The 51,145-nt window shown below is 47.2% G+C and overlaps 1 protein-coding gene and 1 long non-coding RNA gene across 2 annotated transcripts; both read right to left on the minus strand.

Moving 5' to 3' along the window:
• Window positions 1–7,349: 7,349 nt before the first annotated feature.
• KRT18 (keratin 18) lies at window positions 7,350–17,528 on the minus strand. The gene is made up of 7 exons (XM_083429058.1): window positions 16,229–17,528; window positions 11,519–11,601; window positions 9,778–9,934; window positions 9,439–9,603; window positions 9,167–9,292; window positions 8,401–8,624; window positions 7,350–7,603 (listed from the first exon to the last, which is right to left on the minus strand). The coding sequence occupies exons 1-7, from the start codon at window positions 16,640–16,642 to the stop codon at window positions 7,486–7,488; spliced, it is 1,287 nt and encodes a 428-aa protein (XP_083285184.1). The 5' UTR covers window positions 16,643–17,528; the 3' UTR covers window positions 7,350–7,485.
• An 8,854-nt stretch (window positions 17,529–26,382) lies between these two features.
• On the minus strand, window positions 26,383–29,301 carry LOC310673133. Its single transcript, XR_014508875.1, has 3 exons — window positions 28,954–29,301; window positions 28,446–28,576; window positions 26,383–26,538 (listed from the first exon to the last, which is right to left on the minus strand). It is a non-coding gene; the product is annotated as an uncharacterized lncRNA (long non-coding RNA).
• Window positions 29,302–51,145: the final 21,844 nt, after the last annotated feature.

Consider the following 51,145-nt stretch of genomic DNA (forward strand, 5'->3'; position numbering starts at 1 on the left):
GTCATCCTGTCACTTTGACATTGAAGCAGTGTAAAACAATAGGAACTCTCGGTGCTTCGGTCTCCAGACTATTGTGAAATGGTTCTTTACGGGTCAGGAAGATGTATTGGTCAAACAAACAGAGTGTTAGGTTTGGTCATGCTCTGTCTACCCACTGAAGTTTAGAACTACGAATACCTGCAGTGGGTCTTGCAGCTGCTTGGAATTGCACTTCAGATTACGTAATCCTGAGCTGTTCCACAGTTTGGGCATTTCCTACTGAGTCTCTGCGGAACTGTCCACAATGCCATGCATCAGGGGGTGACAGTGACAAAGCTGAAGCAAAGGAGAGGATTGCATTCTCTCTTCCAGAACGTTGCAACACGAGTACACAATAGCTGTCATGGTGGAGAAGGCACGATGGCAAAGAGATCCTCCTGCACAGGGCTGGCCCAAGACATTTTGACACCTCAGGTACCCCAAAATGGCACCAGGGAAAATCTACATTGAGATCTTCTGCCCCTGCAGATCCTGTCGTTTGAGGCAGTTGCCTCACTTTGCCCTAAGGGTGGGTCGGCCCTGTTCCTGCTCCTGTGCCAAAGCTTCCTTCTCCCCACCCTAGGCAATTGTCTAGGGCAGAATATAGTGCTAGCACTGCTGAATCTAGCAGTACTTTTAGCACTAAGAGGAGACACAGACAGGTCTCTTTTCCTAGCTGGAGAAAGTGACTACAGAGAAGTCTGTATGCTCACCTGGTTCTGAAATGGCCACTGCAGTGCTTGATCTTAATCTGACACGAGAGGGCAGCAACACGTTGCTGCTCCTGTCTGGTTGCCTTTGCCAGTTTTGCCCTGTTGGAATACATTTGCAGTTCTCGCTCCCATTTTTAATAACTCCCATCTACATACACACTCTGTAGCTTCTGCAAATGTCAAGAATCTTTAGGAACATAGGAAGATGCCTTATACTAAGCTAGACCATTGGTCCATCTAGCTCAGCAAAGTCTGTGACCCTCCAGGGTTTCAGACAGAGACCTTCCTGCAGACGCCAGGGGTTGAACCTGGGACCTTCTGCGTGCAAAGCACATACGCCCCCACTGTGCCCTTCCCTGAGCAGAGGGGCGTGATCCTTATTCATCATATTGTTACACGCCACCCCAATCTCCACAAGCAGGGCAAGATTCCATGAGTTGTAGCCGTGCTTTCCAGGTGTGTTCTCTTTTGGGACAATGAAACACAGCGGAGTCTGTGTTGTCTTTATGGTATATGATTTACTTAAAAGGTAAAGGTACCCCTGACCATTTGGTCCAGTTGCGGACGACTCTGGGGTTGCACGCTCATCTCACTCTATAGGTCGAGGGAGCCGGTGTTTGTCCACAGACAGCTTCCGGGTCATGCGGCCAGCATGACTAAGCCGCTTCTGGCAAACCAGAGCAGCGCACGGAAACACCGTTTACCTTCCCCCCGGAGTGGTACCTATTTATCTACTTGCAGTTGACGAGCTTTCAAACTGCTAGGTTGGCAGGAGTTGGGACCGAACAACGGGAGCTCACCCCGTTGTGGGGATTCGAACCACCAACCTTCTGATCGGCAAGCCCTAAGCTCTGTGGCACCCATGTCCCTATATGATTTACTACCACATATTGTATATACAACCTGTGTCTGGGTGGAGAGGGCATTCAGATCCCAAGAGTGTCCTGTTTCTCCCATTGCTGCAGCCTTAGATTCCAAGAAAACCCAAATGTGTCTGATCCTCTCTGCAGCATAAAACAGACTGCCTGCCTCCTCCTCTGGGCCCCCCCTCTCCAGCTTGCAAAAGTGACACCTTTTTCCTGCTTGCTTACCACATCAGCCACTTCCATTCTGTCCCTCCTGAAATTAAATTCTGGCCTTTTCTCTCCACAATCTCCCACCACAGGGTGGGGCTCTCCCATTTTTTGTGAACCCAAAAAGTCTCTGTCAATGGCCTACTTAAAAGGTTAATGGTGGGTCACCTTTGTTCTTCCATGACCCCCATCCATAAACTAAATGCAGGGGTTTCCATGTCTGGCCCAGTTTAGTCAAATCGTGATTAATTCTAACTTACTAAATCCAAGAAGTATGGGTTCTCCGGCACCCAGATCCTATAACCATATAAATGTCCTCCATATGCAGAGGCATAGTAGTCTTCATTTGCAAGCTGCTCATGTGGTGCTATAGTGCTGTTAGGGCACCAGCACTATAGCAGAGCCTACAGATGACACCTGCCCCAGGTTTCCCTTTAAAAACAAACAACCACGCTCTCTCCGGCACTTTCAGCAGTGCTGGCAACATCAGTGGAGTGTGCCTCCCTGGCGCCGCAGGTGGGCAGGCACAGAAGGTGACGTGAGCAAGATGCAGCAGGGCAGGCAAACGCCCTTCCGTTCAATCCCATTGGGCTGATTGCTAGGGCGATGCTGCCGCCACGTCTCCTCCTCTCCCACCCCAGGTCAGGCTTGGCTCGGGAGTGAAGCTCCGGCAAGGTGGTGCTGGGTTGTTGCCAAGAATGCTGCTTCTGCGGCTCCCTTGTTCTCCCGAGCCCAACGGAAAGGCTGATGGGGTGGGGGTGGCAGCAGCGCTCTCCCCTTCCCTCTCAGCCAGCCCAAGGGCACACGGGCATCCCTTGGAAATTATGTTAATTCCAATCAGAATATTTGTGACAGTCACCTGGCTGAGCTGATTAGCATTAACTCTCTCCAAAAGTGAGGCTTATGCTGCTGTGAAGGTCAGCAAGAGTCATAGAACTGAGAGTTGGTTGCTCCTCTCCAGGTGATGTGGCAGAGATTAATTTCAGGAGGGTGTCGCTGGGCTATCGGGTTGGGCTTACTAACCTGACCCATTAGTGCAGCAACCCCTCCTAAAGCTACTGCTCAGGGAGGTACCAACTGTACTTTTTCCAGTGTGCCAAATGTAAGGAATACAAGACCCTGTGGCAACGCAGAACCAAACAATGTTGTTCTTTAAACAGAACACACAGGTGACAGAAAAAGTGCATGTCCATTGAAGTAGAATTGCAAATCTGTCTTCCTCCATGGGCCTTAATTTTCTGCCTTGTTAAATCTGTATTGCAGCCATTCATGTATGTGTCAGATAGCTCATAAGAAAGGCTTGGGCCCAAGGTACCATATTTTTTGCTCTATAAGATGCACCAGACCACAAGACGCACCTAGTTTTTGGAGGAAGAAAACAAGAAAAAAAATATTCTGAATCTCAGAAGCCAGAACAACAAGAGGGATTGCTGCGCAGTGAAAGCAGCAATCCCTCTTGCTGTTCCGGCTTCTGGGATTGCTGTGCAGACTGCATTCGCTCCGTAAGACGCACACACATTTCCCCTTACTTTTTAGGAGGGAAAAAGTGAGTCATAGAGCAAAATATACGGTATATGACACCACATGTTGTTGAATTCCATTCCCATCAGCTGCAGCCAGCATGGCAAGTGGCCAGGGATGACCATGGCACCCTGTGTGATCCACTTCCAAATGGATCTTCTCAATTATGGATCTTCTCAGTTTTGCGCCTCCTTGGTTCAGGGCCCTGTGTGGGGTAAGTGCCTGCACCACCCTAAATCTGGCACTGGATGATGGTAGTTGTAGTCCAACAACATCTGAAGTGCCACAGGTTCCCCATCCCTGTTATATGTGATAATGGTAGACCCATCCTTTTAAATATTGACACAGATTTTCAGAGAAAAAGAAGCATGTGGGTGTGAGTTGCTGAAGCTTCCAGGGTCTCCCTGAAGCCTCTGGACTGGCCCCGGGGCTGCACAAAGCCAGAGTTCTGGATGGGCCCCAAGTATGAGTTGGTTGTTAAAGGGTTGTGTCATTATCCTCCAGGGTCATTCTAATCTCCAAATAGTGTCCAGAATGTGCACTGCTAAAGGTTCCTGGAGCCAGTGAAGAGCGGTGAAACTTTATCTAAGGGATATTAGTTGTATCTCCACAAAGATTGCTTTGTTTAAGTAATCCTTTGGCCCTTGGCATGTGTATGCCTGGTAGCAGCCCCTTCTACAAAATTTATCCTTCCAAAAATGCAGAACTCAGAAGGAAGGCGTCAAGAGAGCCAGGTTAAATTATTTAGCGGGCTCCCAGGGCAATAATTTCCCCCCACACTCAGATGCAATGATCTTTGTGTCTTTTGTAGCATAGAGAAGCCATTAAGTCAAACAAATATTATTCTTCAGTGTAGGGTGGGCAATATTAGGTCTGATCCTCACTTCTGTTTGTCCCGTTACTTTCCCCCAGAAAAGCCGACCTTTATGCCTGAGTTGGAGCAAAGGTCAATTGCGTTTTCTCTGGATTAATGTTTGCTCCAATTTAGTGCTAAAAAGTTGGTTTTCCAGGAGAAAGCAGTGGAGCAAAGGCAAAACCTTTTGGACCCACACCTAGAAAGGATAGGGCAAGTGGAAGTGTGGGTGAGGCCCTAGTCTGTTACAGAACAAGATAAAACGATTAGAGTGCTATGGAAGACATTTATTATGGTGAAAGCCAGTTGTGGGGAAGCTGTGGCCCTCTAGCAGTTGCCAGAGTCCAACTCCCACCATCCCTAACCACTGGCCATGCTGGTTGGGCTGATGAGAGTCCAACAGTATCTGGAGGGCCACAGGCTCCCCAGCCCTGGCCGGGGAGGGCGAGGTATAAATAATAATAATAATAATAATAATAATAATAATAATAATAATCATTATTATTATCATTATCAGCTTTCCTGAACTATATGAGTTTTTTTTGAGCTTTTTATCACTGAATCAGGACTGGACATGCAGCACCAGTGAACTGCTGTAAGCATCAGTCACCTCTTGGAGGACAGAGGGAGAACATGTCACAAAATAGGTGACTTGTGGAGCCACACTGATAGTGCTAGCCATCTGTTGGGTCCCCAAGCAAGCACAGTTGCAAAGTGTGCTCCACTGCTGCAGGTTCAGATCTCTGGGTTGGGCTGTTTTTTGTAGTGAGATGAACTAGCAAGTTACCCAAAGACATCCAAGCGGTGGGAGTTAATCCATTTCTCCACACAGACTTCCTCTTATCTGTGTCTGGGTTGCAAACAGCCCCAGGCTTGTATTTAAAGATAAGGCAGCAGCAGGGGGCTTTTGCTTATATATGCATTTTCCATGGCAATCTGAGGTACTAATCTTCTCTACTCAAGGCTATCTCCCAGGTGATTTTCTTTTGTTGTCACACACACACAGCTGTAGGGTGATCTCTGTTCTATCCAACTGGCTTCAAGCTCCTCCCTCTACCTTGGAAGCTTGGGGCACCCAATTCCCTATTTGGCAAGAGTCTGCCTGAGCCTTGCACATTTCGCAGTAATCGGACACTCTGCCAACATACACATTTCTCCAGATAGTCCCTCCATTCCCGACAATAAAATTCAAAGTCCACCTTGTTTCAAAAACATTCCATACAGTGAACTCATGCAGGAAAAGCTGTTGCCCTTGATGCTGAGGAATACAAGGGTAATGTTAGAGGGGCTGACTAACAGCAATATTGTCCATTCCTAGCAAATGATTCAGCTCTATGCCTTGGGGCATTGATTGCCTATAGATTGTAGATTTCTGTAAGACTCCAATACCTGAGAGCTTGTGAAGTACCATTTCTTCCAAGACTGAAGATGACACACCCAGGAGCCAGTGTTGGTATAGTGCAGGGGTCTGCAACCTTTAAGACAAAAAGAGCCACTTGGATCCGTTTCCGAAGAAAAAAAAACTGGGAGCCGCAAAACCATTCTGACATTTTAAACAAATATATCTCGGAGCCGTGATCTGACAGCGGGCGGGAAGGTGACGTTGGGACGGTGCGTGACTAACACACGCACCACCCCCATGTGACATCACAGCCAGTAGAGCGCCCGCCACAGTGGGGAGTGTCGGGGCGCACAATGCGCCTCCTCCCCTCGCTAGTATCCGCCCCGGAGCCGCGGTAAGGTGTAAAAGAGCCACATGCGGCTCCGGAGCCGCGGGTTGCTGACCCCTGGTATAGTGGTTTGCATGTTGAAGGATTCTCTGGGAAACCAGGGTTTGGAATGAGGCATGGCAGAGTCTGCAGTGTCTTTAAGAAATATGGTTGATTTACATCTGATTTTTGATGGTGGAAGCGCAGAACATTACACCCGGAGTATCTCTTGTTGCTTCTCCCTGAACTTCAGCAAGCTTGGGTCCAGAGCAAAAGCCAGCCATGCTCCCCGTCTCTGCATGCAGCCTCTCCCAGGCAGCTCTGCACTTTCCTCTATACGTCAGTTTTAAAAGGACACCTTTTTCCTGTGTGACATCACACCCCCTGTAACCTGGCCCCCCCACCTCCCAGCTTCCATTATGGAACACGGAAAGCCTAAACCTGGCTTTTGTCTCTGCTCACCAGCCCCTCATGGGAGGAGGTACTGTTTGTGCCAATGGGCCATTACCTTCCTTTGTACTGCATGGTGGTTCTTCTCCCCAAGCAGTTCCTCGCCAGGGAGCAGATTCAGCCTGCATTTTTACACTGCTAAGTGGTCTCTGGTGCTCAGGACTTCCCCCCAGCCCACAAATTCCTAACAGGCCTGTGACATGAGTTTCTTAAAACATAGGTTTGGGAATAAATTAAAATGGTGGTTGTCTGGAGTCTCAACACTTCACTTTGCAGTACTATATAGTGGTTGTTTTTTTATAAGGGATGAAGGACAGGCGAGCCAAGGTTCAGCACAAGACCCAGGACTTGGGTCCCCGTCTCTCTTGCTACAGAAATCCCCTAGTAATGAACAGGGGTGGGTAACACTTCAGCTTCCTTGGGTGGGGCAGCCTCAGAGGTAATTCATGGTAGGGGCTTGGCAGGCAAGTTGCGCAATCTTTTATGGCTGGATCCCTTTCCTGGAAATGGCCCTCTCCCCGCAAACAAATATTTGCAAAGGAGTGTTTTGCTCCCAGTAAGTAAACCGATATTCCATTCATCAGAGGGCCTGACGCTGCCTTCCTGGGCGTGCTGGCAACCAAGGGTCACTTAATGCGGCTGCTGTAGATTGCTTATTACAACGTAAGCTTTTATGGGCTGCAGAAACTTATGGCGTGCATCCATGCATTGTCATGGTCATTCTTTAAACATTTAAACCAGACTTCCCCTTATTCTAGAAAATCCATTTGTGTTAAGATGCATTTTCTGTCTCACAAGTGGCAAAAAGCCCAACAGGCATCAGAGTGAGCATCTTAGAACATGCCTCAGTATCCACTGCAAGGCACAGGGGTGTCCTGTTCCAAGGCACACCATGTGCAAAGCCACTGAATACGGAAACCACTTGCAGGAGGATTCCCAGGGTCAGGACCGAGGGAGGGAGGGAGGGAGGGGGCTCTGCAAAATAGACGAATAGGCATACAAACCACACCACTTCTTTTAATAACATTTCTTTATTGAATTCCATTAAGACCCACCCCACTCCCTCCCCGGAACCCTCCAGCTCTGGAACAAAAGGTGCGCAACGTTAGCTGCACCGGGTGGCAATCCTTGCCACACAGCAGGTGGGATCAACGCTTCATCACTTTGCTTTCGCTCGTCTCCGACACCACTTTGCCATCGATGATCTTGGTGGTGTGGATCTTCTGAGTAGTTTGCATGGTGCTTTCCAGTAATGCATCTTTCAGGCTGAAGAGAGACAGAAGACACAGACAATGAACATGAGACACTGCTGCCAGTTCCTTGTTACCTCCTGGGGAAATCCAGTCATCTTAAGCCAATTTAAGGTGGTTTAAGCAGCCCAACCTGAAGCCTCATGGGCCTAGGGCCTTGTTGCTTAGGGGTCGGAAGGCCAGGACCAGTGACAATCCATTTCGGCAAGTGTACTTGGGAGTCTAGAATTTGTCCATCATGAAAGGATGTCCTAGAACTTAAGAATAGAACTGTGCACAAGGTTCATCTCAAGTTGCTAAGACTGACCTGTGGCTTCCACTTAACAGGTCTACTCTTAAGTACTGTAAAAGTAAATCTCCTCTGGCATTAGTGAGCATCACACCTTCTATCCTAATTCAGTCAAGACACACACTTTAAAAGAACATTAAGAGCCCTGCTGAAGCAGACCCAAGGCTTATCAAGTCCAGCATCCTCTCTCATCCTCATTGGCCAACCAGGTACCTACAGGAAGCCCAAAAGCAAGACAGAGCACAATAGCCCTCTCCTGCCATTGTTCCCCATGCCTGGCAGCTGGAGGCATCGAGGGGTGTGTGTTTCTGATCCCGAAGGTAGCATACAGCCATTGTGACTAGAAGCAGTTTCCCCTCCAAGATTGGGAAATGATGTTCCAGAGCTTACAGAGAAAGAGCAGGGAAAGGGCCACATACACCAGAGCTATGGTGATCTATAGAACATCTGTGTCTAGCTTGGGAGAGCCCAGATGACCAGTCCTGTGTTTTTGCCCCAGAAAGATGAAAGAATGAAAAGCTCACTTGAACTCATCTCCGCCCTCCAGCAGGCTTCTGTAGGTATTGATCTCAGCCTCCAGCTTGTCTTTGATGTTCAGCAGAGCCTGATATTCCTCTGCCTGGCGCTGGACATCGCTCCGCATCTGTGCCAGTTCGGCCTCAGTCCGCAGCAATAGCCCATTGAGGTGCTCCATCTGCATGCCATAGCGGTTCTCCACTTCAAGGAGGTTTCCTTCCAGGTTGGCTTTCTGTAGAGAGAATAAAAAAGGGGACAGGATTGGGGATCAGGGTCATTGCTTGCTAAGCCAACAACACTTTGATTGTTCTTAGGTGGTATTTCCATCCCATACACTCCATATATTGCCTCCGTTTCAGGAACAGGCTGCACCTTTGCTTTACGAAATAATTCCATGCAGAGTGCCTCTCTCTCAATACAGAACTTAAAACACTAACAAGGCACCACAAACAAGCAAGCGCTACATTACTATATTACTATGCTCAGGAACGGGGGCCCCTTTCAGCCCAAAGGCCATATTCCTTTCTGGGCAACCTTCCAAGGTGGTCACATCTGGGGGTTTGGCCAGACACCCACCCCCACCGCCATCCAGGCAAGGAACAGCTATTATCACACATTCCAGCCTGGGAAATACCACTAGAGGAGGGCAAGGTGAGGGGGCTTGGTCTGGGCAGATTCCCAAGAGCCAGGCAGAGAGGTCCAAAGGGCCACATAGCTCCCTGGACTGAGGCTCCCTACCCCTGCAGTATTTGGAATGATAGGTGAAGATCGTACCTGGTTGCGCAGAGACTCCAGCTCAATTTCCAGTGTTTGGACGTTGCGGCGCAACTCAGTGACAGTAGCACGGCCGGTCTCAATCTCCTTGGTATTCTGGGTGATCATGACGGTGCTCTCAGTGATCTAATGGAAAGGTGGGAAGAAATATTATTCTTCATGAGGACAGTCAGGGTTATAGTTCTGGGGACAGTAACCTCTCTCTTATTGTAAAAACCCTGAAATGCTATGGGGGCATGTCAGGATCAAGCTGCAAAAGTTATTCTGCTCACCTGCTGGCTCCAGTACTTGTCCAAATCCTCAAGGTTCTTCTGAGCCAAGGTGTCATACTGTGCCCGGATTTCAGCCATTATCTTGCCCAGATCCTGTGACTTGGGAGCATCTACTTCTACTGTCAGTCCTGAGTTGGCAATCTGGGACTGTAGCGCATTGACTTCCTAGCAAGGGAAGAGGAGGCATAAAATGAGCACAGACTCTGAAGCTGCTGTGTGTCCCAAATGTGCAAAGCCATTGATTCCATTCATGACAGGCCCCAGTCAGTATCTCCCATCAAACTATTGCTCCTGCCACCTCCATCTTGTCTCTGCCCAGTGACCACAGTAGAGACTTACATCTTGGTGGTTCTTCTTCAGGAAGATCAGTTCTTCTTTGAGGGCCTCAATGTCACCTTCCAGCTGAAGGCGGCTCATATTGGTATCATCAATGACTTTGCGGAGGCCATTAATGTCACTCTCCACAGACTGACGAATGGCCAGCTCAGCCTCAAACCTGGGTGACAGGGAAGAAGGAATGAGGTCTTCACAATAATCAGTTTACAAACAGATGTGCACACTGGTGATGGGGGATTAATTCAGAGTGTAAGAAGCAGGGGTGTGCACATGCCGTGAATGATCCTAGGTAAGTGCACAAAAAGTGCAGGTGAATGAAGAATTCGGCTTCTTGATTTTTATTTTGAAGTTTCTAGCCCTTATTGACTCTAAACATACGCTTGAAAACATGTAATGCCTGCTGACAGTTTAGAGGCCAAAGAGGTTGCTGGGTAAGATCTCCATTGGTTAAGGGTAGATCTTCGGTGCTTTATACTGCTCCTTGTCCCTCTTCTGGGATTAGCAAAACCAGAATAAATTCATGCATGCAAAATGCTAAATAAAATAGTGAACAAATTTTGCAGAATTGAGAGAAATTGTGCAAATTTGTTGAATGTGCATAACATATGCAGGTTGGGGGATTAATCTATTCTTGGCACAAAATTTACAGATTTTTTTAAAGCACTCTGGAATACTTGTGGGTCAGGAGTGGGGCCTTCCAGATGTTGCTGGATTATAGTGCCCATCGAGAACATTGGTTATGCTTTTGGGGGCTGGCGGGGTGGGAGTCCAACAACAGTTCTCCCACCCACTCAGTGCCTGGTTCCTTTAAACCCTGACTTTACAGGATTACCCAAAGTCTTCTCAGCCCAGTGAATGAGTTTATGCCTTCCTTTGTCTGGACAGATGCATGGCTAGCCATTGAAACCCCAGTGTCATCCAACGACTGTATGGATTTAGACCTTCCCCACTTAAATGCCCTCCACTCTGTTTTTGGGCAGCTATGGATGGTTAAGAGGGAACACATAGAAAGGGCCTAGCAGGTGACCCCCATCTGCCTGATATTGCTCGCCACTCAAATGGCCTCATTCCATTGGAGACAGAAATTACCACTGGAACCAGGACACATTGAGATTGAATGCAAGGTGCTCTGGAAGCAAACCAGAGTCCTGTACAACATCACGTAGGCAGGGATGGAGGAGACCCACTGGCCTTTGTGTTCCTCCCTTTCTGATATCTGTAGGCTTTATACATGCCTACCGCCCCATGGAAAAAGAAGAGTTAGAGGCTGCTGCTTTTGCTCTAACTACGGATACCATCATCATTAATTAAATTAATATACTGCCCTTCATCCAAAGATCACAGGGCAGTTTACAACATAAAAATATGAAATGACACACATATAGAGATAGTGATACTTTACACCCCAAGGCAGTCTTTCTCAGCCTTGGGTCCCCAGATGTGGGACCACAATTCACCTTATCCCTGACCATCGACCTTACTGGATTTGGATGATGAAAATTGTAGACCAACATCTGGGGAAAGGTGTTGGGAAAGACGGCTCTAAGGTCCCAAAATGATAAAATCATAGAATCAGAGTTGGAAGGGAACACAGGGGGTCATCTAGTCCAACTCCCTGCAATGCAGCAATATTTTGCCCAATGTGGGACTTGAACCCATAACCCTGAGTCTCATGTTCTACAGAGATGGGCCTCTGGAGGGATCCCAGGACCAAACAGGACCAACAAGAAGAAAATCCACTCACTTTACACGGAAGTCATCAGCAGCCAACCTGGCATTGTCAATCTGCAGAACAATGCGAGCGTTATCCACTGTCTGGTCAAAGATCTGAGGACAGAAAGGAAGCACAAAACTTAGTGTGTGAAAGACATTTACCAGCCTTTAGAAGAGTTGTCAACTGTCCCGAAAAAAGGGCATAACCAGTCATTGCTCCTCCAACAGCAGCTTGAGCCGAATAAACTTTCAAGTTTCATCATCAAGGCAAACATCACCTGCTAACATCTGCAAACTGGGGTGTTGTTCAAAGGAAGAGGAGCAGGGGCTGAAATAAAAGTTGGCAACCCTCATCCTTAAGCCAACTGATCTTGGAGTAAGTTGGTGTCACTCAAAAATTATTTTCCCAGCCTTATGCCAAGGACTGCCAACTTCCTCTTTGTTTCTGGTCTAGTGAAGGCTAATGCAACCTGAATCTACTGATTTCCTGCCAGCCTACACAGATCCTATTGTTTGCTTAAGCCAACACAGGTGCAATTCACCTTCCCAGTTCCCAAGGCAACAAGAGGAGGAGAAATTCTTAAAGGGACACCTCTCAAGTTAAGAAAGTGGGTGAGACAAGGACAAAATGGTTTCCTTGCCTTCCCAACATGATGCATCCTATCTCACCTGTCAACTCGGATGTTGAAGGATCCCCAAAGCATAGATTCTACTTCGCTGCAGTTCTGTGACTGATTCTTTAAATTCAGTGACTCTTGGCCTTTCCCTCTCTGCCTCTCATGTGAAAATGGCCCTGCTTCTTCTCTGTAGGAAATCCTGCTTGTTTAAAGAAGCCTTTTGTTCTTAGCAGGAACAGGTAACAGGGAAGGTTGTGAGGATAAGCTCTTTGGGCATTGGATGTGCTCCAGGCAACCGTACCTTAAGGTGTAAACTATGAGGGACTTAAATGTGCTCTGCTTTCACCACCATCCTGTCAGCAGCTGCCTGAGAACATGTAAGGCTGCAGGTGTCCCCTGGTGGCCCTCACAAATGCAAAGGCTGCTCATGCCTGGCATAGAAGCCTGGTTTCGATTTAAGGAAACTTTCTCTCTCCTTGTGTTTTGGGGAAGGGGCATTGCTTCTGGAAATGCATCCCTCCCCCTTGAGCTTTCCCAGGAGACCTTCCCTGCACCTCTTTCATCTTCTGCACCTGCACCTGTGGCCTCTAACCCAGCCCCTTTCCCTTTTGTCCCATTCACCTGCTCTCACCAGGTGCTAAAGTAGTTTCCACTGTTATCCTTTTGTGTGCACACTTTGTTTGCTGATTGACTATACATGACTCACGAGAACAAACATATTTTTTTATAATTAATCTACCCTCAGTCATTCTTCCCAGCGCACAATTGTCCTTTGAACCCAACTGCTATAGCCTCTGGGTGTTGGTTTCCCGCCTCACAAGGTTCCAGTTTCCCAGAAGTCACAGGGCATGAAGGAAATTGAAAGGTTCAGAAGCCTTTTCACCCACTGCTATGTGTGCATGTTAGGATGAAGCTTTGCATGTGGATTTTGCACGTTCATGCAGCGGTGGGGACCAGAACAAGATCTGTACATTTCAGTGCTCCCCTTATCTATAAACTGCTTATTCAAAGGATCCGCAAGTGCTAGACAACACAGCACAAACAGGTGCTGCCACACTGAAAGTGCCACTCCCCACAGACTTGGAGTGTATATCCTATGCGTGGTACTTGCAGGAGGGCATGCTTTGCACATTGAAGAGGCAAGGCAGGCATATGGGGCGGGTGGGCAAGTAAACTGCTCCCAAGCTATAGTTTAAAATGGGAATTTCAGATGGATGGTGTATTGCCTGCATGACAAACTACACCTACTAAGGCTGTGTAGACACCATGCATTTAAAGCTCCCCCCCAAAAATCCTGGGAATTGTAGCTTAAGGGGGCTGGGAATCGTAACTCTGTGAAGGATTCTCTGGGGGAAACAACATGCTTTAACTATATGGGGCACAGGCAATTCCTTCTTCTAACTGGTGTTTTAAAAGGCACAGGAGCTCTGTCCTCTATTGCATTTGGCCACCCCTGTAAAAGGCACAGAAACCGACTGAGGTGGCTTCTTGTCCGTGTCACATTCAAGTCCTCATTTTTGGAGTGGAGCCTCAGCTCTCAGTTTTAACTAGAACCAGGGCAGTTTTAACTAGAGCCTTAGACCCTAAACCTGTTTAGTGTTTGAAAAATGTGTATCGGCCTTGGTAGCTTAGTCAGTCAAGCATGAGACTCTTGATTTCAGGGTTGTGGGTTCCAGCCCCAGGTTGGGCAAAAAGGTTCCTGCATTGCAGGGGGTTGGACTAGATGACCCTCATGGTCCCTTCCAACACTACAATTCTATGATTCGAGGCCTTTTCTCGCAGTGGCAGTAAAACATGAGATATTAATTACTTGTTCACTTTGTACAGCACTGTCTCCTCCGGATGCTGTTGCTGGACTCCCAGCCAGCCAGCATGGCCAATGGCAAGCGATGATGGGATCTGTATTCTGGCAACAGCTGGAGGGTCACAAGTTCCCCTCCCCTGGTATTTTTTATTGAGCCATCTTCTTTGGCAGCATAGTACTTCCTTGTTATGACCTATGACTAAATATAAATTGTTTGACTTGTATTGGGGGGGGGGGAGGTTAGAGTCTCTTTTCCTCCTGAGTAAGCCAGACTGACGCTTATTATTGGTTACCTGTTTCTTTCCTCCCTCCTTAATAAGCTTTTTGTGCCTTTGCAGACGCACAACCGCCTGGATTTCTGCAGACTTTCCCTGTCCCTCTGTTCTTGCTTCTCCATGTTAGAAGAAAAGCTTCAGATGCTTTCTATGTAGTGCACAACTGATCTCAGTGCAAGGGAGTATAGGCAGAGGAAAAGAAGCGGGTAACTCTGGCCCCACAGACAGAAAGACAATGAGGTTTACAGGAATGAATTCGGGGGAGAGAGGAAATCCCGCACACCCAACCTTCTTGGAAAGGACGGGCTGCAGCTGCCTGCAATTGCTAAGGTGGCAATGATTAGCCCATAGTCTGGTTCATGATTGACCTGTGTGCGCACATGCAGCTACTGAACCAGGAATCACTCCTGGTCATGAAACTCTTAGGAAGGAACAAGAGCTAGGTTTATGATAGGAGCAAGTGGAGTGGTTTTCTGCCTCTTTGTATGGGTTCTCGGCTACCTTCCCCGGACCTCCTGCTTCCACATGGGTCCTGTGCAGAAATTCAAAACGTGAAGCTACATTATTGGAAACACTTCACCTGTTGAACTGTCAGGAAGCAGTTAAACAGAATACAAGAGCAGCAAATCTAGACCCGTAACAGGATACCACTGGGAACGGAGTGCTTTCCTGATGTAGAGGCATGTTCTCCTATCCAAGGATTAATTTCAAAAATTAAAATCACTGGAACTCACACTTCCATGGTACCACACTCAAGTTATTGGAATCTTAAATCCTATCCAGAGACCTACAAGTATTGACTGAGTATACTTGGGGGCGAGAAGGGCAATCCTTGCATGCCCCAAAGCACCCTTTCTGCTATTATGATAACCTGGTTTCAAGGGCTGCTGAGCTCTGCTTCATACCAAGACTGATACATACAATAGCTTCCCTATATATTCCATACAATAATATTCTCAATTTTTTAAAAAGAAAAAACCCAAAATGGTTAACTGTTTTTGCACCTAGCATACCTGGTATATGAACAAGAAGGTGGGGCTTGGGATACAGAGAGGTTTCAAGGGAAGCTACCATTGAATTAGCAGAAAATAAATACTTTGGTGGATGCTTATGAAATCCTGAATAGCACTGCTGACCTCATGAACGGAAGCAAATTAGTGATTATCATTTCAGACTTGCTGAACCCAGAGCAAAAACTATCGGCTAATTTCCAGGCATTCTCTCTTCTCCACCATCAATCTGTGCCAATGTGGGGTTTTTTGCCGTTTGGGTTGCCAACTTTTCAAATAGTTTCTGTAGCTATGCCTTTAACTGTGGCTTGATATGCACGAATTAGCAGGGGATATGGTTTCTCTCTGTGGTTTGCTCTCTTGGTATATCAAACCACTGTTAAAAGCTGAGTTTCAGGGATGGTTTGAAAATCTGGCAACACAGTTTGTGGTTAACACTGGGCAGCCTCTTAGTGGCTGTCTAAAGAAAACACCGTAAGCTAGTGGGAGGGAGCTGAAGCCGAAAGCTAATGGCCTCTGGCCACATCAGACAAAGCGGGGCTTCTATATTCCATGGAGCAAAGATCCATTACTGTACGGCCGGGAAGATGCATGTGCAAAGGGCAAATTCTAATGGGGATCAAACGATGTCACTTCTGGAGAGGCACTGACTTCGTCTCCTTGACCTTCTCTGAACCTGACACCGACCGGGTTTAAGCCCTACATTCTTTTCAAGGTTGGAGCTCAGCTCTGGAACATATAAAGTTATGTTATGTACGGAGAAGAAAGTGCATCGGGGCATGTGCAAGGTGCCTCCCACCCCCGGAACAGTTCCGGCTACTTTTAACTACTCCTTCATTGCTGTTTTCTACTGAGCTACTAAGCTTGCATCTTTTAGTTTTGCAAACCTCCTCGCTGTAAACTTGGCTCAGGGGCAGTGGCCTTGGCGGGGATTAAGGGCGGCGAGGGGTTCTCAGCCTGCAGGTACGCTCGGAGCCCCCGGCCTCTCCGGTACCGGAGGCAGGCTGCTCTCGGCGCCCCCCCCCCCCCGCTCACCTGATTCTTCAGGTCCTCGATGAGCTCGAAGTAGCGGCTCCAGTCGCGGGTGCTGGGCCCTTTCTTCTCCAGGTGCTCTCGGATCTGGATCTCCAGCCGGCGGTTCTCGGCCTCCAGGCTGCGCACCTTCTCCAGGTAGCTGGCCAGGCGGTCGTTCAGGTCTTGCATGGTCTCCTTCTCGTTCTGGACCACGCCGGAGCCCGAGAGGGAGAGCGAGAAGCTGCCGCCTCCATAGCCGCCGCCGCCCCCGACGTAGCTGGAGCCCAGGCTGGACGACCGCGAGACGGAGATCCTCGAGCCCGAGCCGCCGGCCCCGGCGTAGACGCTGGCCGCGCTGGCCACCGGCCCGAATCGCACCGAGCCCCCGACGGGCCGGTACGAGCTGGAGTAGACGCTGGACTTGGAGTAACTCATGGCGGCGGCGGCGGCGGTGCGACGGGGCGAGAGGAGGCCGACTGCGCTGCGGGCTGCAAGGGGCGATCGGCGGCGCCCGCCTCCCGTCGCGCTTTATAGTGCCGGCGGCCGCGAGGGCGGGCCTGGCCGGCGCCCACACGCCCCACCTCCGCCCGGCGCCGCGCCGAAGGGGCGGCCGGGAACCGACGCCCCCAAGTCGCTTTCAAGGAGGAGCGACGGCGCGACCACTCCGGTTTTCTCAGGAAGGCACCGAGGTGTGTCCGCGCCTTCGAAAGGGGTTGTTTTTTTTGGGGGGGGGGGGGAGGATCTACCACGGGTGCCAACCTGAATAAAATATTGGAGGGGGGCATATCACATGACACGCTGCACGCACACCATTTGAATGGTAATGCCCATCAACCTTGGGGGGCCCTGCCCCCTCAAATGTTTTATTGGGGGACTGAAGACCCCTCAGCCCCAGAAGTTGGCTCCGACCTGCAGAGTGCAGGGTTTTTGCTACAAAACTTTGACACAAGTTTGGAGTGAATGGGACAATGTTGGGTTTCTGGGGGATACCTATGACCCCCAGTCTGAGTGTCAATTACCCATATGGGGGGCCCTACAAAACATGGGATTTGCCCTACAAAAGGTTTGGAGGGGGTCCCAAAGTTCAGGGTTCATAGTTAATGAAGCTGCATTTATTTGGTGGTCCAAATGTGTCTCCTCAGATTCAGCGCCTGGTTTAGCCTTGCTTTCCTGGGAGTAAGCCTCATTAAACGCAGTAGGACATGCTTCTGAGTAGACCTGCTTAGGACTCTGCAGCTAAGGAGTAAACCCTACTCGAATCCAGAGTGGAGTCCCTAAGGCTGCTGGTAGGCAAGTACACCTTTTTCCAGCAGCTCCTTCTGCCAAGCTGGTGCCAAACATCTCGCTCTGCTTTCCTTTGGGCCACATCAGGGTAGGCAGGGAAGAAAAGAAGAATGGAGGGAACATAGGATCATACAATGGGAAGGATCCCTGAGGGTCATCTAGTCCAACCCCCTGCAATGCAGGAGTCTCAACTAAGCCATACAAAAAAAAAAGAAAAAGCTCATTTTTAGCTTATTAGACCATTGGTCTATCTAGCTTAGTACTATCTGCACTGACTGGCAGCAGCTCTCCAGGGTTTCACCCCCAGGTCACCCCCCAGCCCCACCTGGGGCTTGAACCAGGGGCCTTCTGCACACAAGACAGTTGCTCTACTGCTGATCCATGACCCTTAAAGGGAGGAATTGCTGTCTGGAAAGATCTGTGGTGATACATTGTGGCAACATTTCACAATACTGCAAAAGCCTTTGCTGTGGGTGAGGGTGGGGCTAGGTCCGGCTGCTTCCTCCAGCGTTATCAGAGCCCCACGAGGCAGCATGGATTTCATAACCCTAAAGCTACGTTGGACTTTGTAAGGGCGTTTCTGCCCAGAAACACCCTGTGCTCTCCTGTGTTGGTTTCTTTAGCATTAAACCACCAGACCTGCCACCTGGTGTCCTCCCAAAGGCTTTCTCACTGAGTGTCTTCAGCTGTTGGTTCTACAACTCCCATCACCCCCAACCATTGACCAGGCTGGCTGTGATGGAAGGTGGTTGCTGTCCAGAACCTCTGGAGGGCACCAGGTTGGAGGAGGCTGTTGTAGATTCTTCATCAGCAGACCTGACTTGGTGGTGAAGCAAGATTTCCCCCCTCTTGTTAGTACAGCAAATTCAGTTGTGAAGGCTGAGGTCACCAGTACATACGACCACACATCTTCAAGCCTCCTCCAAATCTCTCCATAGAGTTTATGTACCGTATTTTTCACTCTATAAGACGCACCTAGTTTTTGGAGGAGGAAAACAAGAAAAAAAATATTCTGAATCTTAGAAGCCAGAACAGCAAGAGGGATCGCTGCGCAGCGAAAGCAGCAATCCCTCTTGCTGTTCTGGCTTCTGGGATAACTGCGCAGCCTGCATTCGCTCCATAAGACACACACACATTTACCCTTACTTTTTAGGAGGGAAAAAGTGAGTCTTATAGAGCAAAAAATACGGTAACTCAAAACAGTTACAGTGGTACCTCCGGTTGCAGACAGGATCTGTTCTGGAGCTCCAGTTGGATCCTGAGGTTTGGAACCAGAGGTGCCTGTTCTGCTCATGCGCGTGATGCGGTAGAGCACTTCTGCACATGCACGCACAACGAAACCCAGGAAAATACTTCCGGGTTTGCCGCATGCGTATACTGAAGGATACATAACCAGAGTTTCTTGTAAGTAGAGGTACCACTGTATTTCCCATTTTGATTCAACTCTCATCTCCACAGCTTCACTGGATCACTCTCAGATGCATCTCCCAGTACCTAATTTTGAGGACAAATCCTGCATTCTATACTGCAGCTCAGTTAATACAGAAAAAGAATGTGAACTAATTCCTTTGAGCACACACAGAGTGCTTTTCCCAAGGAGGGCTTCAGGCTTTTGTGGACCCGTGAGCAGGATACCGTAAGTAGACCCCTCAAGCCCGCATTCACTCTGCCCACCCATGGTGGGACTTTCACCTGGGCATCTCCAAAAAAGAGGACCAAAGACATTGATGAAACTTCCACATGGAACGCCCTCCCATCAGATGTCAAGGAAATAAACAACTACCTGATGTTTAGAAGACACCTGAGGGCAGCCCTGTTCAGGGAAGTTTTTAATGTTTGACGTTTAATTGTATTTTTAATCTTTTGTTGGAAGCTGCCCAGAGTGGCTGGGGAAACCCAGCCAGATGGATGGGGAATGAATGAATGAATGAATGAATGAATGAATAAATAAATAAATAAATATTGGCCTGCTCAGCCTTCTCTCCAGGTGCAATGCTAACTGTGGATGGGCAAGTGCAAATGCCACACATCTGATCTTTCCCTTGATCTTTACAGGTTTCTTTATTTTTGAACCGGTCTTGGATCAGATTGCCCTTCAAACACTGCCACATGTAAAGCATTATTCCCGTTTATTACATTTTCAATACTGCCCTTTCTCCAGAAGGAGCCCAAGGCCACCTAAGCTCATGGTAGGGCTACCAGGGGAGAGAGAGGGAGAGGAGGAGATGGACGGGGCAGCAGCGGGAACTCCAGGCAGCGTGCTTGGGGCTGATGCAAGTTGTAATCCGAAGCAACTGGAGAATGCTGGGCTGGCAAAGCCAAGAACAAAGACATGAGAGGAGCCTGCTGGATCAGGCCAGTGGCCCCTCCAGTCCAGCATCCTGCTCTCACCCTGGCCAACCAGATGCCAGTGGGACACCTAGAAGCAGGATCCGAGCACCAGAGCCCTCCCCCCTCCTGTGGTTTCCAGTGACTGGTGCTCAGAAGAATTGCTGCCTCCAGCTGTGGGGGCAGAGCAGAGCCATCGTGGCTGGTAGCCATGAATTTGCCTAGTCTTCTTTTAAAGCCCTCTAAGTTGGTAGCCCTCACTGCCTCCTGTGGGAGGGAGTTCCATAGTTTAACGATATGCGCGTGGAAAAGTACTATCCCTTAGCACTGCCTATGATTAGGAGATGCCAGTAGTTTTTTTAAAATAATGTGTACGGTTGTTTGCTTCTATTATAGTACCCTTAAGAAGGAACTGTAAAGTTCAAAGGACTTAAAGTCATTCTCTCCCCCCCCCCCCAACAACAAACTGGTCTTCTACAATGCTTTCCCGGTAGTTCTTTCCACCTCCTGTTTAAGCTATGGATTGGTTGGTTCAAGTTTGCTTGTTTCTGGTCCAGTGGCAGCTAGCCAAATGCTTCTGGGAAGCCTGTGAGCACAGTAGGAGAGCATCTCCCTGCCCCTTCATTGTCCCCATCACCTGATGTTCAAAGGTGTGCTGCCTCTGAATGTGGGGATTCCATCCAGCAGTCAAGGGGCCCGTCCAGAGGACAGATTTATTGTGCATTCTTCCCCACTTGCTTGTACAAAGTTTACGTGGAGGTTAGATTATATCTGGCCTTTGTCGAGCATTTCTTCTGGTCCGTTTGTTAGGAGACTATGTTGGGAGTCCCTTTTTCCAAGAAAGTGCACTTGTCATGCTAGGGTGGCAGAGCACTTTAATCCACTTTAATTGCACTAATTAAATTTCCCGGTATGTGATTGAATCCCTTCTGCAAAATGCTGATAATCTGGAGGTGCCCATAGCCAGATATCTGCATACATGGGCAGCCACTGGGGCAAGCACTGTCCCAGAAAGAGGAGACAGCTGAGTGCCATTTTGATGGTAGTTTGCCATTTTCTCCCTACCCCCCCCCTTAAACTCCCTGACTCTTTTTGCCTTGTGGAACTTTCTCATTGGCTCTTCCATTGTGACATGTCAGACTATTAGAACCTGAATGGGGAGTTTCTCTGACTGGAAACTTCAGCTGCCCACTGTTTATAGATTCCAATGAGGACTGAATGTACAGCTTGAGAGAGGCCTTATAATTGCTCCTGAATTTATGGGACTGCACAAAGCCATAACACATCACAACTAGTGATCTTAAATGGGCCATTGACAACATACCTGTCTTTGTTAAGCCAGTGAATTGTCTTAATTTTCTGCTTCGTACCCAGTTCAGTATTTTCTTGTGTAACAAACCTGTTTTCATGCTTTTGGCTATGAAATGCTCTTGTTACCTACCAGAACCATTACATATACTCAGCATCGCACAGGATTATGTTGTCTGTGCCCTCTAGGTTTTGTGTGTGTTTTGCTTCTAGTTCTTAATGCATGTCAACCTGTTGGTGCACCTAATGCTCTGGATAGGAATTCTTTTTGCCATGGACTATTTTAAACTGTCCCTTCTACACCTGTGCCTGCAGCTTCACCTGCAGGCAATAGAATGTATCTCCATGTTGTAAAAAGCTTCAGCTGCCAATTACTGTAGCTCAGGCTGTTCTTAAAGGCACAGGAGCAGGGTGGTCCATCTTTTTTCCTGGTCAGTTGGCAACCGTATTTGAGAAAAGACTCCAATCATATGCTTCTTTAAAATGGCCTGCTGTCAGGTCCCATTCATATAAATGTAATTCCTCCCCCACATCCTACTCTTGGTAATTAGGATGTGGGTGGAGAGAGGTAAAGAACCTGTGGACCAGATTTGCCCCAAGGACTGCTGTTGCTGATTCCTTATCAAATAGGAAAAAAATCTTATTCTTTGGGCATTGTAAGAAAAGAAGGTTCTGTGCAACCAGCGGAAGGGGAATTTAAATTATTTAAAGCTTTGAATATTTATTTAAGTAAAGTTAAAATAAGGAAAGACCCTTACCTAAGCTCTTGGAGGAGAGCAGATGACTCAGTGGCCTGACTCTGTATTAGTATTAACTCAGTGGCCTGACTCTGACTCTCAGTATTAACGGAGAGGCCAGAAGCAATGTTGGTTTGCAGTCCCTCAAGAAAGAACTACTTTACAACTATGCATTGGTCACTACTACCCATTGGCAACCTGAGTCTTTCCAGGTGTCCTTGGACTCCAACTCCCCAAAGCCCAAGCCAGCATGTGGTCCAGGATCATGGGAACTGTAGTCTGATAACATCAGCGCCATAAGCTCTCTATCCCTGGGAAGCTACTAGTGTAGACAAGACAAGTTTAACTATTAGTCGGTCTTAATAGCTGACCCAAATGTTAGGCCAATGATGACTATGGGTGACCAATAGGAGGGTGGTTGATCCTGCCTCTTGGCTTCAACACTTGCCGGCCATTTTTGTTGTGCAATCGGAAGAGAAATTGGGAAGGAAGATTCTCCCAAGGTCTGCCAAATGGGCAGCTGGGCATAAGTGGGCAGGACATTGTGAGAGGTATGTGAAAGGTACAGTGGTACCTCGGGTTACAGACGCTTCAGGTTACAGACTCTGCTAACCCAGAAATAGTACCTTGGGTTAAGAACTTTGCTTCAGGATGAGAACAGAAATTGTGCTCCGGCGGCGTGGCAGCAGCAGGAGGCCCCATTAGCTAAAGTGGTACCTCAGGTTAAAAACAGTTTCAGGTTAAGAATGGACCTCCAGAACGAATTAAGTTCTTAACCCGAGGTACCATTGTATATTTTTTATGCAGGTGACTAGTAATTTTACAAACCTTTATCATGCCTACTCAAAACTACTAGTTACAACCTTGCAAGTCTTGCTTCATGAGGAAAATGTTCCACATGCTCTCTCACCTCTCTGATCACCCCTCTGGAAGACAGCAAGGTATATCCAAAAAGAAGAAAGTGGTTGAGCACAAACCTTGAAGATGGAGAAACACGAAACCCTGTCCTCATTCTGAGAAGGGTAGAAACAGGATGGATTATTAACCTTCCATTTGCTGCAGCTCTTAATGTAACCCATTGTGAGATTTACTTGACATACAGATAAGGTTGTCATTTCAGTGCTGACCTCAGCCAAGCTCTCAGCAAATCCACTCTAAATCAGTGATGTGGCTCCACAATGGGGAAATAATTTCCCTACAAATGAGGCCTGAGAGTTTTAAACAATGTAGGAAATTCATTAGTCAAAGATTGAGATGGGGGGGGGGGGGTCCACTTACCAGCTGATCCCTAGTGGAAATGTATCCTCTTCTGATAACATTGTAGTGAATAGTTGATTCAGTGTGTTTAAGAGGATTCCCCAAACAATAGATAACTCTACTGGTGTCTTTTAATCTGGGGAACCCCATACCGTCATTAAATAAAGGCCATAGCCATAAAATTGGTTAACAGCAGGGAAGTTAACTGATTCTGTCAGATGTTGGCAATGAGGACCCCTGTATCTGGCTTCTCAAGGCCCCCCCCCCCCAGTGGTGGCACATGGATCGGTTGTCACGGAGAATGGGCCAATCTGTCCATTCCAGTTCTCTGTCTTTCTCATTTCCCCCCATTATTAAATTAATTTCTCCAAAAATCCTCATGATTTTTCATCAGCATTTTAGTGCAGATTCCTCCTAATAAGCATGTAGTCATATGCAGCTTTGTCCAACAGATACATTTTTGCAAGCAGTTTCCCCTAACAGAATACTTTTTTGTATGTTATTTTCATGAATATATTTGTGTTTTTAGGCATGTTTCCCCACCTCATATGTATGCATTTTGTACATAGCATTTGGTTTGAGAACTACTTCGTAAAATTTGGAGAAGTATGAATTTCAAAAGATACCTGTTTCACTTCGTGAAGTGCAAATTAGATGGTTGCTCATTAAAATGTAAACAAAATCCCTAGTCCTGCCAAAGTATATGCAGAGCAGTCATCGCCTTCACCAACTTGCCTGTTTAGCTGAATCTACCTTTGGAGAAGGAGACCTGTTGAGCAATGCTGTGGCCAATACTTAACTTTTCTCAAGAACTGTGCCCCACAGCTCAGGGACAGAGCACACCTTTTTACATCCTTGGTTTAATCTCTGACATCTTCAGACAAAAGATCTAAGACTTCAGGGCTGGGCTGGAGAGAACGTGGGCCTGAGTCAGTCTCAGGCAGGTGCTTACTTCTCTCAAAGCTGCTAGCAAGAGGCACATTTTTGGATGTTTCTAGTATTTACAGGGGCCTGAAGCCAAACACAAAGCCCTGCCCCCTCCCAATCCATGAATAAAATCTGACTGGGACGGCAGTAAAATCTTCCTTCAATGCTGGTGATGGAATAGCATCCTCCACCACACCTGAGGGTATCTGGCAAGCTTGAGGGACAGAGGGCAGGCCATGGGGCACACACAGCTCTGCCCTCCAACACCTCACGGTTGCTCCTTGCCCACCAGCCTCTACTGCATGGAGCAGCCGCCATACATTTAAAGCGCATGACTTTCCCTCAAGAATCCTGGGAACAGTAGTTTGTTAAAGGTGCTGGGAACTGAAGTTCTGTGAGAAGGAGTAAACTACAGTTCCCAGGATTCTTTGGGGAAAGCCAAGCCTGTTAAATGTTCGGTGTGTATGCTGGGTCTGCATAATGTAGGCCAGTCCTGTGTTAAACTTCATGTGTATCAATGAGCCAATAGCGGGTCTTTTTCTTGCTTTCTCCCACTTTGTTTCTGTCTCCCCTCTTGCCTCCCTATGCTTCTGGGGGATGGACTCGCAGGGGGCTTCTTCCTCCTGCTAGCCTTCCATATGTTTTTGCTCTCCCCCCCCCCAGGTTCTCCCTTTCTTTCCCCTGTGCCTTTGGCCTCTCCCTCTGGCTCCCTCCATCCCCTTGAAAATAAGTTTGATGGCCACATGAAATTAAGCTAAGGGCCACACACAGACTCTGAGTTGCAGGTTCCCCTGAGGTACCACCAATGCCTTTGCAGTTTTGCTGTCAGGTGTCAGTGAGAGAGTGAGTCCCAAGTATCTTTCTCTAGAGCAGGGATGGGGATCCGTGACCCTCTAGAAGTTGTTGGGCTCCAACTCCTATCAGCCCCAGAGAGCATGGCCAATGGTCAGGGGCGATGGGCGTTGGGCTCCAGCGGCACCTGTGGGGCCACAGGTGTTCCCCATCCCTGCTGTCGAGGGAGCCTTGCTCACTTGGTGCATCTTTTTCCTGACTTCTGCGGGCTGCCACACCCCACCTGCGGAATGTAGCTGTTTCAAGGAAGGAAGCGCTCCAAGCGGTGTGGTCCCACCCTCTGTCCTGCCCTGGGGAGCAACATGCTGATAAGCAGGAGGCTGGGCTGTGCGCACGTACAATCCTGCTGGCCCTCCAGTTAAGCAGGAAGCCCATACCTTTTGTCTGCCATGGGGCCCACCGCATTCCTGGTTTATCACAAAGGCATCAAAGGGAGAGGCATGGCCCTTCACCAACACACCCACATCTCCCCCCCCCCCACGGTGCTCTGTTCACCTTTTGTAGGGGCAACACTGCCAATTGTCACTGGAGTAGAATCAGAGAATCATAGAGTTGGAAGAGACCACAAGGGCCATCGAGTCCAACCCCCTGCCAAGCAGGAAACACCATCAGAGCACTCCTGACATATGGTTGTCAAGCCTCTGCTTAAAGACCTCCAAAGAAGGAGACTCCACCACACTCCTTGGCAGCAAATTCCACTGTTGAACAGCTCTTACTGTCAGGAAGTTCTTCCTAATGTTTAGGTGGAATCTTCTTTCTTGTAGTTTGGATCCATTGCTCCGTGTCCGCTTCTCTGGAGCAGCAGAAAACAACCTTTCTCCCTCCTCTATGTGACATCCTTTTATATATTTGAACATGGCTATCATATCACCCTTAACCTCCTCTTCTCCAGGCTAAACATGCCCAGCTCCCTTAGCCGTTCCTCATAAGGCATCGTTTCCAGGCCTTTGACCATTTTGGTTGCCCTCCTCTGGACACGTTCCAGTTTGTCAGTGTCCTTCTTGAACTGTGGTGCCCAGAACTGGACACAGTACTCCAGGTGAGGTCTGACCAGAGCAGAATACAGTGGCACTATTACTTCCCTTGATCTAGATGCTATACTCCTATTGATGCAGCCCAGAATTGCATTGGCTTTTTTAGCTGCCGCATCACACTGTTAGCTCATGTCAAGTTTGTGGTCAGCCAAGACTCCTAGATCCTTTTCACATGTACTGCTCTCAAGCCAGGTGTCACAAAAAGTACAAAAGGTCACAGGCCAATACACCCAGTTCCTTGCATGCAGGGGTGAGCCACTCGGGTCTCATCTTCAGGGATCATTGTGGGTGCACGGAGAGGTCACTTTACAAGGCACTTCTGGGCTAATTGCAGACTCCAGCCCATTCCTGCTCTAGGGGTTGTTTACCTCCTTAGCTGTCTCTTTGATCTCTTCTGTGGAGGAGGTATTAGGTCCATCAATTCAAAATGACAGGCAGAAGCATCACCTCCAACTTTTGCAGCAGTATTTATTTACCATGTCCTCCCTCAAACAGCAAACCTTGAGGCCCTATGCTGAGCCTTCAAACAGGGCCACTCCCAAGCAAAGTAGGGTTTTTTTCCTTGCATAATCGAGGAACTCCCAAGGTATGTGTGGAATATGGACTTTTAATTAAAAGAAAAGGAAGAAAAAATGAAACCAAATTAGCTCATTGCCCTCTAGGAGCCATCGGCAGTTGAATGTCAGATTAGCAGGGAAGGCAACCAGGGGAGCAATATCTTTTGGAGTGAATACTGTGGACCCTCATCTTATGCTCAGCCTGTATATATGTGTAAATCAGGAGTGAGGCATCTGTGGTCCTTCAGGTCTTGGTGGACTCCAGCTCGCCTTAGCCTTGGCCAGCTTGGCCAATGGTTAGGGATGATGGGAGATGAAGTCCAGCAACATCTGAAGGGTGACAGGTTCCCCACCCCTGGTGTATATAAACCTTTTAATATAAGGTTTATATACAGCAGAGGTGGGGAACACCCTGGGCTCCTTTGGGAGGAAGGGTGGAGTATAAATTTAATTAACACATTACCCAAATGCCATAAGTCACCAATGATCGCATTCAAAGGGAACGAACCCAGGATATGCATTGGAACTCCTGAGGTCCCGTTAGATATTAGCTTGCTTGTAACAGTATCATTATCTTCACCTTCTTAACAGAAAGTGGGCAGGCATTAGATTTCTCAGTTTGGGTGCCAAAATGTCTTGGGCTGGGGTGGGGTGAGGATGTGCTACTCAGGAGAAGGACAGGAATTGGCAGCGAAACCATTGTTGTAATGTGGAGGCTGGTGTTAGATGTATTGATTTGATTGTTCCCATTTTTATTGGTTGTAAGTTTATTGTAAGTTTTTCGACTGGGTTGTAAGTCACTCAGAGATTGCCCTGTCATAGGCAACTGACTGACGATATTGAGGTTTCACAATTTTCTGATTCTTTTTGAGTATTTATTGCTGTAATCTGCACTGAGCTCACTTGACAACGATAATGAGCAAGCAAGCAAGCAAGCAAACAAAAACCCCTCGGATTTGCTAAGCCCTCTCCAAGGTGACCTGGCTGGGGTAGAACTGGTTTTCTGCTTTGGGACGCAAGAACTGAGACACTGAAGCAATAAGGAAGAAAAGTTAACACCTGAGTGTGTGCAGAATGCTTTCCCCTCACCATCAAGTCATCAAAGACGTTTTCATACATTTATTTACTTGTTTTCATTTATTATTGCATTTGAATCCCTCCTTTCCTCTAAGGAGTTCAAGGTGGTGTACATTAAGGTTACCAGACATCCCCGTTTCCCGGGGACAGGCCCCGGATTTACAAACCAGTCCCCATACAAAATCCATTGAAGTTGAAAAATGTCATTGAAAAAAATCTGGTAACCTTAGTGTACATGCTTCTCCTCTTCCCCATCTTCTCCTCACAACCACCTTGCAAGGTAGTTTAGGCTGAGGCACAGCCCCAGTCTTCCCCGGCTGGAGTCGATGGAATATTTTGTCCAACATCATTTGGAGGGCCGATAGTGAAGTACCCCTTCCTTGCCTCCACATTTTAGACCTTTGCCTCTCCTTTTAGAGACTGAGCACAGCACGGCTCTGTATTGCATAAGGTGCTCAACCATGAGAACCAACACAGGAAGCAGAAGCTGATAAGCTTATCAGTTATGACATACTAGATGGGAGAACTCACCTTGAGGGTGTGCCCCATAGAAAGGGACTAGAGCTGAAACGAGGGTTTGTGAATGGGGCCTTAATATTGTGTGCGCCTGGGTGTGGACTTGCACTCCAGTCGGAGTGGGTGGCTGGGGGGGGGGGGGGAGTGGGGAGTTGTTGTCAGAGTTGGCAAAGGGAGCAAGCAGGGGCAACAACCCCTAGTAACGCACAAAAATAAAGCCCAGCCAATCAAGAAAACAGAGCAAGAATAATAATCACAACAGCATCAAAATTGTCCAGCGCTAGAGAACAACAAAATGAGAAAAATTTAAGGGCAGCATCCAATACCACTAAAAAGCACAATCCAGAGGAGGGGTCTTTACCTTCTGCCTGGAAACTCTGCTACAGGAGGAAAGTAGAGCCAAAGCAATCTGGGTCCCATCACTGAGGAGGCCTCTGCACACGTCCTTGCGCCCTGCACTTCACACGACAAGTGCGAAAAGTCTCTGAAGATCTCAGAAGTTCATACGGGAGGGAGTGGAAACAAATCGGGGGATTTTAAATTACACAAATCTTTGGGAAGGGCCGAGGCTCAGGAGTAGAGAATCTGCTTTGTGTGTAGAAGGTTCCAGGTTCAATTGCTGGGTTGGGCTGGGAGAGTGACCCCTGCCTGAAACCTAGGAGAGCCCTTGCAGACAATACTGAGCTAGGGGGACCGGCTTCCTATGTTCCTGTAAGTTTAACATACTGGGCCAGCTTCCATGGGCCAGACTCCTCTTTGCCTGATGCATGAAGTGGTTGTCCTAATGGACAGTAGGGCTGGCTCTAAGTTAGCCCCCCCCCCAATGTTCCACTTATATTATTGGCCCTCTCCAATGTTGGTGTCCTTACCTGGTGGTGATGGAGGAATCAGTAGGGGCAGTGCTGTGATTTGTGCCAGCTTGCTGCAAGCCGCCTGCCATTTTAAATTACCCACAATGCATCTGAGGTAGCCTCTCTCCAAGGCGTGTGGGGACTTTGAATGGCAGGGGCTGCAGATGTCAGCGGCAGGTTCTTCTGCCACACTGGGGCTTCCACCAGCAGCTCCCTGAGAATACTGCTTGTGGATGCAGGTCCTGGCGAGTGTACATATACATATATATCGCCTGAGTACAGAGATTAGAAGGGGAGTGGAAAATGTATGTGTGCATTTCTAAGCCAAGTAAAGCCAAAAGGTCGAGCAATACAAGTCATAGCAATAGGTGTGTCACACTACTGTGCAGAGCACTCCATGCTAGTGGCCTCTGAAGATGAATAGGCAAGCAAGATCAATATTGTAAATACATACCTAAAGAGGGACAATTACTTTCCATTGGAAGCTTGCCACTCCCAGGATTTGTTGAGCCCAAAAACCAGAATATATGATTTGCTGGCAAGTTCCAATGTGACACTTTTTTGAGGTGTAGTGTGGGTTAAAGTACAACAAGGTTAAGACCTTGGCTTCCCAATATCTGAGTGCTACCAGTTTTAGATTCCCTATAGTGTCCACTTATCCTCTTCCTTGCAGATGGTTCCATTTAGCCACTGGCAAGACGTGATGAGAATTGTAGTCCAGCCACATATGGTAGGCCATAAGTTCTCCATGTCCTAAAATAGGTGTTTGTTCAGATGTTTTAAAAGAAATGGGTCCCCAAATCCATATTTGGATTAAAGGCGGTTTCTGGGCCTGAAATGGTTTGAGGATGTAGAGCAGGGTTTCCCAACCTTGGGTCTCTAGCTGTTTTTGGACTACAGCTCCCATCACCCTTAGCTAGCAGGACCAGTGGTCAAGGAATTGTAGTCCCAAAACATGGGAAACTCTGATTTAGAGGGCCACAGGCTCCTCACTTCAGCTGTATGGGAACCTTGCCTGGTATCAGGCTCTTTGCCCTCAACAGTAACCCGCACTGCCTTCTGGAGCTAGGATAATATCCTGCTGCCGCATTCCTCTCTTCATTGTGAGATGGTCTGCTTTGCTCTCCCCTGCTGGATTTTGCAGCCTCATCACAGATCTTCTCCCCCACTTCCCTCACCACACCCATCACGGCCAGCTCCACTCCTTTCTGAGTGTTTATACTGCAAATATTTGCAATCTCTCCTCCCTGGTCAGCTCCTTTGTGCAACCGGACAGATTTGTTTCTTGATCTTCTCATCCCTTGAGCGTTTAAAAATGCATGTTAAGCTGTTCTTCTTTTGGATAGCCCTACAGGTTTCGGAGAGGTCAAAGAGTTGCTCAGAATAATGCATAGTATTCTGGGGTGCGTCCACAAGCAATGTAAAGAATAAGGCTTGACCTCTTGCTTCTGGACAGCACAAATAATGGAAAGTGCCCAGAACTGTATTGTTTTATTATATTTGTTCTCTTCTTAAAAGACCACGAGAATTGCCTTGCCGTTTATCCAGCAGCTCTTTTCCAACAACAGCCCAGCCAGGTGCCCCTGGGAAGCTCATCAGCAGGGCCTCGTGGCCCCTCTCCAGGTGTTGGTTTTTTGCCCCCAGCAGCTGGCATTTAGAGGCATTCTCTGTGTGGTACATGATGGGTCATTGTAGTTTTCAGTGGGATAGGCTTCCGTCTCCCCAAGCCTAATTGCTCCGTGGGAAGATGGCAGAATCTTCCTGGATATTGCCGCTGGGAAGTCAGTCTGGATGTGTGTGTATTGTGAGTGAATGGGAATGGATGTGCATAAATGGATGTTTATATGCTTGTGTGTGGTTGTGTATGAATAGGTGTGGGGGGGTGTGTGGCCACTTTGCTTTGGCCCTGCTTTCTATTGTCGTGTGGCCTCTAGCAGGTTAGCTATGAGGGAATGCAGCTCTCAAGCAGAAATTTCCAGTTCCAGGAAATCTCTCTCTCTCTCAAATCTGCCACCAATCCATCTTGCAGTAATGAGTTCCACAAATTAACCCTGTGTTACAGGAGGAAGTGCTTTTTTTTGTCTGTCCTGAATCTATTGCCTATGATTTTCATTGGGCTATATTATTATGAGAGAAGCAGAAAATGGTCTTGTCTCTATACTGTACAGTCATACCTTGGAAGTCGAACACCTTGCAAGTTGAATGTTTTGGCTCCTGAACGCTTCCGCGGCTTCCAATTGGCTGCAGGAGCTTCCTGCAACCAATCGGAAGCCACGCCTTGGTTTCTGAACATTTTGGAAGTCACACGGACTTCTGGAGCAGATTCTGTTTGACTTCTGAGGCACGACTGTAATTTTATAAACTTCTAGCATACCCCCTCCCCCATCATGTTTGTATTCAAATGATACTCATAATCATTCCCCAAATGGTAACTTACCATGTTGTATATTAGGGATGCAATCATACACAGTTTCCTGGGAGTATATCCCATTGAACTCAATGGACTTATTTATGAGTAGACATGCATGGCATTGTGCAGTAAATCACTTAGCAAGATGGCAGCGTTGTCCCAAGTGGTGAGGAGCGTTTGCCCTAGTTGCTCACTTCTCTAGATTTCTCCCAGAGTGTGTTTATATGGTGAAATTGCTCTGCTTACCTGGCAATGTATCACTGACCATGCACATTCCACTATAGTGCTGAAGTCTGCTCTTAGTCTTTGTTTGCACAGAAGTTTGAAACATAGCACCATCAGATAAATTCAAAAGAACTGAAGTGTATATGCCCTTGAACTTATTTTATATGTCAAAACAAGCATTAGGCTATTTCATATCATATATCTGCATGACTGCAGGGCTGTCCTCTTCAAGATTCAAAAATATTTTCTCTACATGACCACTTGGTAATTTGTCATTTGAGTTCAGCAGGGATGACCAGTTATTCACCATTTTCTGGTTAATCGTCACATCTGTCTTGGTGTTAAACTCTTTCCTACATTACACATCAGCCATCACAAAGTTTCTCCCTCTCATTCAGTGGCAGCCCACCAGTCTTGAGTGCTGGATGAGTGAACCTGTATGGTACAAACTTTTTCAAGCATTGGTCCATCACATTTATGCTTTACATTTTGAGGTCAATACATTTACAATACACTTACATTTTGTCTTAGAGACAAAAACAAGGCACAGTTCCCCTAATTCCCCCCCAGACACACACACCCATTTATTTGGGTCAAGGCAGTTGGTGGAAGGGAGCTGTTTGCTTGTGTTTTAATTATGGGGCGGCTATATAAATGAAGTGAGTAAATAAATAACCCCACCAACCATGTTATTTCCCTGATCATTGAAACCTCTCTCTCAGAATCTGCTGCTATTTTGATCAGGGAACCAGTGTGAGGGCATGGGTTGTTTTGTTTGTTTCATTTCATGGATCTAGGGTGGCCTCGTGAGCAAGTCAACTGATATCATTGAGTCTACTCCTAACTTAGGTGGACACCACCCTTCTATTCCACCCTTCATCAAGTTCTGGGGTGAAATGCTCCCTTCCCCAGTGCTCTGATACTGAACCCCTGCAACCCAGACACTGCTTTAACTGGAGCCCAGGAAAGGAGCTCTGATCACGGACCTCCAGACTTGCATCAGTTTCAGCCCTCAGGTGTGCATGAAATAGCTTTCACTCAGACATCCCTCCCCGGAGAAGATCACTGGCAGATGCCTCTGGGGTTAATTCTGTACATTTCCTTCCTTGTAGCTTTGCACAACCAGTGACTGTGGTTCTCCCTGATTTATGGTCTGCGTGGAAGCTGGGACTTCTCACTCTCATTCCTGGGTGAAGTCAGGAAACATTCCAGAGAGAAAGCTTTATCAGTTCAGCAACCAGCCCCCAAATTCTACAAACCCCTTGATGGGAATGGCAGAATCTCACCTCAGTGAATACTGTCAAGAGGCAGCATCTGGCCATAGCAGTGGGGTGCAGGGTGAAGCCTCCCTCTCGACGTGGGTGGTTTTGCTGCGGAGGCTGAGGCGGTTGCATGGTTGGGGCATTGGGCTTTTGCTAGTGGGATCATGGCCAGTCTGGCACTCCCTCTGGGGCTCACTGCCATCCCTCCCCATCCCAACAGGCAGCAGCAGATTATTTATTTATATGATTTACTCAAAACATTAATACCCTGGCTTTAAAGACATGAGAACGACTCCCACTCAAAACATTAATACCCTGGCTTTAAAGACATGAGAACGACCAGAGGCCCATCTAGTCCAGCATCCTGTTCCCACAGGGACCACAAGCAGCACCTGAGGGCAACAGCACTTTCCACGTTCCCTGAGCTACTGGTGAGGTCACTCCCACACCATCTGTTTGAAGCACATGGCTTACAACCCTGGGAACTGCGGTTTACCCCTCACAGAGCTTCAATTCCCAGCACCCTTAACAAACTTTATTTCTCATGATTCTTTGCGGGAAACCATGTGCTTTGCATGTAGGATGTGGATGTGAGCCCACTGCCTCTGGTGGTGAAGATATCACTGTTAGCCAACAATCCTTCTCCTCCATGAATCTGTCTCATCTTATTTTAAAGCTGTCCAGACTTTGCTGCACGGCGGCTTACAGCATCAGTTAAATATAGATCTATATTATAGAATAGTGGTAACATATAATAAAAGAACAATATCTTCCATAACTTCATCTATGCTGCTGCCCTTTTCTGATGTTCCCTAGGAGCGCACAGAGCAAGAGCTTGCAGAGGAAGGAGTTTGTGGTTGCAGCACCACGGAGAGCTCCAAAGGTCAAACCAATCCCTTCTGAGTCCCTGCCTTCAATTTACCTCTCCTAGGCTGTGCCCTGGGGAGCCAACCCTCTGGGCACTTGTCCAGAAAGGGCACTTGTCCTGCATTCCAGGGCCTCCTGGCTGGTGCATTCTCTGCCTAGGTGGAATGAGGAGTAATTGTGGGAGGCACTCAGTTCCTCTGGTCCAGGGGAAGGCACCCACCAGGACCCTGGCTCCGGCTCTATGGGTCCTGGTGTTGTAGGAGGTGGTTCAAAGGGCTCCTCATCTTCCAGTTTCAGTACTCTCCTGATGCAATTTGCTCATTTGCTTAGAAGCAATTGTACTTCTGCAAATTTGCACTGTTCTCTGCTTTGACTGCCCTATTTAACTCAAAGTAGGCTGCTGTCCGTGTCCCCCCACCCTCTTTCTCTCTGCATTTTTGTTGGAAGCCACACAGAGTGGCTGGAGCAACCTAGGCAGATAGGTGGAGTATAAGAAATATGTTGTTGTTATGTCAGGAGGACTGGGTAAAAGATTGGCCACCGTGTCTAGAGTCTCTGATTTTTATTTTTATTTTAGTTTCCCATCTGGTGTACAGAACCAGAGAGATTGTAGAACCTGAACTTTCTTTGATCTTTGTCGCAATGGGTGGGGCAGAATCTCTCTCTCCGACCTAGCCTCCTTTGTTTGCACATTCCTGTCTCTTTGTTGCCTCAGCCTCAGATTGCAGCAGGCTGCCAAATAAAACAAAACAATAATAACAATTATATTTAGAAAGTCTTTCCCAAACTAGAAAACCAAAAAACTTGAATGTGATCAATCCAGAATGCCCTGCTGGTTGACGAGGGGAAGGGAGACTCTCGGCTCCTTAGCCTTTCTCTTTCGTGTGTGATTTGAATGTTTCAGCTTCTGGTTTTGAATGTGGCTTTTTTAGGAGTTCAAAGAGTCTTTATGTACCCACAGATGGTGCTAATACATTGCTAGCAGATGCATCACCCTTATTCCAAAGCTTTCATAGTGAAATACAAGTTTCCTTTTCTTTTTCTTCTTTGCAAGTTACTTTGCTTCCCCTACCACGTTTTCTCCAAGGAGCAGGTAGTTTGCCTGTCTTCCGTTTTATCCCAACAACAACCCTGTGAAGTAGGTTAGGCTGAGATATAATGACTTGGCCAAGGTCAACACAGGAAGCGTCACAGCTGAATGAAGATTGAATGATAGTCCCAGTTCTAGTCTCTCAATCCACTCTAATGTGTCTCCTGATCTACCTGATTTGGGCTTTATTGAAAGGGGAGCAAATGGCTACTATTTAAATTTCATATTAGTGTATTTTTACTGCTACAGAGGGGCACATGTTGGATTTTTTGTCCAAGGTGCCAAAATAATTTAACTGGCCCCTGGTGGAGGACACAATTTGTCGCTTTACCTCAAGCTCTGATCACTCTGTGGCCACATTTCACACCATACATTTAAAGGACTATGATACCTCTTTGAACAGTCATGGCTCACGGCTTCCCCCAAAGAATTCTGGGAGCTGTAGTTTGAATTTCTTGGGGGAGACATGAGTGTTCCAAGTGGTATCACAGTGCCGTAAATGTATTAAGTGAACACTCTACTTGCCAGTGAATCCAGGCTCTACCCAGCATTGCCTCTTTCCCATCTGGTCACCGTGGATGTTGTAGTCAACCATTTGTGGTTGTCAGATGCTGTACAGAAGGACATGATGGAGATGCCAGACCTACCGGTATATGGCAGAGAGTGTCACATTTAGTCCATTGACAGCACTGTGCCATATGGTGGACTAGGCCACTAGGCCAAGTGTTGGGAGGGTGGTGGAAAACTGAAGAGGGGATCCATAAATCACAGGCGGCCCATCCCAGCTTGTTAAGAGGAATGTTTCCATTCTTCATGTCACCATAAAGTTTATCTCTACACTCTCCAGGTCACTGGAATTTATTTAGAGGAAGGGTGATAAGTCTTAGAGAATTTTTTTCTTTAAAAAATTGCCTGAACTCAGCATTGTTCCCCTAGGTGTGGCTGGAATGCATGGAGGGGGCTAGCCAGGGGCTGTTTCGAGAGAGAAAATGTGCTCTGCTGAAATGCGATGCTTGGCTCAAAGACTAGTTTTTGCTGGTTGGTGTGGAGAGGAAACAGGATCCCATTCCCCAGCTCTTCTAGCCTGCAAGGTTCCTCTCTAGGACCTGTGTGAGCAGGATGAGAAACCGATGCAGGTGATGCAGCACGTAGCTTTGGCTCAAACCATTTAAGGCTTTAAATCAGAGATGGGGATCCTGTTGTTGTAAGATGCTGTTGGACTCCAGCTCCCACCATCCCTGACAATGACTGAGACTGATGGGAACTGGAGTCCAGCAAAATCTGGAAGGTCACAGGTTTGCCATCCATTCTTTAACTTTTAAAACCAGCACTTTAAACTGGGCTGGAAACCATCGTGGCTTGTGCAGCAAAGGCATTAACAAAACTGCCCTCCTCACCTCCATCATCGCGGCCACATTCTGCACCAAATGAAGTTTCTGAACTGCCTTTAAGGTAGTCCCAGGTTGGGTGAATTACAGTAGCCAAGCCTGAATGAACATTCTACGGACTAAAGATCTGCAAGACAATCAGCCAACACACACACACACACACACACACAGAGGATTGGAGCGGGGAGGGTAGTAAGAAGGCAGTAACCAACATGATTGCAAAGTGTTGGTGACATGTCCACCCCCCAACCCTGTCCTTGCACATAGAAAACTATGTTAGGTAGAAGGCTAAAGCAGACCAGTGTAAGAACCAAATGGTGGGCTAGATGAGCCTTTGGTCTCTTTTCCCCTTCTTCTGTTCTTATATGTACTAACTCAATCTTATGCAGGCCGGCTCAGAAGTAAGTCCCATTGCATGTAATAGGGCTTATTCTAGGTAAGTGTATATAAATTGCAGCCAAAGCTGAGTTCCCACACAGAATTGTGTGTTGTTGTTGTTTTTAAAAAAAACACTGGGATTTTTTTATTCTGTTGGGCTTATAACTGCCTTTTTGGGTGTTTCATGAACTAAAGACAGTATATCAAATCAATAAATCAACTTACTCAACAAAATATGGAGTGATTGGTCTTGCTTTCTGGAATGTATGTTCTAATGAAAATGTCTCTTTGTTGAGTCTTGACTTTTGAGATATATAAAATAAATACATTGTTGTACTCAGTTATAGGCCTGGCATGGAATTTTCTGCAATCCAAGAAACTTTCCTCCCAAGTGTGCATTGGGATTGCAGCCATATAAACACAAAAATAAGTCTCAGTAAACAGCCAGGGTAATTTTCTACCCTTACCTGCTGCTTCTCCTGGATCTCCCACTCTAAGGGATGCCAACAGAGGCAGGGGAGTGGACAGAGGCTCCATAGGGCGAGTGCTGCAGAACAGCAATAAAATATGGATGGAGAAACAGGCCAAGTGGGCACCTGGGAAGTCAGAATCTGACTTCAGTCCCATATGCACCCACAACAATGAACATGCACCACGGATTATGCTGAATGCTGTAGGGCAGTTTGCTAGTGTGGTGTGCACGTGCAAGAATTCAGTAATTTGCAAAAACTCTGCTAATTTAATGCACCTTCCAAGCATCAACACTAAAAAGTATAGAACAAGGATGTGGTCCTCTAGATGTTGCTGGGTTCCAGCTCCCATCAGCCCTGCCTCAGCCAGGGGAGAACTGCAGACCAGAGAAGCGGGTATAAGTTGCAATTTCAGCTGAATTTGGGGGGACCACTTGAAGCATCTGTTGTGTTGAGCTATTTCAATTGCTTTTGTTTGATTTGCAAACAGCTGAAAGTCTGTAAATTTTGATAATAGACCCGATTTGCAATGGGGGTTGAATAATATTGATTGCAACTGTATATACGTATATGTTGTGTGTGCGTGCGTGTGCTCTTATTTGATTTTGGTTTCCATTTCTTGTCACTTTGCTGTTTGCCATCCTGGGTTCCTTTGGGAGGAAGGGTGAGATACAAATTCAACAAACAGACATGTACACTTACCTGGGAATAAGTCCCATTGAACTCAATGAGACTTAACTTCTGAGCATAGGCCTGCTGCTCTAGAGCATCTCTATGCCAACCAGGCATTTTGCAAAGACATTTGTTTTTCATTTGTATAAATAAATGCTTACGCTACCACAGTGTCATGTCACACTCAAATGAAGTCAAATAACCTTCTGGGTAAGTGCAGAATAAAAACTCAAGTTTTTAAGACAATATTGACAATACAGGAATAATCAACATCAAAATGCCCTGCTGAAGGACTGACATTTTGGAACTATTTGCAACAGTTCTTTAGCCTAACTGCACAGTGTCCATGTTGATGGATTAGACAGTGAACCCGTTAAAAGGCCTGCCTGGCTATGGGCATGAATGAAAGGGTGTTACCTTGGCTGGGATGCATGCTGACTGGGCGAGGCAGGTAAGTAAACCGTCTTTTGCCAAGCTGAAAGTTGATCTGTCAACACGGCACGTTCCAGTATTTTGCATTTGCTTTTGCTTAAGCAAATGAATGAGCTACCTATGAGAAGCCAATAAACCATATATTACTCATGATATGACATTATTCAGTGTCTCAGGAATAGGGATTGCCACTGGGGTACTTTGCATTTTTTATGTTGGTTTCATCAGCTGGAGTTATATTAAAAATTAACAAGTCACTGGGTCTGGGTACATACCCCCACGTCTAGCACCAGCCCTTGGTCAGATTGGGCACTAGCCGAGGGCCCCAGGACTCAGAAGGGGGCCTCACCAGCTCAACCTGCCACTCCCTTGCTCATTGCCAGCTCCTTCCTCTCAGAGCCTGGCATTCTGGGTGAGGTGGCTGAGGTCCAAGTTACAGGAAAGACCATATTCCCTCATACGAGTATGATTCTACCTAGAGTCTGAGATGCTCCGGAGAGGCCCTTCTCTTGGTCCTGCCACCTCTCAGTCATGCTTGGTAGGAATGCAGGAGAGGGCCTTCTCAGTGGCTGCTCCCAGACTTTGGAACTTCCTCCCTAGAGAAGCTAGACTGGCTCCTTCTTTGTCTTGCTGCCAGCAGCTAATGACTTTCTTGGTAACTGATTGCCTTTCATGAAAGGTCTGGTGCCATGCTGTTTCACATTGGTATGTGTCAGGGATACCATCAGCTCAGAGGCGAGAGGTGGAAGGGCAGTTGGGCTACAGGGAGCCTCCAAAGATCATGAGAAGCAGGACGTCCTCTGTGGAGGAGGGAAGCCCCGCCTCTACTGGGGAAGGGGAGCAGGGCTCGGAAGATGCAAGGGAGAGACAGAGCACCGGGCATGAGCAAAGCGGGGGAGGAGGCAGGTCCCCCTTTGGCCACGCCCTCTCTGTGCAGTCGGTTTACGTGCAGAGAGGGGAGGCATAGGAGGGGGGGGGGTCAAGAGACTACTGTGCTGGCAAACGTTTAAGGACCGCCCACTCTCAGATTCTGCTAGTGACTGAGCAAGACATGGAATTGGGACGCTCTGCACTGTGAATGTTTTTGCACTGATAATAAAGCCTTTGAAAAGACCAGTGGGAGTCTTGCCTGTTCGCTCTCGAGCAACCACGCCAGCAGGCATTACAGTATGGTTTTAATAGATTTTATACAGTGGTACTTCAAATTACAGACACTTCAGGTTACATATGCTTCAGGTTACAGACTCCGCTAACCCAGAAATAGTACCTCGGGTTAAGAACTTTGCTTCAGGATGAGAACAGAAACTGCACGGCGGTGGCAGCGGGAGGCCCCATTAGCTAAAGTGGTGCTTCAGGTGAAGAACAGTTTCAGGTTAAGAACAGACCTTCAGAACGAATTAAGTTCTTAACCCGAGGTACCACTGTGTATGTATATGTATACAGTTTTAATTCTAGCAGTTTTATAATGATTGTTTTTTCCTATGTTTTTAGCGGTTCTTATTTTTATCTGTAAACTGCCTTGAGTTCTGTCAGAGGGAAAAGGTGGATATTAATAATTCCCTTTGCCACTATGGCAGTTTAGTGTGCTGGCTGGAAAGACTTTAAACAGGTATGAACATATACATTCTAATTAAAAAGTCCATCTAGGCTCTGCAGAAAACCCTGGTGCCAACCCAGGCGCTCTCCTGGCCACCTTAACACCTGGCTTCTAAAAGCCTTCTGCCTTGGCCCTTTCTCAGAGTCCAGGTGCTGAGGGAAGTGGCAGAAAAGTCACCATGGGAGGAGGAAGATGATGAGGAGGAGGAGGAGGAGGAGGAGGAGGAGGAGGAGGAGGAGGAGGAGGATTGGTGGTGCTGCCACCACAGATATGACAGTTGTTGGCTGGGGGGTTAGTGGAGGGACCCCATTGGCTGGACCATGCACGGGCCTCATGTGGTCTGGTGCTGGGCCTGAGGTGGCAGCCTGTGGCAGCAGGTGCTAGGAGCCAGCAGCGGCCACCCCTAATTCCTCCTGAGCCACCCCAGGCATAACCCACATAACCTGTCCTGAGCCCCCTAACGTGCCCAGATGCCTCCCTCCATGTGTGGTGGAGGACCCCATTCCATCCCCTGTGTTGACCTAAGATTCAGCTGTCAGTGCAGAGGGCTTCTCTACAGGAAACATGAGAGAGAGGAGGGATTGTGTTCTTCGTTGCCTCAGGCTAGATCTGAAACAAATGCTGTTCTCATTTGTAGTCCTTTGCCAATTATTCATGGGGTGGAGGGCAGGCTCACCTTCCTTTGGTAGTGGAGGTGACGGGCGGCGACAGCAGGACTCATTCTGACGGCTGCTCTGGGTGGCGGCTCTTTCATTTCCCCAGAATTTATTTGATTTGATTATCTGCCTCTGCTGGTTGAGGCAACATGCTAGTTACTGGGCTACATGGAAATGGCAGAAATGACTGGCAGAATCCGAGACCAGGGAGAAGAGTCGATGGAAGAAGATTGGAAAAAATTTAAACTATATTTACAGAAATACTGCAAAATTAAGGAATGTTAGAAGAATATTGGAATGAAATTATATGGTTTTAGCAGAAATGTTATAAAGAATTAAGCAAAAACTGATTGTTAATGGGCTAAAGTGGAAAATTTAAAGTTAGACTGTGTTAAGATAAATTATAAAACAAAAAATTGAGAAAGAGGGAAAGGATTTGCTGAATTAGCTAATTTGAACTAGAATACAAAAAAGGGAGGTGTGAAGAAGTCGAGGAAATAAGTAAATGAAAGATAAAGATATGGGAATTGGATGTGTTTTTAAATGTTTTTGTTTTTTCTTGTTGTTTTGATGTATTGTTTTTTCTTTCTATTCTCGATGTATTGTTTGTTAATTTTTTAATGCTTTTTTTCTTATACTTTTTTTCTGTAACTATAATACTTCTAATAAATATTATTTTTTTTAAAAAAAATATGCTAGTTACTGGGAATTGCCAGTGGGGAAACCCCCCTCTCCTTCTCCCTTCTTTCCCACTGGTGTTCTGGTGGAACTATGTTAAACTAGGACCTGGGGTGTCAGGGTTTGAACCCCCCCTTGGCCCAGGGGCCAGTTGCTCTCTCTCAGCCTCACCTTCCTCACAAGGTTCTTGTGAGGATGACACGGGGAGGAGGAGAATTTTCTACACCACCTTGAGCTCCTTGGAAGAAAATTGGGTATATAAATGTAGGAAGTAAGTAAGTAACCCAAAGGCCTGGAGGGGGACTGCAAGTGGGGAGTGCATTGGGGCCCTTGCATCCTGCTTGTGGTCTCCCCACAGGCATCTGGCTGGCCTCTGGGAAAATAAGGTGCTGGGCTGGGCTGGGCTGTTGGCCTGATCCTGCAGGGCTCTCCTTATGTTCTTACCTATATCCCACTTTTCAAGGCACAAGCAGTATAGCAAGGCAATACAATACAGTTTGCAAAAACAAGAAGAAAGTAAAAATAATCAGTAAAAATAAGGGCATGATCTTGCTTTGCACCTTCCTTGCCTGGATGGAATGAGTCCTTGAACTCTGATCATGTCTTTGGCTTGCCAGGATGGAGGACAGAGGTGTGTGTGTGTGTGTGTGTGTGTGTGTGTGTGTAGAAACTAGCCTAGTGTCCAAAAGTAAATTTTACATTCATTCTGCAGCTTGCTTTTCCCTCTAACCCTACCTGCCACTGGTATGAGGCCCCCAACAGATTACCTAGAAGAGAATGTGGCCCTAGGGATGGAAATGATGTCCTCCTACTGCATTAGAGGCCAAAATATTAACTGGATAATTCCAATTCATTTTTAGTTGCAAAGAATATTGGAGCATATATGGGGAACACTCCTCCAATCCCGCAATGCACACCTATTCTGAAGGGCTGCTTGGAGTAAATGTTGTGTAAGAGATCTTTGTTAGGGGCAAGGACGGGAGCAATGATCCTCATGACTGCAGGACAAATCAGATGTGACAGTGCTGGGGTTTTCCTCAAGGGAAGTTTTTATACAGAGGGAAAGACCCTATTGGGGGCATTCACTGCTGCTACACTTAAGTCAGTGATAACGATTAGGAGTTGTCAGCACAATTTTAGTGGGCTCACCTTCTTTATAATTGGGGCTGAAACCCTTTCCTCACCAGTTTTCAGACCCATTTGTGTGTGGTGAAATGGGATGGGGGCAGCGGCGGCGATGGTGTCACTGAGTTTCAGAGTAGCTCAAAATCCAGGGCTGTGGAGGCAAAACACACCCACTGTCTCTGGATCTCCTTCTGGTGGCTGCCATTCCCCCCCCCCCCATCTCAAAAACTTCTGTGACCAATACTGATCAAAATTTGACCCCCCAGCTGATATTTCCTTCCTTATCAATTCATCAGCAAAACCTTTCTGCTCCTTTCTGTGACTATCTAGTGCAGAACCACTTACTGACAATATAAGCAAACATATGGAAATAATTGGATTTGCATAATTGATTTGCATAATGTCAGCACACAGCAGGACCCATCCTTCCTTGGTGCAGAACTTGGAGTATGTTGGCCAAAGTCTGGAGGTGAGCTGCCACAGCCTGGCTCATTGCACTGTGTCACCAGAAGACACTCCGAAACAGTGGTGTGGGCTGTGCATGCTGCCCTCAGATGTGGTGGGTGCTGTGTTGAAGTAAAATTCTGGTTTCTGTGTGTGGAATAGAGGAAGGCATCACTTTTTCCTCCAACAGGCTCAAGCGGCAAAATGCCTTGGACCAGCCCTGCTTTCATGATACCCTAAAATCAAGAGCCAGAGGCAGCTACTCCACTCTACCTAATGTCAGGACTGGCTCAGAGCCATTGTTGGACAAGTTTGGAGAAAGGAAGAATTAATAAAGCAAAGAGGGTTAGCCATGGTGGTTTCTAGCATGGAGGCCATTGGGCTCTGTCTATTTCCCAGGGACATCCTTAAGAGCATGATAGGGTTTGATTCTGGAATCAAGTCAAAAGTCCCTCTCCAGTAGTCACTGAATATCCTTGAAAATCAAATCAGTTGATTTTACTAAAGAAGACCAATCCAAATCAGGCGAGGCGGGGTTCACCTATCACTGCTTACAGGAACATAGGAAGAAGCTACCTTGCAGCTTGTCAGACAGCTGGTCCATCTAGGTCAGCACTGTCCACAGTGTAGCCTCCACACACTGACTGACAGTGGCTCTCCAGCGCTTCAGGCAGGGGACACTCCCAGTCCCACCAGGAGATGCCAGGGATGGAAGCTGGGGCCTTTGGTAATGCAAAGTGGATGCTCTACCCACTGAACTTGTGGCCCTCCCAAAAATGGAGCTGGTGAGGAACACCTCCTTACAGAGGCCCATTAAAAACCGTGAGCCTAATGCAAACATGGGGGTATTTTGAGAGAAGTCCTTGTCAGTATATCCAACTTCACAACAGTATAACGAAGCCCCCAAAGAAATAGGGGTATGTATTCAGCAGCCAGCCCTTCCCAAGTTCCCATCACCTCTCTCACAATGCAGAACATTCCTCGGTCCGCCCTGCCTCCCTCCTAACTGCCAAGAGAGCCTGTCTGACTACGCCAAGAATAACAGGCACTGTCTTTATCCCTCCTAATAGCTGCTGTGTAAATATTGCTTCTCCTCATATCTTAATGTCTTCAGACTAAGCACTGTTAAATTTGACAAGCTTTATGAAATCTTGGGAAAACAATTGGAGGAAAATCCCAGAGCGATGGTCAACCAGGATAGTCTAATCTACAGAGCTATAAGGGATACTATAGCTGATAGCAAGTTGCAAGTCCATAGAAGCGTCTCTGTATCTTCTGGGTCAGAATGCTTTTAGGCTGAGAGCTTCTTGAACATAAGCTGCTGTTTTAGTTTACTGGGTGTGTTGTTTCAGCACTTTAGCCACACAACCACACCAAAGTCCAAACGTTGCAGTGTGGCAACATTCAGATTGCTGCACCAGCAAGATGGTCTTGCATGGCACTGGCCCAACTGCCCTACCAGGAGGGAAGAGGCCTTAGGAGAGTTAACAGCACCCCCAGATCCTTCCTGTTCATGCCCCGCTTCTGTGGAAGGCTTTTCTCATCATTGGCCAGAGCAGAACTCCTCCACTGTGAAGTTTCACCACCATGTTTGATCCCGGGTGGCTACACAGGCTGGTTAATTAGGCAGTGAACTACCAGGGTGATGTGGCTATACTTCTGCACACCATGTTCTGTCAGTAAGAGGGATTCAAGCAGGGCCTGCCCAAGACATTTTGTGACCTGAGGGGAAGGACAAGATGGCATCCTCCCCCAGGGCACATACAGAAGCCAATTGGATTGGCACTCACAGCTTGGTTCATTCACTGCACTTCAACACCTGCAGCCTGAGGCAGCTGCCTCGGTCTGCCTCATTGCAGGACTGGCCCTGATTCAGGTTCCTTGGGCTTGCTTGGCCTGCCAAAGCTCCTCATTCCTAGAAGCGCAAATTGCCCCTCTGTTGCAAGTATCTCTCTGTTTATATTGTTCTTCAGGGAACAGAATCGGGACAGTGCGGTCTCTGCAGCTGGCTTGCCCTGCCTTTCTCTTGCCCTTCATTGTGTGTTGTGGCTATCATAGTTGAACGGCAATTCCGAAATGCTCCTGCATTACCCCACCCAATATTGTAGAATGAATGAATGAGACATGTCTTCCTTTTGTGCAAAGTGGAGAATGTCTCTAAAGCTTTGCATACACCACCAATTTAAAGCACATTTAAAATATTTCCCCAAAGAATCATTGGAAATTTAGATTACTCCGATATAGCTACAATTTCCAGCACCCTAAAAACACCGCAAGTCCCAGGATTCTTGGGGGGGGGGGAGGGGGAGGGGGAGGGGGAGGGATGTGCTTTAAATGTTTGGTGTGTATGCAGTCAATTTAAGCAAGAATGGGGAACCTGTGGGTCTTTAGATGTTGTCAGACTCCAACTCCCACCATCCCTGATCACTGGCCATACTGGCATCCTGAGCACATCCAGCCCGAGGAGGACAAATGGCCGGTTTCATCCTTAATTGACAAAGTAAAGGGCTTACAGTAGCTCCTAAGGTGCACTGAACACACACACATGCAGTTGGCAAGTAAGTAGCTCGTATCTTCTCGCCAGGCTTGCACTCTGAACTGGATTGTTGAAGCAACAGCGCGACCACGGTGCCCCCACCCAAAATTAAGTGCCCTTGTCTAAACCTGTGACTTCTCCTCCACAGAAGGGGCTGTTGTGCCTGCCTCCTCAAGACCCCCCTGGTCCTTGGAAACAGCAGGAAAGAGGATGGCAGAGATTTTATGGGGCTGCCCCTGGATCAGCCTCTAACCCCCCTGCCTCTGCCACCCACTCCTCAGAGCCCTGCCAGACCCTGACAACTGTCCAGCGCTGAAAGGAGTTGGAATCCAACAAATATATGGAGGACCACAAGTTGCCCCTCCAGCCTTAGACACTGCTCGGACCTTTAATTTATGGGAGATAATGGGGATTGCTGTTCTATCAACTTGGAATACATATCACACCTTCTTGCTAGCATGGGGGACAGGATCTGTTTTTGTCTTGAGAGTGGACACAAAAAAGCAGCAGGGTGAATTTGGGCTCCAGTGTGTTGAGGTTGCTTTGAGGCAGTACGGCTGCCTGCCCATGTGCTTGCCTCTCCACTCCCATAATTCCTGCTCAAACTGGTAGATTTGTAAATAAACAGAAATCAAATTCACCCTGCTGGTGGGAAATGCACCAGAACTCTAATGCAGCCTAACAGCCTTGCCTGCTGTTTGCTAAACACAAGTTAGACCACGCCTTAATCCACATCTAGTAGCAGAAAACCAGGGGTGGCTGCCCTTTTCTCGTTCTTCCTACTTACTCTTCTGCCAGGTGAATAGTTATCTGCACAGAAGGACAGAATTCTCACTCCAGGGAAGCTGGAGCTGCTTCATAAGCTTTGGCTGAGAAGTGGAGAATACATTCCACAAATAAGCTGAGTTCCTTGTTTCAACCATTTGCCACCAAGTGTACACTCAGAGTAGAGCTGCAGACAGACCTGCCTGACAAGTGTGCAGCTGTGTACACAAATGGCAGTTTCAGGTGGACTTGATGCATCCCAGGTGGGCATGTTTTTTCATCCACAGCTGCTGCCCTCATCCAAGTACTTTCCCTCCAGTTAATTTTCCCAGTCCAAGGATAATCTGATAAAAGAAAAAGATCCAACATGCACCTCAAAGGTCCATCTCCCCTTCCTTGCACTTCATAGCATCTGCCCTGGCATTCTCCGCAGCTGCTCATTAGCGTTATCACCATTGCCTGCTGAGCAATGCTATTTGGCAAAACACAGGCCTAGGGGAGCTGCTTTTATCCAGCTGGTGCCAGGCTCCTGTTTGGTTTGGTTGAGAAGCAGCCCCACGCCTCCTCTGCACTCCATCTCTCTTAACAAAGAGATGAGGAATCTGATGGACTTTAAGAGCAAGCAGTTCAAAGCAGGCTGATCAAAGCAGCATTCCTTTTGAAAACATAGAAATAAATCTTAGCTGAAGCTGGAAATTCCCTCTCCATTAATCCAAGGCTGGTTCAAGTTTGTGAAGGAAGCATCGCCCACACACCTGCTAGTACAGAATTAATTTGGGGTGTGGAGAAAGTGGGGAGTAGATTTGTTTAATGGGGCACAGAAGCTTCTTGGTCCCAATTTGATGCAGGATTGTGATGTTATTTGTAAATTGAGTTCTTTTTCTTTTTAATGGCTGCTCATGTGAATTACATTTTCCATGCCTGTGGAGCTATGTTGCTGACATTGGTGTGGACTGAACGTAGCAGGATGTGTCCATAAAAAAAGTGCATTACCTCCAATAGTGTGGGAAGTCCACTGCAATTCCACTTGCAGTTCACAGCAGGAGAACAATTCTTAGGAAGTTCTCGGAGCTGCCTGTCTGGAAGCATTCCTAGCTGCAAATTGTTCAAGGAGATGTACAACTCAACACAGCTCACCTAAGAAGGCTGTTGGTGCTCTACAAAATAGTCAATGGGGTGAATGAAGTTGGTTTAGTTCTGTACATGACACTACATAAAACTATGGCTTAGCATGAATGAGTAAATGTGCAGGTTCACAGAGTGAAGATTGCAGCCACAGTGCCCCTATTCTGCTCCTGCTGCTGCTATCCTCCCCAGGGATAAGCCATGGTTTGGCTTGGCATGTACATCCCAACCTGGGCCCATGCAAATCATGAGCTTTAAGAAAGGTTTGCGCTTGGTTTACTGCTCATGATTTGTCTGGAGGAGACAAACCATAAGCCTTGGTTCAGCTATAGTTATGTATACTTGACTTGCAAAGGAACCATGGTTTGCACTGTGCCAGTGCATGATTAATTATGAACATTTAGAAGAGAGGGGAGAATTGCTCTAGAGTGGGGGGATGGGGTGTGCACCCATAGGTTGGCTCCATGATTTATAGGGAATAGCGATGTGGGATAGATCCGTTCATTTGCATTTATTGTGAACCTGTCTAGTTTGCAATTCTGGAACCAGCCTGCAAATTGAAATGGAGCTAATCTTTGAAATTTTCACTTCTCCAAATTTTGTGAAGGTTATGATTAATTACATTTATTAACTGCCCTTCACCAGCAGGTTGCAGGGCAGGTTACAACAATTTAAAATTCAGAATTAAAAAGAGTTAAAAACAAATTACAGTCACAGGAATAGGGCGGGTCCTGAAAACACACAGTGTTAAAAGCCAGTGTAATTGCAGTTTCCCAACAAAAAATGGTTACAAAAAAGTTTATAGGGACACAAAAATGTGTATATTAGTTAAAATAACATACAAATTTGCATCATATTATGACAGTGTTTGTGCTCAGTGTAGCATATGAACAAATTTGCTGAAATGGACATATCCGTCCATCTATTCCAGTGAACCAGAATGCCAACTACGTCAGGCCAAAATGTCATCATGGCCAAACCGGCCCTCAGTTTCACCTTGAAAGCATGCCTCAGTCAGATCAGGGTGCAGGCTTAATCCTGCTTTGTTTTCTTCAGATGTAATCTGGATTAGCAAATCAAGATTCACTCAACACAACCCAAATGTTATTGCAGAGGAGCACTGGCTCCTTCCCGGCTGGGACAACCCTGGTCTGATTAGGTGCTCATTTCTGAGCGAAGGCTGCACAGTCCTGCTTCCTTTTATTGGCCTGTCAAGCCTAAACTGCTGGGACCCATCAACTGGATGAAACCCAAACATCAGATAAACCTCAGTGAATCTCTTCTGGGTCTGCTTCTGCTTCAGTGAGACATTTGCAAAGTCAAACAAGTATGTCCCCAAACAAGAAGAAAGGCAGGCTGAGAGTGAGTAAAGCCACCCTAGAATGAATTTATTGGACCTTTGTTTTTATTGCCAGGATGTGTCTGAAGTGTTTTGAATGTTTGAGTGACATCCCATCTTGTATGTTTATAAGAGAGGAAAGCCCTGTGCAGATAATTAGATCTATTTTATTTTATTTACTTAAGAAAATGATAGTGATCTTTGGTCTTAACAAGCTCCCAGCCCTGGCAAAAAAGTGGTTTATATAAAACCTCAATGTAGCCTCACCTGTAAATCTTGCAGGAGCTGCTGCTTAGGAGGCCTGGAGACAATGGGGATTGTTTAGGAATTTCTCCCAGGTTCAGTTTTTTTTGCTCTATTGTTATAAAATTTTGTACCTTTATTGTTGAACCCTATTGTGAATTATGTGAGGATTGCTTAATTTTATTGCTTACTTATTCAGATGTTTTTGTTCATTGCTTACGACTACTTAAACTTGGTTCTGTTTTTGTAATCATGTAGATCTTTCCATGTTGTGAGCTGCCTTGAGCAGTTTAACTATGGAAAAGTGGCATACAAATAAACAAGGATGGTGGTGATGATTACATTGACAAAACCAAACTCCATCAAGTAACAAAAACTAAACCTTAAACAAATGGAGCAGAGTTCAAGACAATGACAAGAATCCACCAATGATGTAAGACTGGGAAAATGAGAAACAGAGTGAACCACACAGATCCTTCACAGCAAGCAATCTGGCTGGTGCATTTTGCAGCAGCTGCAGTCAGTGGCGTAGGAAGGGGGGGTGCGGTGGGTGTGGGCCACCCCGGGTGTCATCACTGAGGGGGGTGACCGCAGGGCCTGACCTGCAGCGCACCTGAGCCACATGTCTCTCATGGGGAGTGACGAGGTGGCTCGGGTACCTGCAGGCTCCGCACTGCCCGAAATGGCAACGTGGGGATTGCGGTCTCCGTGGAGGTTCTGCACAGCATGCTCTGCCCCGGCTTGCCCCACCCCTGGGTGCAGGGCATTTGCACCGCCCCAGACACCTGAGCAGCTAGCTATGCCACTGGCTGCAGTTTCAACACACTTGCCAAGGGCAGCCCCATGTCAAGCGCATCACAGTAATCAAATTGGAAATTGACCAAGGCGTGTATCACTATGACCAGATCTGCCATTTTAGGAAGGAGCACAGGCTGATGCACCAGTCAAACCTTTGATCTCTATGCATTGATGGGGTTTTAGGCACACATGCAGGTTTATGTACATGCAAGTTGTATGTACACAAACTCACTCTGCATGATCCTTACTGTGCACACTCCTCTTGTTGATTATCTCCCGAAATATCTGTGCAGGGAGTCAGTGCATATTGAACAAGTTTAATGGAAACTTGAAATTGAGAATATAGACACCCCCCCCTCAAGAATCTACTGTTGCTGCCTGGCCAGATCCAGCCTATGAGATTAAGCAATTGCCAAAATTTGGCCTCTTCTTTTTCCAGATTCTGGCATATCCAAATAATTATGGAACATTGGAGCGGGACTCCATTGGGGCAGTCTTAGACACATTTATGATCCATATCTCATGGAGTTTTTTGGTAAAAGGTTTTGAACATTTGTTATTGCCACTGACTTTATTAGCAGCTAGGTTCTAAAAGTTTTGCATTTTCCCTGCACTCATATAGCAGGTATCAGGGAGGCCCTAAGCTTGCATTCCGTGGCCATACTTCTTTCCAGCTTAGTGTGAATCAATTAAACATAGCTGCCAAAGGGCATCTGAGCAAGTGGAGATCAGTAAAAGGTGTCATACAGGGTTCTAACACAAGAGAAAGTGTAGGGTGTCTTCAGAATGTTGCAGCTACTTGATAGTAGGTTTTTGAGTCATCCCAAGAAAGGGGGCTTCTTACTTGGGCTTTGAAAAGTTCTCTGTTTGCAGGGAGATGGCTTTGCAGGTGGTTATCTGGAGGCAATTTCCATGTAGACATGCCCACTGAAGAATCTTTACATGTCTGCCATGGAGCCTATGTCCATTGCTGGATTTGGGGTGGGAAGAGATGCATATCCTAAGGTAGGGATGGGAAGACATCACGTTTCTTTGATCTACTTGGTTCCCCCCCCCCCCCGAATCTACCCACCACCATGTAGAACCAAATGGTGGAAATGTTCCAGAAGGTCTGTAAACGCCATCTTGGTAGTCAATTTAACCCCAAGACTAATTGGTGGTTGCTGCAAGAATGAGCTCACATATCTTTATGCCCTTGCTTTGATATATGCTAATTGGCTTGCTTTGATGTGGTGCATATCTGTGGGCTTGGGATGCTTGGTTATTGGCATAGGGAGGGGAGCTATCCATTAGCAGGTGGACTGATGAGAGGCTCTGGCCAAACTGATTTGGCTGTTTTTTGCATAAGTAATGCCTAAACGCGGGTTTAGACGCGGGTGGCGCTGGGACGCGGGTGGCGCTGTGGGTAAAACCTCAGCGCCTAGGACTTGCCGATCGCATGGTCGGCGGTTCGAATCCCCGCAGCGGGTTGCGCTCCCGTCGTTCGGTCCCAGCGCCTGCCAACCTAGCAGTTCGAAAGCACCCCCGGGTGCAAGTAGATAAATAGGGACCGCTTACCAGCGGGAAGGTAAACGGTGTTTCCGTGTGCGGCTCTGGCTCGCCAGATGCAGCTTGTCACGCTGACCACGTGACCCGGAAGTGTCTGTGGACAGCGCTGGCTCCCGGCCTATAGAGTGAGATGAGCGCACAACCCTAGAGTCTGTCAAGACT

The sequence above is a fragment of the Podarcis tiliguerta genome (genome assembly GCF_965153285.1).
Source record: "Podarcis tiliguerta genome assembly, chromosome: 2".
Taxonomy (NCBI): domain Eukaryota; kingdom Metazoa; phylum Chordata; class Lepidosauria; order Squamata; family Lacertidae; genus Podarcis; species Podarcis tiliguerta.

Bases quoted from the DNA above. Each gene is read 5' to 3' on its own strand.
- KRT18 (XM_083429058.1), bottom strand. From the start codon at position 16,642: ATGAGTTACTCCAAGTCCAGCGTCTACTCCAGCTCGTACCGGCCCGTC. The intron at 9,935-11,518 runs GTGAGTGGATTT...CCTGTCACCCAG, and splicing joins GCTGATGACTTCCGTGTAAA to GTTTGAGGCTGAGCTGGCCA. The intron at 7,604-8,400 runs GTGAGCTTTTCA...GTCTCTCTTCAG, and splicing joins GAGGGCGGAGATGAGTTCAA to CCTGAAAGATGCATTACTGG.